General features: G+C 36.3%; 4 protein-coding genes across 5 annotated transcripts in view; 3 read left to right on the top strand and 1 right to left on the bottom strand.

Moving 5' to 3' along the window:
* The window catches only part of LOC136256039 (uncharacterized), a 21,871-nt gene extending 15,807 nt beyond the window's left edge, over window positions 1-6,064 (top strand). For both annotated transcript variants that reach the window (XM_066048958.1, XM_066048957.1), the window contains 4 exons: window positions 32-93; window positions 2,841-4,518; window positions 5,137-5,430; window positions 5,880-6,064. In XM_066048958.1, the coding sequence (XP_065905030.1) occupies window positions 32-93; window positions 2,841-4,518; window positions 5,137-5,430; window positions 5,880-5,887 (2,042 nt within the window). In that variant the 3' untranslated portion in view covers window positions 5,888-6,064. The remainder of the gene's footprint in view (window positions 1-31; window positions 94-2,840; window positions 4,519-5,136; window positions 5,431-5,879) is intronic.
* A 7,095-nt stretch (window positions 6,065-13,159) lies between these two features.
* LOC136256526 (uncharacterized) lies at window positions 13,160-17,272 on the bottom strand. Its single transcript, XM_066049503.1, has 3 exons — window positions 17,119-17,272; window positions 14,033-14,353; window positions 13,160-13,397 (listed from the first exon to the last, which is right to left on the bottom strand). Exons 2-3 carry the CDS (start codon window positions 14,337-14,339, stop codon window positions 13,384-13,386), a joined length of 321 nt encoding a protein of 106 aa, XP_065905575.1. The 5' UTR covers window positions 14,340-14,353; window positions 17,119-17,272; the 3' UTR covers window positions 13,160-13,383.
* Window positions 17,273-20,069: 2,797 nt separating this feature from the next.
* On the top strand, window positions 20,070-28,885 carry LOC136255784 (uncharacterized). Its single transcript, XM_066048676.1, has 7 exons — window positions 20,070-20,198; window positions 22,339-22,699; window positions 24,102-24,395; window positions 24,968-25,029; window positions 25,824-27,519; window positions 27,978-28,271; window positions 28,743-28,885. The coding sequence occupies exons 1-7, from the start codon at window positions 20,160-20,162 to the stop codon at window positions 28,748-28,750; spliced, it is 2,754 nt and encodes a 917-aa protein (XP_065904748.1). The 5' UTR covers window positions 20,070-20,159; the 3' UTR covers window positions 28,751-28,885.
* Window positions 28,886-33,996: 5,111 nt separating this feature from the next.
* On the top strand, window positions 33,997-46,531 carry LOC136255783 (uncharacterized). The gene is made up of 8 exons (XM_066048675.1): window positions 33,997-34,105; window positions 39,651-40,020; window positions 41,425-41,454; window positions 41,769-42,062; window positions 42,618-42,679; window positions 43,482-45,177; window positions 45,648-45,941; window positions 46,409-46,531. The coding sequence occupies exons 2-8, from the start codon at window positions 39,666-39,668 to the stop codon at window positions 46,414-46,416; spliced, it is 2,739 nt and encodes a 912-aa protein (XP_065904747.1). The 5' UTR covers window positions 33,997-34,105; window positions 39,651-39,665; the 3' UTR covers window positions 46,417-46,531.
* Window positions 46,532-56,066: the final 9,535 nt, after the last annotated feature.

Below are 56,066 nucleotides of genomic sequence, written 5' to 3'. Positions count from 1 at the left end.
GTGTGTTTATACTGTTATGTGTTCTTAACAGAAATTCCACAATCAGAACATTCTGCCGATATGCATCCAACACCTTCTCCTCAATTTCCTCTGGTGAGTTTACTACATGTATCTACAGTGTGGAAACAGCTGAGTTGAAGTGTAGTGTACTTATTCTGCTAGCTAGAAATCTTCTTTTTTATTATTTCTGCCTGGCAATTAGGCCTGCATCAAACATACCAGCATAATAAAAAGCACAATAGGCTGGAGTGCTATGTCAGGATATTTCAAACTATGGAGCTTAATTTCATAATAATAGAGCACTCAACAGGGGTGGAGGAAGTAGTTGATATGAGGGGGGGCTGACCAGGAGTGGATCCAGACTTATGGTAAAAAAATGAACTAAGCACTACATTGTCTCTGGTTTCATAAGGTGAGACCAAAAAAAAAAAAGGTCACAACCAGCTGACAATAGCTGCCCACCTCACCAGCTACGAATTTATACTGATAAACTACATAAAAATTACTACATAGCTCACTACACACTACTCTACTACTGTGATTGCTTTATTAGAGTAACTGCTCTATTAGAGTATCTCAATCTTGATCACGGTTTTCAGCCCCACTCCAAGAAGGATAATTTCACGTGATATCATTCTGAGGGGGGGGCTTCAGCCCCCTAGCTCCCCCCCCTTTCCACCGCCTATGGCATCAATGAATTGTACATAGCTTCTTAGATTGATACTCTCTAATACAACAGTCACTTTTTAGTGAAATACTCTGATTGCTTCAATTTGCTTGATTGGTTTGTTAAATTCCAAGTACTTGGCCGAGGCTGTTCTTCTGTACTGGGGTGTACACAGAACATTACAACATCTAAACAGTTACTACAGCATACAAAACTAAGCATTAATTAAAATGGTTCAAGATAATTGTAAGAAATATTGCTAACATAATGGGAACACTGAAGAGTATAATAGGTGAAAATTTTGGGAAATTCCTGAAAGAATTTTGGGCAACATTTTGAGCATATTTGACTCAGGCCTACTGGCAATGTTGATTCTTAGTGTGATGCAGTTGGTATAACAATGCAACACATACTGTTTACTGTAAAAGTACTATAGTCCTAGTACACTAAATTTGTGGACTTCCAAATAGGTCTGGACTTTGTGACATTTGTGTGTATCATTTGTGTGGTCTGTAATCCAGTATACTGTATAGAGGGAAACTTTGGAGGGGAAACTGAAGAATTAGGTGATCTGCTATATTATCATACAGTACAATAGTAACTGTATAGTAAGGACCACAAAGGAGTAGGCGTGGCCCGCAAAATAACATCACCCAAAAACCAGCCTCAATTTTCCCTAACGATGATGAGGCAGTATTGGTGAGGTAAAACTAAACCCAAACAAGCTTTCAGATCAACCCGGAACACTTTCAACAAGTTGCTATGGAATTTAAAAAAAATTATTCGATGGAACTTTCTACTGACTAACTGAGTAAGTAAGTAAGTAAGTAAGTAAGTACAGTGGAACCTCGATTATCCGAACTAATTGGGGGGAAAGGGTGTTCAGATAATCGAAAGTTCGTAAGATCGAACATCCATACATTTATATACTGAGCTTTGCTCAACTACTCTAATAAAGCATACACTTTTTGACAAAATACCCTAATTGAGCTGTCGATTTGGTGTTCGGATAATTGAGAGTTCGGTTAATTGGTGTTCAGATAATCGAGGTTCCACTGTAACTGACTGATGCCTTCAGACAAGCGTAACTTGATAACGGCTAAGGCTATGAGCTTGATTATTTCACTGTTCGACGTTGCCTCAACCCGACAGGTGCCTTTTGGCATACTGCGGTACGTACAATGCATTCTTCATGGGCTTACCAGTGTCCTCCTTTGTGTCCCATTCATCTTTGCTGACAGGGAAAGGTGTCGATTTGGTGCGAGCACGTGATGGCTTCCCTTCGAAATGGAAATCGTCCGTATTTTTCATAGTGGCTATTTTGATTGAAGAGGTGTCTTTCAACCAGTTCTTGATTAATGTTGCTGTGTAACGGGTTGAACATAGCCGGAAGCGAAGCATAATAGGTACTTCACTTTTCAAATGATAATTAATAAAATTGGGGCGCGGCACTATTTCCTTTGGTATGCATAGATTGTAGAGGTGCTTCCGGAAAAGTTCTTCATTCGAAATGCTGTGTAATAGGTTGAACATAGCTGACAACGAAGCGTAATGGATACTTCACTTTTCAGACGATAATTGATAAAGCTGGAGCACGCGGCACCATTTCAGATGCGGTATGCATGAGTTCACCAGTTATAAAAATTATTTACAAAAAAGTTAACAAACAAGTACACAAAAATAATTGGAATTTTCGACTAGAGTAGGGACCATAGTACATCAATAAAAAGTACTGAAACAAGTTGGAGTAATCCATGATATTAAATCACAGTAAAACAATAAGAAGTGTTATATCCCTACTGTGCATTTCCGTTATGGTATCTTGAGCACAGTAGGGATATAACACTTCTTATTGTTTTACTGTAATTTAATATCATGGACTACTCCAGCTTGTTTCAGTACTTTTTATCAATGTGCTATGGTCCCTACTCTAGTTGAAAATTCCAAAATTTTTTGTGTACTTGTATACTAATATGCCATAGTTTAACCTGCAAATTATTTTTAGCACTTCAGATTAGCATCTTTATAAAGATTGTGCTTGAATTCACCAAAGTTTATTTGCCAAATGCAATTAGCTTGCTATTCACCAAAAGTTTACCCCCTACAAAGTTTCCCTCTATATGGTATGTATGTATTGCATGCTAAACATTTTATCTTAATTATATTCATGTAGCTAACAGAAAAGGTTACCATGAAAATAGAGGAGTCTTCATGTGTTCAAGCTTTTATCTCATCAGACGACACAGTCAAATTAATTGAAGAGGAAAACCTTTTAGTGACATGTACCAACTCGACTTATGCTATCCAAGGAAGCTGGTCAAGTGTAGAAAAATTCCGTAAACACTTAAAAGGAAAGATGAAGTCTCAACATAGGACTCTTTCCAATCCTCTCGATAAGCAACAGTGCCATAGTAGTGGTGAGTTATCCACCAGACATGCTCAGTCAATAGAAGGTGTGCCTGAAGATTCCAGTGGTGGTATTGTGGTTCAGGCATCAAATCTTAATAAGGAGAATGAGAATATCAAGAACAAATGTTTAACCACCAACACTGAGTTAGAGAAACATGCAATATCAGTTGGTAATGTACATCAGGCCTACACAGCAGTTGATGAGTACAAAAATACCTTCAATGGCACACAGATCATGGATGATTCTAATGAACAACCAGCCCAAACCATCAGACCTTCAACTAATAGCTCCATATCAACAGCATTGGCATTTATAGACTTGCCAAAGATCTCCAGGAGAGTCACCATAAAGCTTGGTAATATAGTTGATGAGGATGTTGATGCCATAGTTAATCCTGCAAATGCTCAGCTAATACATGGAGCAGGTGTGGCTGCTGATATTGATAGAGCTAGTAATGGTGAAGTACAAAAAGCATCCACAAAATTGATCAGTCAACATGGAATGCTGACAGCCGGCAATGCAGTTGTAACTGGTGCAGGAGGAATGTTGAAGTGTAATATGATCATCCATGCAGTTGGTCCTACAGAATACCAGCACAAAGAGAAGTGTGCTCCCCTACTACAGATTGCCTATAACAATGCAATGATCATGGCAGAACGATTTGGTCACAAATCTGTTTCATTCTCGCCAATTACTTCTGGGATATATGGTGAATTAACAGCAAATGTGATGTTGTCAACACTTTGTAGTTACCAGTGTCACAATCCTACATTGCTAACAGATGTGCGTATCATCATTACTGATGATCCTACCTATGGAGTATTCCTTGATGTACTTCAAAGAGAGAGGCAACATTTGGAGTCCTTGCTTGATCATCCACCAGTCCCTAGTGTCATTACTACCTCCTCAACAACTAGTTATCACAGTCAACCTTATTATTATCCAGGTGCTTTTGCTCATTTCCCTCCACCAGGTAATGCTCAACGATGGGTTGATGGCGCACAATTTATAACACCAGTTAATCATCACGTTGTGACACAACAACCAACAATGTCAATGGGAAGTAACCATCTGTCATCTGCTATTCCTGCTTATCCAAATACAAATTTAGTGGGACCATTGCCAGTTACTAGCACATTTTCCCATACTCCTTTGTTACACACTCCACAAAGTTACAGTTGTGCTGCAGTACAAGAGCCATCAATGTTGACAACAGTACAAAATGCAATGAGTACCAGCTCAGCTACTCCTGTTGCTAATTCCATGTCAGCTACATTCAATAATAATCCCTTTGGCAGGCCTAATGGTCCTTCAAATGTTTGCAGAGAGAATGGAAGAGATGCCACTGGATGTCAACAGCAAATGAGGTCCCCCACAACAACTGTTTTGCCGAACAATAGTGTGCCACCTTCTGTAAATGACAAGAAATTCAAAGGAAACAGTGAGTTACTCATGTTCTTGTGCCAACACATGTCTATTGCACTGTTATTATTATTATTGTTCTTTACTAACACCATATATATACTTTAAAGCATACATACAGGAGATTTAAACCAATGTATGTTTTATTAGTATTATTATTAACACTTTACAGTGACCAGCACTGTCTATTACACTGTTGCATGTGATCTGTTATAATCATGTCATTGAAGCTTAATATTTGACTTAACACATAATGCTAAGAACTACAATTACAGTATACTTAGAAATGTGATCAGTGACTTCCCAATAGCATTCGTATGTTAGGCTGTCAAGAACAGTTATTTTCAATTATCTTAGCTATGAGAGCCTAACTTGTGTACACTTGCTAAACTTTGAAATTTGTGATGTTTGTGATGTTCACAGTTTGCTGGTTGAGCTTACTTCAAGTATCACTTGTACTCTCCATGAAAAGCTTATAGAGATTACAATACACCACCACAAAATGTATACCCTTAGCTTGTAGCCAAATAAACATTACACAACCATTATGTTTGAATACAATTCAGCAAGTATATGTTTATGAACTAAAAGTATAGAGACAAATTTAACAGCAATGTATGCCATATGTTTTGTACAGGCTCTAAAGTTGCAATGCAGAAATTAAGAAGGCATTGTGATGCACTTACAAAACTCTCCATCACTTCTATTTTGGGATCACTGTTTGCTGAGGGAGTGATCACACGTTATGATAAAATGTTGATAGAGACAAAATCACTGGAGAGTGATAGGGTAACATATCTCCTTGATGATGTGTTATACCGCAGTCTCTTGGTGGGTGTGATGGACAAGTACACAGGATTTGTTAAAGTTTTGGAGCAGAAGGGTGAAGAAGAATATGACATGGTGATGGAAAAACTAGCAAACAGTCTTGGTATGTTCCATTACATTAGGTGAAAAGTATACAAATTTTTACATTTTATGAAACCTCTTCATAATAGACATTAAGTTTTTGCTGCAACACAGAGGTTTCCAAATAATACGTATATAATAGGAGTCATATGTACTAGGGCCAAAATTAATATATAACACAGACCACATAAACTTCATAATCCTCCGTACTGCAAGAAAAATGTTTGTACTAGTGTTGGCTGAATGCATCCGTTTCACATGCAGTTTTGCAGTCCAGTAGCTACAGGATTAGAATTTTGTCAGGTCAGCTTTAAATTTGGACGCACATAGCTAGCTTGTAAAAAGTCCACCTGCCCACATTGCTACTCCATGGGATGAAAAGCTACAGTACATATGATAATAAAGTTTAAGTAGCCTTATACAGTATGTACACTTGTACAGAATTGTTGTAATCACCTGTTATCTTTGCAGCTTTGTGAAAGAGAAGTACTCAGGATAACTCCTTCATTATTAACATAAACTGTAGATATAATGCTGTACATTTTAAACTGTTAACTATTTTCTGTTGTGTATTCTTAATTGATGTTTGTGTACATAGTAACTTCTAAAATTAACTACTAGCTAGTCACTGTGGGAGTACTGAAACTGTAAATCCTTAATCCATCAGTTTGGAGGAATGTATACGTAGCGACAATAGAGTGGGGCTAAATAGTCGCGATGGTATAAATTGGAGATGATGGAGGGATGAATCTTATATATCATCATCTCTTCTCAGCCATCTTGTCCTGGGTTTTGGCACCAATGTGAACTTCGCAGCACACAACAACAACTCTTAATGATAATTATAGAGACAACACGAGGTCACACTCTTCTACATCGCATGACTTGGTGAGCATAAAATAATGACATGTAAGTAATGCTGTTATACATTTTTTTTTAAATTGGCTACTGACAATGAATTGCTGGGCTTAATGAGTTTTCTTCTACCACAAAAACTCAAAAGTAGCTATTATATGTATAACTAGATATGAAAAATCTAAAAACCATACTGAGTGAAATTAATATACAATCGTGGGATAATTGTGGTGGTTGTCATGGCAACCTATGTACAAATAAGTACAGATACATGAGCATAACCATGTACAAAAAAGATATATGTATAGGTTGCCAAAAGATATATCTCGAGATATCATCTCGAGTTATAAAGAAATTTGAATTTTTGGAGGTAAATGCCTTGTTGCACTGTATTACCATAAAACTTCAAATATTCATAACTTGTTTTCCCTATTATTTAAACTCACAGTAGTCGGCAAAGCCACTCTTCCATGCTGAAGTATACGTAACATTACAAACATATACACAGCAACACTAAACAAAGCTATACACACAACACATGTATAAAAACGTATACAACCATAACAGTTCAGGATAGGTCATGTAGCTATGTACTTAAGCAGACCATTATGAAAATTAGTACTATCATCAAATAAACTATATTTATGGCCAATCAAAATTATCACCATTCTTTTCCATTTGGGGAAGCCATAAAATGTGTCCATTATGTATATAATTATGTGGCCCTTTCCTGACTTGTAATGAACATGTCTGTTGTTGACACCTTCACTGTCACCACTAATAATCTGGTTGGCTGAAGTGTTGATTTGCTTGAGAAAAATCCACCTTTATTCTTTACCAGACTTGTGTATATACAGTACTAAGTGTTCACTATTGTGCTGGCCAGTATTATTCAACTCGAAGTCTATATATCAATGAGTTATATCATTAAATCATCAGCTACATCTTCATGTTTTAGTTGCGCATTTCTGACTCCCTATATTCACAAGCTTTAGGCCTTCTCACAGGTCCCTAGTGGGATAGCCTTCACAGAATGAAGAATACATGCAACCAGCACTGCCTTTATATGACTTCATGCTGCATGCTAATAGTCTTATACAGCAGTTAGAATGCTGATACAAAACTGTCTGTACTTGCCCATAATCTGATTTTTAATCTGATTGTCAGTTTCATACACTTTTGTAACATATCTCCTGTATATGTGTTGTGCATATAATAAATAAATAACAACTCTAAACAGGCTGTAGGACCAGATGTCCTTCAGACGTTCAGTACTTGTGCTATAAAGCCTTAATAAATTTACTAATGTCAATTTGGTTCCACACAGGGTACTTTGAGATAATAAGTCACTCTCTAGAGTTCCTATGGATACATATATCTAATCAAAAACAGCCAAGCTGTAAAAAAGGTGTGGCCCCTAAAAAGGCCAAGGTGAAAAAAAATGTGAAATCCAAGGTGGCGGCCAAGAAATGGCTGTGATGGTAGGTTAATGGTAAAAATTTTAATAACAACAATTCAGGTGAATTTTGTGCCAAGACCAAGCGGCACCAAATTCACCTGAATTGTTGTTATTAAATTTTTTACCGTTAACCTACCATCACAGCCATTTCTTGGCTGCCACCTTGGATTTCACATCTTTTTTCACCTTGGCCTATTTAGGGGCCGCACCTTTTTTTACAGCTTGGCTGTTTTTGATTAGATATCACTTCTTTTTGTATTTGTATACCCCAAAGCTGGCCATAGGCTGTTTTAGGGGCTTTTTAACCTATCGTATTTCTTTACCACAGGAAGAATAAAAAGACAGAGCAGATTTTTAATACTTCAACTGTTTTTGATTTTATCAGTAATTATATAAATATATTTATTACATGTCTATTATTCCCTACTGGATAACTTGTTCGCAGCTGATCTTTCTACTAAGGGACTTGAAATGTAACTAAACTCTCTACAGGTTGATTTGTTTGTAGCTGCACTCTCTAAGGGTGATTTGTTTGCATCTGAACTCTCTACAGGGCGATTGGTTTGTAGAAGAACTCTCTACAGAATAGTTTCTTTGTCACTGAACTCTCTACAAGGTGACTTGTTTCTAGCTGACTCTCTACAAGATGACTTCCTCTAGCTGATTTCTCTACAAGGTGACTTGTATCTAGCTGAACTATCTACAGGATGATCTGTTTGTAACTGAAATCTCTACAGAGTGACTTGTTTCTAGCTGATCTCTCTATAGGTTAACTTATTTCTAGTTGAACTCTCTACAGAGTGGGTTCTTCGTAGCTGAACTCTCTACAAGATCACTTCTTCTAGTTGATCTCTCTATAGGGTGACCTGATCTCTCTGTAGGGTGACTTTTGTCTAGCTGAACACTCTACAGGGTGATTTGTTTGTAGCTGAACTCTCTACAGGGTAATTTATTTGCAGCTGAACTCTATAGGATGATTTGTTTGTAGCTGAACTCTCTACAGGATGGTTTCTTTGTAGCTGAACTCTCTACAAGGTGACTTGCTTCTAGCTGATCTCTCTACAGGGTGACTTGTATAGCTGAACTCTCTACAGGGTGATCTGTTCATAGCTGAACTCTCTGGGTGATTTGTTTGTAGCTGAACTCTCTACAGGATGGTTTCTTTGTAGCTGGTCTCTACAAGGTGACTTGTTTCTAGCTGATCTCTCTACAAGGTGACTTCTCCTACTACAGGGTGACTTGTATCTATAGCTGAACTATCTACAGGATGATGATCTGTTTGTAGCTGAAATATCTACAGGGTGATTTGTTTGTAGCTGAATTCTCTACAGGATGACTTGTTTCTACATATAGCTGATCTCTGTATAGGGTAACTAGTTTCTAGTTGAACTCTCTACAGAGTGGGTTCTTTGTTGCTGAACTCTCTACAAGGTGACTTCTTCTAGCTGACCTCTCTATAGGGTAACCTGATGTCTCTGCAGGGTGACTGTTATCTTGCTGAACACTCTACAGGGTGATTTTTTTGCATCAAAACTATCTATAGGGTGATTTTTTATACCTGAACTTTCTACAGGGTGATTTGTTTGTAGCTGAACTCTCTACAGGGTGATCTGATCTCTCTACAGGGGGTGATTTGTTTGTAACTGATATCTCTACGGGTAGATTTGTTTGTAAGTGAACTCTCTACAAGGTAATTTTTTTGTAGCTGATTTCTCTACGGGTAATTTGTTTGTAGCTTAACTCTCTACAAGGTGATTTGTTTGTAGCTGAACTCTCTACAGGGTGATGTGTTTCTAGCTGATCTCTCTACAGGGTGATTTTTGTTTTGTAGCTGAACTCTCTACAGGGTGATTTGTTTGTAGCTGATCTCTCTACAGGGTGATTGTTTGTAGCTGATCTCTCTACAGGATGATTTGGTTGTAGCTGATCTTTCTACAGTGGGTGATTTGTTTGTAGCTGAAATCTCTACAGGTTGATTTGTTTGTAGCTGAAGTCTCTACACAGTGTTTTGTTTGTAGCTGATCTCTCTACAGGGTAATTTGTTTGTAGCTGAACTCACTGCAAGGTGATTTGTTTGTAGCTGATCTCTCTACAGGGTGATGTGTTTGTAGCTTAACTCTCTACAAGGTGATTTGTTTGTAGCTGATCTCTCTACAGGGTGATTTGGTTGTAGCTGATCTCTCTACAGGGGCGTACGCAGGAATTTTGAAAAGGGGTTACCACTACAGCTAAGTGACTGTTATATTAGAGTAGTTTATATTGCCTGAATGCTCTATTACAGTATCTCAATCTTTTCACTAAAATCACAATTCAGAACAATGCTATAAGTGTTGCTATCATGTTAGAAACTATTATTTAACTAAGATAAAAGTTTAAAGTGTGTCCTCTGCCATGACAGATTCCAGATTCTGGAAACCTGAAGTATCAATTTCTTAATGTTTCAAGTACTATGTAAAATCCAAAGGGGTTTCCTGAAACCCCTGGAAACCCTCCTCCGTATGCCCCTGCTCTACAGGGTGATTTGGTTGTAGCTGATCTCTCTACAGTGGGTGATTTGTTTGTAACTGAAATCTCTACAGGTTGATTTGTTTATAGCTGAAATCTCTACACAGTGTTTTGTTTGTAGCTGATCTCTCTACAGGGTAATTTGTTTGTAGCTGAACTCACTGCAAGGTGATTTGTTTGTAGCTGATCTCTTTACAGGGTGATTTGCTTGTAACCAAATTCCCTATATTGTGTCTAGTTTATTATGCATACAGTCATGCACAACATACAGGAGATAGTTACACATTGTTGTATATTATACTGCATCAGCTTCTTGTTTAGCTATTATACAGACTCACAGTATAGTAGATAAGTCCAGTGGAAAATAATTCCAGCAGCTAGCAAGCCAGATGAAGGATGAAGATGTGTAATACAACTACCACCAGTACAAGTATTACATTACTCATTACCTTGTTGTTCCAGCTGGTTGTTTATGAGCGCATCAGCTGGTATCCCAACTTGTCATCAGCTGGTTGTTCACTGCATGACGCCTGGAGCGCATATCCTGCACACAAAATACACAGTTACAAACATTTAATTCGTATTATTCTTAGTACTTGGTTGTATAATTATTTGATTTTCACACAGTGTACAACTGGAATAAAAGTCCTATACAAATCCAAGCACCAGCGGCGGAGCAAGTAGTTGATATGAGGGGGGGGGCTGGGCTGACCCAGACTTATTTCTATAGTTTGGTAAGGTGAGACCAAAAAAAAAAAAAAAGGTCACAACCAACTGACAAGAGCTTTCCACCTCATCAGCTACCATTTTTAGCTGATAAACTACATAAAAATCCTTACATAGCTCGCTACACACTGACTACTTTATTAGAGTGACTGCTCTATTAGAGTATCTCGATCTTTATCACGGTTTTCAGCCCCACTCCAAGAAAGATAATCATTCTGAGGGGGGGCTGAGCCCCCCCTCAGCAGACCGAGGGGGGACTTCAGCCCCCTAGCCCCCCCCTTTCCGCCGCCTATGCCAAGCACAGTGACTATAAAGTTACATTTAAATAACGATCATTAGGCCACTACAATGAGATTACTTGTTTCTCATCAGCTTCTCATAGAATCACACATGCGGGCGGGAGGGTTATCTCATTATTTTTTAAGTCATATAAACTGCAGAAGTTTAATGTAGCTACTACTATAGCTACACTAGAGAATCTATGACAAAACCAATAATAATGGTCTACCCTTTTATTTTAGAATTTTAGGTGTTTGGCGTGCAGTTCAGAATTCAAATATACTTCAGCTTCTTCACCACAGTAATAACAAGGCTTTCTAAATCAGAGAGTCCTTTAAGAGAACTCCACAGTAGTTAGTACCTTCACCATGTAGTCTTGGGGTGGCATATCTTCAGCAGCAGCAGCAAGCAGAAGCTGCCGATGCCGTGTTAGTTAGCATCTGCAGGCTGATTAGTCTATTAGGGGAGGGGCTGCCGCAGGCTTGTAACAAAAGAAACGCTAGAGCTACTATGACTCTTAGAGATGATAACCCATTCGTAGACAGAGGGTATAGGTCACGGTACTAATGCTAATATTCTCATATAGCACTCACTGATGGTGCCTCAGTGGTTGTTGATGCTCTAGAAAGCATTGGAACCAGCACAGTAGTGAAAAAACTCACGAGTAATGTCTGAATCTGCAATAATGAGTTCACATGTACACAAGAAAATTTGATGCGGGAGGTTGATGAGAAACAAGTTATCTCATTGTAGTAGCCTTATTATTATTAGCTATATTATTTTAGAGCTTTACAGTGGCCTGCACTGAAGCATGGGTTACCAGTCATATGCTTCAGTAGTAAACCAACAAGTTGCTACAAGGAATGTTAAGTTAAGGTAGGGATCATATAGACATAAAAAGGACAGAAACAAGGGAGGCTGCCAATATACACCTGCAGAGGACATTTAATTCCTGCTTCTCTATTCGTGCCGCTATGGACTTAAATGATTAAATGTCCACTAGCATTTCTGCATGTGTTTGTGACCTCCCTTGTTTCACTACTTTATATTTTTATATGCCTTGATGAAAAAAAATCCTAGTTTTCCATACACTTACTTGTATATGCATGTGATAATAAACTTGAGTTAACTATGATTTTAACAGTGAAATAACCACACCAATTTACTACTGAGATTTTCATCCTCAGTTGTAGTAGCTACGTTAATGTTGAATTGATTCACTAAAAATACTAAATAATTGATGGATGGAATTGCACAAGATTTTGAAATTTGGCTCATTTGCCAGTCAATGTCAACATAACACTGTGACTACTAGCTCCTCTGCTTCATTTGCATGACACTATTTTCATCAACCCTATTACCAGTAATCTCTCATTTTGTCCTTCCATCTAGGTTACAAGTTATCAACCAAGGATGGTATCAGGGTTCAAACAGAGTAGGTGATAAATCTTTATGACTTTAAAGCATATCCCATGGTTGCTTTCAGATAAACTGCTGGAACCAACCTGACTGGAGCTTGATCTATCTCCTACGTATGTATATAGTCCTACGTATAGTAGCTATCTCCTATATATTATATTATAGTGCTAAACATTACTGCTGATAATCCGAACATGGATGGACACATGCACCACACATATGCAAACACATGCGCACACACACAAATATTATAAATCCAAAAATAAAGGCACAATATTATAGAGAATTGTTCTGATGGCCTATTAATGCATTAGCGTGCAATATGCTAGGTGTTGTGCTACAATTCTATGTTGTCCTACTACATCTCTGCATGTATACATAGTACAAATTCCTAAACTATACAAACCAACTCATACACACTTTAAAAATTCAAAGTGCTATTAATTAAAACACCAGATGTAGTACTACCCATCTATATTAGCTAACTATATTGACACTACTTCTTCAACAATTTTACAATGTATGTGATTCTTCTTGATAACAACAGTAACATAATAATTATATTATTTTGTAAGCACAAGAATACATGGATACCATTATTATGTAACTATGTAACAACATGTATACAAGCTGATTATGAAATAATTGTATAGCTGTAGTACAATGTAGCTAATATTAAAACAGTACTAGCTACACTAAGCAGCTGCAACTGTATAGTGTTTGTAAACTCTTCTAGCTTGATGGACCTATATGAAGGACAGTAACCACATAATAACGAACACCATGAATACATGCTCAGTTATGTACAACATTATTATGTTTGGCACGGTATATGCGTAGTGGTTGGGATAACAATAGTATGCATGCAGATTTGTAAAAGACACACAATTCTGACAACTTTACGGTGCACAATACAGCCTGTAGGATGTACGAAGAGAAGTTGCAGAATATAGTAATCCACACATTCTTAAGCTTGTCACAACATAATAATAATATTTATACAGAGTGCTAGTCATGGTTCCCACATGTACAACTATACATATCTTCTATACTATACTGTATATCTACTACGCTATATCTTCTTCTTTATTCACAGAGTGGATTAGATGATAAACCTGAGTAATTGTGTGCATGTAAATTAGCTGTTGAGAAATGTACTGAAATGTACAAACTGCTAAGCCATTGTATACCTACATGTTTGGCTTTTGACACTCCAAAATGTTTTCCATCACTATTATATGTACAATATTAGGGCCTGAGTTGCTGTATGACTGGATGGTTAGTTAATCAGTATTGTATTCTCTGTATCAGAATTGCTGACCTATGGACTCTTCTCCAGAGGGTCAACTTATGTTAACCCACAACCATGTACTACTCTCACCTTCTAGTTGTTGTCTGATGTTACTGGAAAGTTGCTTCAATGGTTGAGTGTTGAACTCCTCCATCACTGCTAACAGCTTCTCAAATACCTCAGTGTATACAAAGCTGCCACTCAAACTTCGTTCAATCACATTGTCTATAAAATATGCAGCTGCGTCTGCTGGTGTTGGCTTGCTTTGAACTGTAGCACTCATGTTACCAAAAAATAGACCTTTCTTGTCCAACATTTCAATGAAGATGTCATTCTTCATTGGTAAAGAAGTCACCAGGTCTGGGTAAAACTCATGTAGCACATCCAAAGCAGTCATCTTGCACTAGTGACCTGTAATCACAAACAACAATGATAGTAGTGATACGGTACATTAGGGATGTGGGAATTATGCTAAGAAATAAAAAGAATGTGATTGGAATTAGGAATTTTGTCAACATTTTGAGCAATTTATAAAGCCTTGGAAACACTTTTGTATATTGACAGTGACATTCTCATAGCAAACAGTTGGTAGCTTGCATGCAAGCAAAAAGAATTAGTTAGTCACAGGCTAATTCTTTAAAACTTTTATGGTCAGTGGGAATTCTAGACCTGACCTACAGGGGGGCCAAGTAGGGAACAGCATGACTATTGTTGTATGGCTGTAATATAAAGTAGAATTTCAGGGGGGACTGGGGGTGTGACCCCCAGAAGCTGCAGGATTTGTGCAATTTGAAGGTATGAAAACAGCCTAAAATTTATACTACAACATGAAAAATGCTAAAAATAACAATGCCAATCTATACTTCAACTTTTCCACAAGATTTTTAAAAAGTTATTTTTCAACAGGGGGGGGGGGGGGGGGGGGGGGGGTAGCATGGCTTTCTTTAGAATTGCCTATGGTTATGATACCATTGAAACAGTTACTAATTATTATAACATATATAGCATAATTATTTATTTATTTTATTAAGGCTTTACAGCACAAATGCTGAATTAATTAAGATTATGATAAGACTATATATGGTCTTTATAAATACAATATTTATGGTGCATGCTTTTAGTGCGAGGCGTCAGAAATTGCCAAAACACGAACCCCCACAAACAATTTAGAATAACTCCAGCTGTGATTAATAAAAATCCACCAAATTTTCACCAACCATACTACTTGTAAACATAGTGAAGATCAACAACTTTTCAAATCAAAATTCTAACCCCCTAAATTTGGGGGAGCGTGATGTATGCTTTATTAGAGTATTATGTTTTGTAACTTTTTAGAAATTTGGTTTTACCTACTGGCTCTTACTTTGCAGTGAAGGTTCCTTTTGTTAAGACCAACATGTTTGTAAGACAGATTTTTAGTTATAGAGAAAAATGCAAAAATACTGAGTGCACTTTTCTCAGTAACCATGCAGAATAATGCCTCATATTTTGGTGCAGAAACATGTCACAAGATTTGGTAAGGCAGATTTCTTAAAGTCACATCTAAAGAGCATTTATGATGACATTCATATTTTAGCTACCTCCCACGCAATACTAAATTAATTATATCCCTTAGTATGTCCATATATGGAACCACCCTCACTGAGTTTATGTATGTGCTAATAGGTTATGTTGAGGTCACACCATTACAATGCAGAAATTTTAACACAAATTGTCGATTTTTTTTCATTTTTGGTCATTTCTAACGTCTTGCACAATAGCTAGCTACTCCCATTGACTGCTGTATAGACGCCATATGGCTACCAACGCTCCTATACTAGTGTTAACATTTAGGCACTCTGAGGTTTTCATTGTGCCTTCTACCAGTTAATGCGCTTATTCTAAGGTGGTCACACCCATCCCTCGCGGACTATAATGAGCGTAATGAATGGATTTGTGGTCGTGTGTAATAGCCGCTCTGGTGGACACTTTGAAGTGCTTCTGGTTTTAGAAGTGAAAGGAAATGGTAAGGAGATAGATTAGACACGTTTTAACACTCTACTGAGTGGTTTTTGTTTCACGGATTAATGGACTCGTGGGTTTATGCGCATGCGTAGTTGCTCAAACGTCTGAAAACCAGACTTACAGTGAATCGCTTCAGATATACATGGACTGTCGATCTTCATTGTACTGTTATAAACACTGTAAGACTGTAATATGTTAATTTGCTGGCTAAGGATTGTTAGCCGATATTTTACTTTGTGGTTAGCTATATAACTGGGCCGAGGGGGTTACCGTTAAGTAAACCATAATACCACAGTGGGATTCGCTGTTTAATGATGATTAATATTATATATAGTTTTATGGGATTATGTTATATGGTTTGTGAGATATAGTCTCGTAAACATCAGATTGGAATCTCCCAGAAATGCAGCCGGCGGTGTATGAAGGGGCATGAAGGGGTTAAAACATTTGTAGCCAAGCAGAAAGTTAGGTCACATGTGCAGTACTGTAACAGAAATTTCCAAATTCCCACATGGTTTGTTTTTCATTCATTTATGTATTGAGGGCTCATAAGAAAGACAGGCAATTAAAATAATAAGTAACATAAATTATGTACGTATAGCAGTTGTCCTCTGTTTCTATAAGGCCACTCCAAATAAATTCTCTGTTTCCTGTCCTGGACTCAAGCATATTTGTATGCGGGCGGGCAGTCCATTTCCATTATAAGATTGGCAGCTTTTCAAGCCATTATTTGCCTGGCACAACCATAAAAAGCTGCATAAAAGCATGCTTAAGCTTGTTCCTTCCTTTTTAAACAAAAATAACACAAACGTGAAGTTTGTGCTGACTTGATAGCACTGCTGACACATGCATGAGCTTTACTGAGCCTGTCAGTATGCAAGAATAACCAGGAAATAGTAGAAGAATACAGACGGAATAATGGAATATTTAGAGCTGACAGTAACCAGATGCGGGTGGTGGACAGAAAACAGAGGATTTGTTTGGAGTGGCCTAAAGCTATACTGTACATCATCAGCATTTGTGCTGAAAAGCCTTAATAAAAACTAAGTATATTATACCATAAGCTGTAGGAACAGCAACATAGCATATTATTATATATTAGCTAGCTAGATGTACATTTATGCACTTTTAAAACTACAATACCATTTATCTATATACATATAGTTACTCACCTTCTATATTGCTCTGTCTAACAGTATATACAAGTGTAAGCCTTCAGATGACAGATTCAAAACTATAAATCTTTCTGAGTGTCTGTATACAATATGATTTATATAGTATTCAGTTATTACATCACACAGGAAATGACAACATGGTTTCCTTTTCAACCACACTGATCACATTAGGAGGAAATTAGTTCACTAGTTACAATATATCATCAGCTTCACCCATCAAGAATCCCAAAGAATCTTCATTAAACCTATAATGTTGAATGTTGTTACCTGACCAGTACTGCACCTATAAATAATTGTAGCTGCACAAATTTCACCAGACACAACATTTAAGTCAGGAACCATACAACCATATCCTGGAACTGACTCAGCAGCTCTATAGTGCAGACTATTTGAATGTAAGTAATCAAAACTTTCTACCCATACCATCTATAGAATGTGATAGAGATTCTGGAGCTAGCCCTAACACCAGTGTTTCCCCAGGTCACCATTTAAATTTACAGCTGAGCAGGGGTATTTCTCATTGATTTCAATACACACACATTACATATACACAGTAGTGAATTTAACAAAACAAGGCTTTTGTACACCTCAATTTCTTTGCCTTAAACCAACTGTAACCTGATCTCTCAGTGAACTATACAATAATCGACCAAGAGTTTTGCACATACAATCATTGAAATGACAGCTCAAATTTGAAACTGGTATACTCTTTTGATGTTCATACTCACATAACTGGATTGTGTGAAAACCAGGTTTTGTCAAACTCTTTCACATATATTGTGATTAAAATGATCCCTACATATTTCTAGTGTAAATGTTGGTCAATCATCAAACACACATCTCTGATGCTTTCCCTTGTGTGTGTGTGTGTGTGTGTGTGTGTGTGTGTGTGTGTGTGTGTGTGTGGGTGTGCGCGTGCATGCATGCATGCATAGGTATATATACAGCAGTGTATGCTTGCCAATGTGGAGTATTTCCAGAGTGATGAGGCTGTACATAACAAGGATACAATTAATGAACAGCGGTGATATCCAGCTTATTTATTCCTTGTTATTACTGCATGTGTCAACTTCACAAGCACACTTTACACAGGGGAAGGGGAAAAAATCAGTGCAATTTTGAATATTAGTCAAGTTGGTTCTTAAAAAGGAGGTAATTTCTTTGATTTGATGTGGTAGTGTTACAGGCATTTGATCCAAAAGAGTACTGCGTGATTTGCAAATGGAACTGGTAAATTGGTTACATGGGATCTTGTCATGATGGTGGATACTGTTGCTGTGGCATTGGATGATGTTATACCACTAAGTCATCGTTGAAACCGGGTCACTACTGCTGACCCGGATGACCCACTGACCCGGATTGACCCTGATTAATTAAAGCCGAGACGTGTTTCGGCTAGTCTCGAGCGAGCGAACGAGTCTACATTTTGAGCGTTCGATTCGTGTTAAGTAAATATTGCAACTTCAGCCTAGCTGTAGGTTGAAGACCAAAAAAAAAAAAAAAAAAGGTTTTCACCTAGATACCCTCAGTTTCGTGCTACATACTACACTTACTAACAAATGGGCGTGGCTGAGCGTATGTTGGTGATGCGATAAGTGGGCGTGGCTCACGAAAGAGCTACGCGATAACGTTTATAAGTTTCCATGTCGTCAAACGAACAATTTCGCTTCTCACGTGATCCAATCCGGGTCAGACCCGGATAAATTGTAAACTGGGTCAGACCCGGATGACCCGACCCGGTTTCAACGCTGCACTAAGTGCATGAGACACATGTCAAGTTATGAATAATCTTAAAGTGGAAACATAAACCAGAGTTACATCTGTGGATTTCTAGTTCTTGCCACCTAAGTTGATGGATCATATTTGATATACTGCTGGTAGATTCCCAAGAGCTCAGTTGCATGGGATCAGTCACTTTTTTCTTGCTAACCCTTTCTTTCATTGCTGACCATATTAATGGTGCACTCCAGAGTTATTTAGGCAGCATGCAATTACCATATTATTTCCTATCAGTTATCAGTATATAACTAACTCCATAGAAATACTATACTGAATGATTCTTAAATGATTGAACATGTACAGGCGTAGTATAATTTTGCATGCTTGCATGTATAGCTAGCTATCACTAATTGTTTCTTTTAATACAACCTTAATTTAGCAAACGTAAGTTTCAGGAAACATAGGCACACTAGCTATAGCTGATCAAAAGTTTGTCTGTAAATTTTTTTGACTGCTTTATAGAATATTTTAGTTGCAGAGTGAGTGACTGCTCTATTAGAGTGTTTCGATCTTTTAGCCGACGCGGATACAAGCAATTAATAGATGACCTTTGTCCGAGCTTTCATAAGTCGGTCGTTTCCGTTCCCTATAGAATTCGTACTTGCCCAGTAAAGAGTATATGAAAGTTTTGAGAAACTTTCGAGAAATTTTCGGGGAAAGTTTTGGGAAATTTTCGAGAAACTTTTGGGAAGTGATTTATAAATCGAGAAAGTTTTGAGAAGTTCCGTCAGAAAGTTTTGAGAAACTTTCGAGAAATCCCACAACTTTTGAGAAAGTTTTGGGAAATTCTCGAGAAAGTTTTGAGAAAGTTTCGAGAAACGGGAGACTTTTGGGAAATTTTCGAGAATATCCCAGAACCGGCCACCGTAAGGCCACATCCGGTTGATTTGATGTTTTCGTGACGTTTCACGTCATCCGGGTCAATAGGTCACATCGGGTTCAAAGAGTCCATCACAGAAATAGTGACCCGGTTTCAACGTTGATCTCACCTCCAGATTTCCTGACGTAATTGTGCGTCTGGTGAAATGTATGCAGCTACAATAGTTGCAGTACTGGTCAGGTAACAGCTTTGTATGGTTTCCTGACTACTTTAAGTTAAACAGCAGTGAACTAATCAGTGTGGGTGAAAAAGAAACCAAATTGGTGATGGCATTTCCTGTATGATGTAATTACTAACTATAGTCTACCATACCTAAATGCTATATAGGCACCACATAAACAGACACTCAAAAGATTTATAGCTGTGAATATGTCATCTCATGAAGGCTTATACACTCGTATATACTGTTAGACAGAAGGTGAGTAACTACGTATATAGATAAATGCATAGATCGTATATTCTTCAGATACGAAGAATATGCGATCTATGATAAATGGTATTGTAGTTATAGCTACTGCATCTGATAGTGATAAGTACTTGTTTAAACAATAGCTTTGTTGTAAGGTAGCTATACTCATAGATAATATATACCTTATAAGGTATATATTATCTATGCTAGTTACAGTAGCTTTGTAGAAGCAGAGGACACTGAATTGACACATTAATTATTTGTGTGCTATATATAATATGTAATTGTTTTCCTTTCATATGAGCCCTCAGCATACAACTATACATGAATGAGTAAAAAAAAACTATGTGGGAGTTCCTGTATAGCTACTGCATGTGACCTAAGTTTCTGCTTGGCTGCCATATTTATATGAGCACTTAGTCTACATGCCTGGCTATTAACTGACTATTCTCTGCGATATTGTGGTTGAATAGGAAAATTGTATCTTCACCAATTGTTAGGTTTTTTGTCTCACTATACTTAGCTAATGTTATAGAGTTATTTTAATACATAAGTTATTAGTGAAAAGGGGGTTTTCTCCACACATCCAATTCCATGAACTTGGAATATGTACCATGGTCTTCCAAGTTCATGGAATTGGATGTGTACAGAAGATCCCTTTTCACAAATAACTTATGGTAAATTGGATGTGTGTGGAAGATGTACCCCTTTTTGCAAATCTGGTCAAATCCTTCACTGTTTGTAATAAATACTCTTTTGTATGCCAAAGATGTGATAATCAAACGGTTACTGCATTGTATGGTAGCTATTGCCCAGGAGGTTCCAAACTGGATCATATATATCATATGAAATCCCTTTAAAGTCTTTGAAGCGTGGGATGTAAAGGTAGTGTTAAGTTATGCAATTTGACTGGATTTGCGAAAAGGGGTACATCTTCCACACACATCCAATTTACCAACTTTGACAACTCATAACTTCAGCTTTGAACTGGTTAATTTGGTCAGTATTGAGCACCAACGTAGCTTAGTGGATGTAGAAAGTTTCAGGTAATATGTTATGTGAATACTGAGTTATGGTCTTCTGAGTTCATAGAATTCGATGTGTGTGGAAGACCCCTTTTTGCAAATCCAGTCACAAATGTGTAAAATGCATAGGTAGCCAGTGTCAACAATTTTGTGTTTGGTATTGAACCTTATGAAGCAGCACATATACAGTAACTACTATATGCATCAAAGTACTTGCAAAATAGAAGCCAACTATATCACAGCAATCTTAGTTATTGACACTCATCTCCTTGGCTTTGATTCTATTCAAGCTTTTACTCTGTAAAGTAAGCCCACTACTGTAAGGTTCTCAACTGAGAAGTAAGGTTCTCAATACAAGTAAGGTTCTCAATACAAGAATCCTAAATACAAGTTATAGTCATCAAGTCTGCTAAATTTAAGCAGTTAACTGTCTCACTATTACACACCTGTAGCTGAGCAATGTTGCAAGTCTGGCACAATTACACCTTTCTTTTGTGTGTGTGTGTGTGTGTGTGTGTGGGTTTCTTTATGTGTGAGGGAGTGGTCTAACTACATGAGACTAGCAGCCAGTTGCCCAAATATTTGGTTTAAAAAAGATTAAATACCTGAGTCCAGTAGTCCAGCCCACTGCTCCAGTCCACTAGTCCAGTCCAATGATTGTACACAACCTTCACAATTCTAGCACAGTGAATGTATGAAATAACTAGTGACGCTCTCATGTTCCCTGATAGCTGACTTGAGATACTCTAATACAGCAGTCACCCTAAATAGAACAGTTACACATGTGCTGTATGCTATAACAGAAAAACCAAACTAACTAGTATATTAACAATATTAATTTTAAAATGAAGTGAGGATCCAATAGTGAAACAAGAGATGGATGATAATAACTCGCGCTCTGTGGGAAAATCCTTACTTTAAATTGGCATTCAACAAAATGATTGTTACTGTATAACATGCCAATATATATACGGATTCTCCACCAAACTCTACTTCATTATTATACTAGTATAATATGATATACATGCATACAGGTAGCTGTGTAAAAAGATTTAAGTAAAAGATTGAAATTTATTTACAATTAAATGCAGTAAATTATTGTACATGTTTGTGCTTATCACTAGAACAATACGATGACTATGGATGTGTTTACTGACTTTTACGAGCAGTTGGTAGCATCTTTACCAATGAAGGATGCTATTTTTCGTGCAAAATTGACCCAGAAAGGTCTAATGCACAGTGAATTAAAAGCCACAGTGAATTCCATGCCAACAGAAATACAAGGAGCTCAGTTGTTCTTAAACAGCATAGTGAAAGCTTTGTCCATTGGTTATACTGAATCATTTGAGAAGCTCCTATTAGTTATGGAGGAATTTAGATGTGCAAGCTTGCAGAAACTGGCCAGAGGAATCAGGAAAAGGCTAATGGAAGGAGATAGAGGTAGTGATGGGAGTGGAGAAAGATTATATGGAGGAGTGTCAACAGGTCAGTATAGTCCCTATCTGTATAAAAAATAACAAGCAGATATAGACAATAAGTTTAATCTATACTTTTCACTTTGAAGATACAATTCTAAGACTACCGGTAAAAGTTCATGCCTATTGTATTATCATCCATGCTACATTACATTCCAAAATGGAAGAAGTAGCTTATATAACACATGTTTATGCGGTATAATTATAGCAGAATTATAAAGTTGGTGGCACTTCTCAACAATTTCACACATTTATAAAAACCCTGAGCTTAGCGGAAGCATCTCATTTCTTGTCATTATATAGTATTCATTTGGTCAGTCTTCTCTACCATCAATCTCATCTTCACTCCTTCAATTAGCACATAATAATACATGTACTATAATAGCTTTACTGACTGTGACTATTGTCTATGCCACTAACACTAATGTGGGATTTAAGTAGTGATGCACAGTCTAAGCAAATGTCAAATTCAAGTACATAGCCACAAAATAGAGATCACATGAACAAGAAAGTGGCATACATGTGCCTTTGTGCCTCTGAAGTTGCATACTACAATTTTGAGCACTGCACCAGTTTTTCGCATGCTCCGTTGTGTCCGATACACCTTAATTATGCACTTAAGAGAACTGATCTTGACTCTTTAATATTAATATTTCTAAGTATGTATATATATGGCTGTTCTTTAGTAACCATGGTGACTGAGCTATTAGAACACTATGTTTTGATCTTAAGTTGTGTTTCCTCTACAGTAGCAAAATTAACTTTACAGTATCACTACATGACTGCTCTGTTAGATTATTTTGAGCTTTGATTCTATTTGGTACCAAGTAATTCATCAACAAAACTTCACCTATTATGCTTTTACCAATCTATTATTTATACTAACATGGATGTGATTAAAGTAGCTACATAACCATGCTATCCACACCCTTTGAATTTGTGTGCACATTTGTTACACCTTGTTGTACATGTGATGGAGTTCAAGGTGAAGTTCAAGGTGATAACATTAGTTATGCATGATACTAACATGCATAAGTCACATGACTAGCATTATAAACCCCAAGTTCACATGTTTCTGGTAAAGTTTAGAGGTATGGAAAATGCCATCAACCAAAAATGATGCTTAGTTTATTTTAAGTTTGGCTGTGTGTCTTTAGCAAAGAGACTCAATGAACTATTGTTGTCAGACCATTTACACCTCACACTATCATCACCTATAGCTTGTAGTATATGCCTATACCACCATATCTCAAAATTTAAACTAACCAAATACACATGCTACATTTAATGGCTATACTCTTGGAATATCACTTAATGATACTTACATTATACTTCCACGTCTTTGAAACTAATAACTGTTAGATGTATGTATAACCTTACAATATTGTTAAGTTTATTGTGTGTCTTTTTAGATCATTCTGACTGTGCTGTTGCAAAAAAGATTCTCATAAACCAACGAAGCAGTCTTGTTACCCTCCATATATTGCCACTAGTACCATCACTGCTTGCCAATAATGTCATCAATATGGATGAAAAGAGGAAGATTGAGATGAAGGAGAAAAATGAACTAGAAGGGATGAGCTATTTTCTTAATCAAGTCATATTACCCAGTTTACACGAGAATAAAATGGATAAGTACAAAGGCTTTCTTGCAACAATGGCCAAACATGATGATTCCTTGTATCAAGAAATAGCAAAGAGGCTTGGTAAGTTGCTATGCAGTAGTGGTAGACAGTATCATATGTTTGTTTGTCGGGTTCACCCCTTGCTAATTTGTATTGTCCAAATTTACTAGACTTGTGATAGCAATTTCTGAATAGCACCATATGTAAAGAAATTTTGATGACGTAATAACAATTAGATAAATTCACACTTCTTCAGATTTGATAAATTTAGTATTTTAAATTTTTTTAGATAAAACATGTACTTTTAAAGGAGCTCATGGGCACCTGATGAATTTATATTAATTTTGATGAATAAACCAATTGGTCAAATGTCTTGCATACGGTACATGCAGTAAGGTCATACATGTTTGCATAAATAACGCTCTTTGAAGACATGCACCCCTCAATTAAAGGGTATATGTATATATATATATACACTTAACCTATACGAATGATTTCTGAGGTCCTTACAAGTCTCTACTGAAACAACGTTACCTTGCAACTATATAATATATATTATATATATATATATATATAGTGAAGTTGTGAATAACTCTGGGAAGTGTTTGGATTGCATGGCAACGTGTATTTATAATGTTATGTGTTTTTAACAGAAATGCCGCAATCAGAACATTCTGCCGATATGCATCCAGCACCTTCTCCTCAATCTCCTCTGGTGAGTTTACTACATGTATCTACGGTGTAGAAACAGCTGGGTTGAAGTGTAGTGTACTTAGTCTGCTTGCTAGAAATCTTTTCTGCCTGGCAATTGTGCCTGCATCAAATATACCAGCATAATAAAAAGCATAATAGGCTGGTGTGCTATGTCAGCATAATACTAGCATAAATTAGGTGGATATTTCAAACTGTGGAGCTTAATTTCATAATAATAGAGCACTCAATGAATTGTACATAGCTCCTTAGATCAATACTCTCTAATACAACAGTCACTTTGTAGTGAAATACTCTGATTAGTTGATTGATTTATTTAAGTTCCAAGGCCATTCTTCTGTATTGGGGTGTACGCAGAACATTACAGCATCTGAACAGTAACTACAGCATACAAAGCTAAGCATTCATGGTTCAAGATAATTGTAAGAAATGCTACTAACCTAGGAGCATAATGCAAGTATAATGGGAACACTGAAGAGTATAATCTTGTGACATTTGCATGTATCATTTGTGTGGTCCATAATCCAGTATACTGTATAGTGGGAAACTTTGAAGTGGGAAAATAGCGAATTTGGCAATTTGCTATATTATTATTCTGTAAATTTGCCAAAGTTTAACCCGCCAATTACTTGTAGCACTTCAGATTAGCATCTTTATAGTTAAAAATTGAGTCTGATTTTGCCAAAGATTTTTTGCCAAACATGCTATTTGCCAAAAGTTTGCCCCCTACAAAGTTTCCCTCTATACGGTATGTATGTATTGCATGCTCAACATTTTATCTTAATTGTATTCATGTAGCTAACAGAAAAGGTTACCATGAAAATAGAGGAGTCTTCATGTGTTCAAGCTTTTATCTCATCAGAAGACACGGTAAAATTAATTGAAGAGCAAAACCTTTTAGTGACATGTACCAACTCGACTTATGCTATCCAAGGAAGCTGGTCAAGTGTTGAAAAATTCCATCAACACTTAAAAGAAAAGATGAAGTCTCAGCATTCAATGGACAGGACTCTTTCCAATCCTCTCAGTAGTAGCAATAAGCAACAGTGTCATAGTGGTGGCGAGTTACATGCTCAGTCAATGGAAGGTGTACATGAAGATTCCAGTGGTGGTATTGTGGTTCAGGAATCAAATCTTAATACAGAGAATGAGAATATCAAGAACAAACATTCAACCACCAACAGTGAGCTAGAGAAACATGCAATATCAGTTGGTAATGTACACCAGGCTTACACAGCAGTTGATGAGCACAAGAAGACCTTCAATGACACACAGTTTATGGATGATTCTAATGAACAACCAGCCAAAAGCCTCAGATCTAGCTCCATATCAACAAAGTTGGTGTTTATTGACTTGCCAAAGATCTCCAGGAGAGTCACCATAAAGCTTGGTAATATAGTTGATGAGAATGTTGATGCCATAGTTAATCCTGCAAATGCTCAGCTAATACATGGAGCAGGTGTGGCTGCTGATATTGATAGAGCTAGTAATGGTGAAGTACAAAAAGCATCCACAAAATTGATCAGTCAACATGGAATGCTGACAGCCGGCAATGCAGTTGTAACTGGTGCAGGAGGAATGTTGAAATGCAATATGATCATCCATGCAGTTGGTCCTACAGAATATCAGCACAAAGAGAAGTGTGGTCCCCTGCTACAGGTCGCTTGTAACAATGCAATGATCATGGCAGAACGATTTGGTCACAAATCTGTTTCGTTCTCGCCAATTACTTTTGGGATATATGGTGAATTAACGGCAAATGTGATGTTGTCAACACTTTGTAGTTACCGGTGTCACAGTCCTGCATTACTAACAGATGTGTGTATCGTCATTACTGATGATCCTACCTATCGAGTATTCCTTGATGTACTTCAAAGAGAGAGGCAACATTTGGAGTCCTTAAGCTTACTTAATCATCCACCAGTTCCTAGTGTCATCACTACCTCCTCAGCAACCATAAAATCTAGTTATCACAGTCAACCTTATTATTATCCAGGTACTTTTGCTCATTTCCCTCCACCAGGCAATGCTCAACGATGGGTTGATGGTGCACAATTTAGAACACCAGTTAATCATCACGTTGTGACCCAACAACCAACAATGTCAATGGGAATTAGCCATTTTTCATCACCTGCAATTCCTGCTTATCCAAATGTAAATTTGGTGGGACCATTGCCAGTTACTAGCACATTTTCACATACTCCTTTGTTACACACTCCACAAAGTTACAGTTGTGCTGCAGTACAAGAGCCATCAATGTTGACAACAGTACAACATGCAATGAGTACCAGCTCAGCTACTCCTGTTGCTAATTCCATGTCAGCTACATTCAATAATAATACCTTTGGCAGGCCTAATGGTCCTTCAAATGTTTGCAGAGAGAATGGAAGAAATGCCAATGGATGTCAACAGCAAATGAGGTCCCCCACAACAACTGTTTTGTCAAACAGTGGTGTGCCATTTTCTGCAAATGACAAGAAATTCAAAGGAAACAGTGAGTTACTCATTTTCTTGTGTCTATTACACTGTTACATGTGATATGTTATAACCATGTCAGTGGGGCTTAATTTTCAACTTAACACATAATGCTAAGAACTAAAATTACAAGAGCTGTGATGAGTAACTTCCCAATAGCCTTCATATATTAGGTTGTCATGTATTTTCAATTATCTTAGCTACGAGAGCCAACTTGTGTGCACTTGCTAAACTATTTGTATTTTTAAGGTTTGTGATGTTCACAGTTTGCTGGTTGAGCTTACTTCAAATATCACTTGTGCTCTCCATGAAAAACTTATAGAGATAATACGTCACCACAAAATGTATACCCTTAGCTTGTAGCCAATTAAACATTGCACCACCTTTATGTTTGAATACAATTCAGCAAGTATATGTTTATGAACTAAAAGTATAGAGACAAATTTAACAGCAATCTATGCCATATGTTTTGTACAGGCTGTAAAGTTGCAAAACAGAAATTAAGAGAACATTGTGATGCACTTACAAAACTCTCCATCACTTCCATTTTGGAATCACTGTTTGCTGAGGGAGTGATCACACGTTATGATAAAATGTTGATAGAGACAAAACCACTGGAGAGTGATAGGGTAACATATCTCCTTGATGATGTGTTATACCGCAGTCTCTTGGTGGGTGTGATGGACAAGTACACAGGATTTGTTAAAGTTTTGGAGCAGAAGGGTGAAGAAGAATATGACATGGTGATGGAAAAACTAGCAAACAGTCTTGGTACGTTCAATTACATTAGGTGAAAAAGTATGCAAATTTTACATTTTATGAAACCTCTTCATAATATACACTATAGGATTGAATAATTTTTGCTGCAGCACAGAGGCTTTCAAATAATACGTATATAATAGGAGTCATATGTACTAGGGCCAAAATTAATATATAACACAGGCCACATAAACTTCATAATCTTCCGTACTGTAAGAAAAATGTTTGTACTAGTGTTGGCTGAATGCATCCACTTCACATGCGGTTTTGCAGTCCAGTAGTTACAGGGTTAGAAATTTGTCATGTCAACTTTAAATTTGGACACATACATGTAGCTAGCTTGTAAAAAGTCCACCTGCCCACATTACTACTCCAGTATTGGTGGATGGGATGAAAAACTACAGTATGATAATAAAGTTTATGTAGCCTTATACAGTATGTACACTTGTACAGAATTGTTGTAATCATCTGTTATCTTTGCAGCTTTGTGAAAGAGAAGTACTCAGGATAACTCCTTCATTATTACCATAAACTGTAGATAGAATGCTGTACATTTTAAACTGTCAACTATTTTCTGTTGTGTATTCTTAATTGATGTTTGTGTACATAATAAGTTCTAAAATTAACTACTAGCTAGTCACTGTGCGAGTGCTGAAACTGTAAATCCTCAATCCATCAGTTTGGAGGGATGTATACGTACTTACGTAGCAACAGTAGTGTGGGGCTAAATAGTCACGATGGTATAAATTGGAGATGATGGAGGGATGAATCTTACATATCATCATCTCATCTTATATATTATCATCATCATCTCTCAACCATCTTGTCCCGGGTTTCGACACCAATGTGAACTTCGTATATAGCACACAACAACAACTCTTAATGACAATTATAGAGACAACATGAGCTCACACTCTTTTACATCGTATGACTTGTAGAGCAATTATTAGAATAAAATAATGACATGTGTAAGTAATGCTATTACATATTTTTTAATTATTCTTATAAATGGGCTACTGACAATGAATTATTGGGCTTAATGAGTTTTCTTCTACAAAAACTCAAAAGTAGCTATTATATGTATAACTAGATATGAAAAATCTAAAAACCATAAATTAATATACAAATCATGTGATAATTGTGGTTGTTGTCATGGCAATTTATGTACAAATAAGTGCAGATACATGAGCATAACCACGTACAAAAAAAATTAAGATATGTTGTGTGCATCTGGAGTTATAATCAGAAACATGAAATTTGAATTTTTGGAGGTAAATTCCTTGTTGCACTTTATTACCATAAAACTTCAAACGTTCATAACTTGTTTTCCCTATTATTTAAATTCACAGTAGTCGGCAAAGCCACTCTTCCACACTGGAGTACACATAACATTACAAACATATACACAGCAACACTAAACAAAGCTATACACACAACACGTGTATAAAAACTTATACAACCATAACAGTTCAGGATAAATCATCTACATGCTTAAGCAGATCATTATGAAAATTATAGTAGTATCATCAAATAAACTATATTAATGGCCAATCAAAATTATCACCATACTTTTCCACTGGGGGAAACCATAAATGTGTCCATTATGTATATGTCCTTTCCTGACTTGTAATGCACAATGAGATCCGCAATGACGTTTTATGACGTGCTGATTACAAAATTTGATGTCATAATTGACAAAATGGCCGTGTTAGTGTGGGAGCTTTAGAGACTTTGGCACACAGTTTTCGAAATGAATGTTGTCTGTGGTTTTTTACACAAGGAACCACGAGATAATTAAGGTAGTACACACACCGTGACAGTAAAAAACGTGCTCCAACTAGGAAAGCAGACCGAAAATTTTAAATTCGCACACAGATAGGCTTATTTGTATTGTATTATATACTATAAGCGTCACATTTGCCCTTATTGGAATTAATAAACGCTATCACAGGGAAACGCCATCTCACAAATACCTCCATGTACAAAGTCCCCACACTACGGCGGCCATTTTGTTTTGTGACATCACCGATAATTCAGTCATGTAACGTCAAGAAACATCATTGCGGATAGCACTCATTCTGTTGTTGACGCCTTTACTGTCACCACTAATAATCTGGTTGGCTGAAGTGTTGATTTGCTTGAGAAAAAATCCACCTTTATTCTTTACCAGACTTGTGTATATACAGTACTAAGTGTTCACTATTGTGCTGGCCAATATTATTGAGCTTGATCATGAAGTTTATATATCAATGAGTTATATCATTACACCGTCAGTTACATCTTCATGTTTTTGTTGCACGTTTCTGACGCCTTCTCACAGGTCCCTAGTGGGATAGCCTTCACAGAATGAAGAATACATGTACATGCAACCAGCACTGCCTTTATATGACTCCACGCTGCATGCTAATATTCACTTACTCTTATACAGCAGTCAGAATGCTGATATCAAGACACAGTAGTGTGTCGTGCGGCCAAGAAAGCCGGCGACCACACCGTGAGTATAGTGACAGGGAAAAAGAAAACAGCTTTTTCATGCGTGCATAGCTCCATGGCCCCTTCTCAAAGCACACTATTTTTGCATTATAGCTGTCCCCCAGATAGGGTACACCACACAGCAAATTTGATTTAATTCGCAGCAACCACTTGCGAGATATGGGCGTTCAAAGTTTCGTTTTAATTTCTTCATCTTTTTCTTCTTATGCAGTACGGGGGCTACGGGGACTTCGATTTTTTTTCGCACACAATGCAAAAATTGCTATAAAATGCACATGTGTAACTCGATTACTTCGATCTTTGGTACAAATGAAGAATGTGTAACGATGAATTCACGTACCAAGTTTGTTGTGAATCTGAGGAATATTCAAGGAGTTATGAGCACTTATTCATGTAAAAAAAGATCAAACTTTTGTCACTGCTACATGCACGGTAAACCAAGCATAGAAATAACTTGGTGTGTAGATAGGTTGATCATCGTAGCAGTACCTTTTGATAGTTTGAATAGCAATAGAGTTACAGCGACAAAGTTATAAAGAGCCCATGAAGCATGAGGCTCGTATGATTGAGCATTGAGTATACTATTGAACAGTACCCAACAAATATCTAACATGTTTATAATGATTTTATAATAATGTCAGTTGATATATACGTACTGTCAGTTTGACCATTTACATTGATTTTCAGCCTTAAAAAGTCCACTCTTGTTTTGGCTGGTTGCTATTATTGTTTCTTTTCAAACAATTCTACCTGACTGCTTAACGCACTTCTGGACATTTTCTCCTTGAAAATCCACTGAAAAAAATGTTAAAGCTGTGAAAAGTAGTGTTCATCGGGTGGTCCCAATGAAATTTTATTTTCATAGCATTTTAATTCAGCAAATTAATGAAAAACCAATCAAAAACTGATCCAATGAAATTTAAAGTGCATGAAAAGCATTTCACAGAGTTTTCAGTGTAATTTTTCATTAGGTGTTCATTGGTTTTTCATTAATTTGCCCAATTAAAATGCTATGAAAATAAAATTTCATTGGAGCCACTCAATGAAAACTTTACTTTTCACAGGTTGTGACATTTTTTTCATTGGATTACATGGGCAATATGTCCAGTAGTGACAGTGTAGCCGTAACCATGACTGTTCTACTAGAATTTCAATAGCTCAATTATCATTATATTAATCAAATGCATAGAACAAGTTTTAATACTTCCAAAGCTTTATAATAAATATAGTTTTAATACCTGATTCCTACACATCTCTATATTATTTCAAAGTTCACTAGTACTGGTATGATTGTCACTTCAACAATGTACAATACCACATAGCTGCTAGTTGTATGCGTTCATGATTACAGGAATACAATATGACTGCACTGGATGTTTTGCATGAGTTTTACCCAGAACTGGTGCCTTCTTTACCAATGAAAAACGATGTGTTCATTGAAATGTTGAATAAGAAAGGTCTGTTTTTTGGTAACATGAGTGCTGTGGTTCAAAGCAAGCCAACATCAGCAGATGCAGCTGCATATTTATAGACAATGTGATTAAACGAAGTTATCATGTCTACACTGTATATCATGTCTACACTGTATATCATGTCTACATTGTCTACCATGTCTACAATTTCTACTCTGTCTACCATTACTAAATTTGTAGGCAAACCATCGGTGTTTCTCTGTCGGCTACATGTAAATTGGCCTCTGATAATACTGATGAAACAACAAATTTTGACATATCTACAATGTATTGATGGGAGCTCTGGACGTCTTCTTTGGAGCACACGGAATAAAGATCAATCACGTGAGATATTAAAATGCGCGTGTTGCTTCAACAAGGGAACTCAGTTCCAAACCAAGGGTAGTATTAGCGATGGGGCACTAAGTGTAACATACTACGATAGTTAGGGATTTGTTTCTTTCTTGCAACTTCATTTTTCACGTTGCGGACCCGCCGCTCGATACATGCACTAAAAACGATATTTCTGTGAAGACAACAATCGTACCTCCGGTTTCATGGTCACGGTGGATATCTAGCAACGGAATGCTACAATGAATATTCCACAATGGTAGGGGGATCGATTTGTAAAAGTTAGTTTTTCGGATTGCGGACCCTATCGATATTAGTTTATACTTAATGTACTATCCAGGTAGCTCAGTATTTAGGCCCCTATTTGGTGATTATTAGTTTCTCATCCACCGCCCGCATCCTTCTTAAGTTACCGCATGATATTTACTCTGCATGCTCAGAAGAACACGTGATACCAAACTGTTATAATTTTTTGTTGATGAATGCTACGATGCGCTATATATCACCAGGAGAACTGTTGTTTCCTTAGCAAATTGCTGCAGTTCCAGTTGCAATCGTGCTCTATCGACTTCATCAAAGCAGGCTTTCAGTTGACTGTCGAAAAACAGTTGGCGATCACGAAAAGTAGAATCAGCTGGTGAAGGAGATGTTTGTAGTAAGAAAGAAAGACAATTTGGACAAGGTTTGTACATCAGTGTGTTAATATTATAAAATAATGGCATAATGGTAATACCCTCCCGCCCGCATCATAAGGCCAATGAAATTTGATTAGCAGTTTCTCGTCATCGCCCGCATGCCTTTGATACACCCGCATGGAATTTCATTATTGGTATTTCAGATTGAAATACTCTAATAGAGCAATCACTTTTACTCTAATAGAGCAGTCAGCTATACTCTAATGGAAAAATCACTTGTTATAGATTAGTAACATACTTTAGCTATTTAATGCAAGAGTAATCAATGTAGATCTCACTGTTTTTTGGCAGAAATCTTCATGTTTGGGATGTGTGTTGTGCACTTGTGCTTTTGGAAAATAATGAATAATGAATAATAACCGCCCGCCCGTATCAAATTTTCAAAAATCTGAGTGAGAAACTGGTAATCAAGTTTCATTGGCCTAATAATTAGAAAGGCTGGATGAGAAACTAATAATCACCGAATAGGGGCCTTATAAATACGTTATTTTAGGCTTAAATTTCTTGTTGAGCGTTTCAAAAAGCTGACTGGTTTCTGGAAACCAGTGAACCCGCGCCTGAATTAGAGCTCAGCCTGGATGGTCAGTGGGTCATCCAGTGACCTGAACGCTGATCTCAGCTCCAGGTTTCTTGCCCTTAGCATGAACTAATCTCATCAGGTGGGTGAAAAGGAAACCAAGTTGGTGATGTAGCTATGTTGGCATTTCCTTTGTGATGTACTAACTTGTCTACCTGTGTACTATATAGGCACCACAAATCATATCATGAACAGACACTTAGAAGATTTATAGTTGTGAATCTGTCATCTTATGAAGGCTTATACACTCGTATATACTGTTAGATAGAGCAATAGAAGGTAAGTAACTATATAGATAAATAGTATTGTAGTTAGCTACTGCATCTGATAGTGATAAGTACTTGTTTAAACAATAGCTTTGTTGTAAGGTAGCTATACTGTTACAGTAACTTGTAGAAGCAGAGGATAATTGACACATTAAGTTATGTGTTATATATTATCAGTATTGGGATAGTTACTTTTTAAAAGTATATAACTAGTTACATATTACTTGCTACAGAACTAGTTAATTACAGTTATATATTACCCATAAAATAAAGTAGAGTAAAGTATCAATTATCGGACAATACGATGTTCAGACAGCTGCCACTCACTTCCTGGAAATCCTGCAGCTTAGGTTATTGTACCAAAAAGTAGGCTACAATAAGCAATAATTATCCTCCAACAATCAGCTTTGTATGATTAAAAGCTTAAGAGTTACAGCCAATAGTATGCTTAGTCCGATAAAATCTATGTTCGGACAAAACTATTAGTTGTCGGACTTTGATTTTTACTACCAGTAAACAATGTCCAACGTATCTCAAATTTTTATGCAATGTACCTGTACTCATTAGCTATTAGTGGCCAAAAAATGGTTTCATTACCTTTAGCATAGAGGGAGTATGAGCCTCCCAATTTTTAGCAGTATTGTCGGACGCCCTCCGCTTTAATTTAGCCATGCCCGCCAACAGAGTTTATATGCTTTTGCAATAAATGCACCAGTGCTAAACCACAGAAGAAGGTATCTCAAGATTAGAGGTGTGCTTTAAAGTTGATATTCAGGATATTTCCATTGGAACGCAGTATTTGTGGCTCCTAAATGAAGGAGATGTATGCAAGGTGGAAAAATGAAGTTATGCAAAACCACCTCCTGACTACCTACATATGCTAGTCTTGGTGTCCTATCACAAATGCTGTCACGGAAATTGAAAGGCTTTTCTTTCTCTACTTTATATGGGTGAAACAAAAAAGACGAAAATGCTGCTTTGTGTATCCATAGAAGGTAGAAAATGGAGTGGTATTTGCGATTGAAGCACCAAGACTAACAAATGTGGTTGGTCAGAAAGTTGTTTCTCGTAATTTCATTTTTCCACCTTGCATGCATTTCCTTCATTTAGGAGCCAAAAATACTGCGTTCCAATAGAAATATCCTGAATATCAACTTCAAAGCACACCTCTACTCTTGAAAGATATCTACTTACCTTCTTCTGTGGTTTAGCACTGGTGCATTTGTTGTAAAAAGCATGAACTCTGTTGGTGGGCATGGCTAAATTAAAGTGGAGGGCATCCGACAATACCACTAAAAATTGTGAGGCTAGTACTCCCTCTATGCTAAAGATAACGAAACTATTTTTTGGCCAATAATAGCTAATGAATACAGGTATATTGCATACAAATTTGAAATAAATTGGACATTGTTTACTGGTAGTAAAAATCAAAGTCCAACAACTGATAGTTTTGTCCGAACATAGATTTTATCGGACTAAGCATACTATTGGCTGTAACTCTTAAGCTTTTAATCACGCAAAGCTGATTATTGGAGGATAATTATTGCTTGGTGTAGCCTGCCTTTTGGTACAATAACCTAAGCTGCAGGATTTCCAGGAAGTGAGTGGCAGCTGTCCAAACATCGTATTGTCCGATAATTGATACTTTACTCTAACTATAATAATATTACATATTATATTACTTTGTGTCCACAGCCTTAAGCTGTCATGTTTGAAACTACCACCTTATCACGTGACATGATTTCGTTGTTGGACAATGTGCAAATCTTGGTTATAAGTAAGAAGCTGGTGAATAAGCTTCATTCAGTAGGCTTCATTACTTTGTTGTGGCTAGGCATTACTCAGTGAATTACTAACAAGATTAGTAACTTCCGTTACTTGTAGTAATAATATTACATAATATTAGATTCGTTACAGTAACTATATTACTTAGGTAAGGGGTTACATTTAAGTAACTTGAGTTATATTACCTGTTTTTATAGCGTATTTCATTATATTACTTAGTTACCACAAAAGTAATAATATTATGTAACACGTTACTCCCAACACTGTATATTATGTAATTGCTTGCCTTTCATATGAGCCCTCAGCAATACAACTATACATAAATGAGTGAAAAACAAACTATGTGGGAATTTTGGCAATTCCTGTATACTACATGTGACCTAACTTTCTGCTTGGCTATCATATTTATATACACATTAATGTATAGAGGAACTGTATAAAGTAGCTCAGTAAAAAATTATCAGTTTTGATTTGGAAATGCTCACATTTTGACTAAGGCTCAAACGGATAGCCGATTATTCGTATTAATATTCGTTGGCATAGTATTCGAATAATAAAATTAACCCCCGAATATTCGCACGTGATCGTTATACAATGGCACATGATTAGCTGTAAGCAATTAAGGAAGCGGAGATGATGCTATTGAATGGAAAGAATGGTGGTGAAGAAGCGAACAGTAGAAATAAGCATTAGGCAGCCACTAATTGGTGAAGATGTACTAATGCTGTGGCAGATCGCCGTAAGCACAAGACTTCATATGGATTCATGGTTTACTCCAGATACTTCTACTTTGTTATAAACACTTTCCATCACAATATCGCTGCGGTAATCCTTTCAGAAAGGGCACTATGCTACCCTTTTCTTCTCAGTAAGTTATTCATACGAAGCCACTAACTTGTTTGTGGTTCTTTATAGGTTTCTTGGTAGTGGCCACCTTAATTACTGGATTGCATTCATAGCAATGAAACCTTACACCGAATATTCGAGTATTCGGACAATAGTTGAGTAAATATTCGAATACAGAAAACTACTATTCGTTTGAGCCTTAATTTTGACCCTCTTTCCAAAAGTATATATCTTGTAAAATAGTAGCTTTGTAATTGTTACCTTGTTTGTCAGGACATAGGATAATAGCTAGGCAGGGACAAGTATCTACAGAGGACAGACCCAGATTTTGGAAAGTGATAGTTACAATAACTTGTCTAGTAAGAATAGCTACACAGTTTCCAATGTATTTCAACAATTAAGACAATAATAACTAATTCAGAAATGACATATACATGATTACAGTACATATTATGTGAAACTGTTGCAACTATACTATACCATAGATACAAATACAACAACACATTACTACAATGATGTTGAAAATAACAAGCTAGAAGAACACATTACTACAATGATGTTGAAAATAACAAGCTAGAACAACACATTACTACAATGATGTTGAAAATAACAAGCTACACTTTAATGTCAATCAAAACAACAGCACAATTTACATAGTACGTTATTGTCTGCACAAGAGATTTTCATTGCAGCACTACATGTCTGGCCAATAACTGACTACTCTCTGCAATGTCATATCTTCACCAATTGTTAGGTTGTTTTTTTTTGTCTCAATACTTAGCTAATGTTGTATAGCTGTTTTAATGTATAAGTTATTTGTGAAAGGGGGTCTTCCTCACACATCCAATTCCATGAACTTGGAAGACCATAACTTAATTCCATGAGACATAGCATAAAGGGACTGCTACATAACTATAGCAACTACAACATAATTATGTACTACATAATTATGTTGTAGTTGTTATAGTTATGTAGCATAATTCAGGGTTTACAAAGCATACCTATATAGATACACTACCTTTACATCCCATGCTCCAAAAACTTTAAAGGGAATTATATGTTATATATGGTCCAATATGGAACCTTGTGGGCAATAGCTACCATACAATGCAGTAACCATTTGATTATCACATCTTTGACTTACAAAAGAGTGTTTATTACAAACAATAAAGGATGTGTTTATTACAAACAGTAAAGGATGTGTTTATTACAAACAGTAAAGGATGTGCTTATTACAAACAGTAAAGGATTTGACCTTGACCGGATTTGCAAAAAAGGGGTACATCTTCCACACATCCAATTTACCAACTTTGACAACTCATAACTTTAGCTTTGAACTGGCTAATTTGAACACCAACATAGCTTAGTGGATGGAGAAACTTTCAGGTAAATATGTTATGTGAATACTGAGTTATGGTCTTCTAAGTTCATAGAATTCGATGTGTGTGGAAGACCCCTTTTTGCAAATCCAGTCACAAATATGTAAAATGCATAGGTAACCAGTGTCAACAATTTTGTGTTTGATATTGAACCTTATGAAGCAGCACATATACAGTAACTACTATATGCATCAAAGTACTTGCAACGTAGAAGCCAGCTATATCACAGCAATTTTGGTTATTGATACTCATCTCCTTGGTTTTGATTCTACTCAAGCTTTTTTACTCTGTAAAGTAAGCCCAGTGCTGTATGGTTCTCAATTGAGTAACCCGCGTCCTAAATACAAATTTTAGTCATCAAGTCAGCTAAATTTAAGCAGTTAACTGTATTGCTATTCCATAGCTGATACACACCTGCAGCTGGGCAATGTTGACAAGTCTGGCATGATTACATCTTTCTTTTATGTGTGTGTGTGGTTTTTTATGTGCAAGGAAGTGGTCTAACTACATGAGACTAGCATACTGGTTGTATTTGGTAAAAAAAGAAAAAAATACCTGAGTCCAGTAGTCCAGGCCACCGGTCCAGTGATTGTATACAACCTTCACAATTCTAGCACAGTGAATATGAAATAGCTAGTGACCAGTGTTGGGAATAACGCATTACATAATATTATTACTTTTGTGGTAACAAAGTAATATAACGAAATACGCTATAAAAACAGGTAATATAATGCAAGTTACTTAACTTACAAATGTAACGCGTTACATAAGTAATATAGTTACTGTAACGAGTCTAATATTACGTAATATTATTACTATATACAAGTAACGAAGTTACTAGTCTCGTTAGTAACGCCTAGCCACAACGAAGTAACAAGGCCTACTGAATGAAGCTTATTCACCAGCTTCTTACTTATAACCAAGATTTGCATATTATCCAACAACGCAATCATGTCGCATGATAAGGTGGTAGTTTCATACGTGACAGCTTAAGGCTGTGGACACAAAAAGTAATAATATAATATGTAATATTATTACAGTTACTTTATTTTATGGGTAATATGTAACTGTAACTAAATAGTTCAGTTGCAAGTAATATGTAATATGCAACTAGCTACTTTTACAAAGTAACTTGCCCAACACTGCTAGTGACACTGTCAAGCTCCCTGTAGGTGAAAGGCTGACTCAAGATACTCTAACACAGCAGTCACCCTAAATAGAACAGCCATACATGTGCTGTATGTTATAACAGAAAAACCAAACTAACAAGTATATTTAAAAATGAAGTGAAGATCCAAGCTGATTAAAAGTAGTGAAGCAAGAGATGGATAATGATAGCTCATCTCTGTGGGAAAACCCTTACTTTGACGTTATTGTTACTGTATAACATGCCAATATAGAGACTTTCCACCAAACTCTACTTCATTATATGCTAGTATATATAATATACATATTATAGATAGCTGTGTAAAAAGATTTAAGTGAAAAATTTGAAATTTATTTACAATTAAACACAGTAAATTATAGTACTTGTTTGTGCTTACACAGTATCACTAGAACAAGATGATGACTATGGATGTGTTTACTGACTTTTACGAGCAGTTGGTAGCATCTTTACCAATGAAGGATGCTATTTTTCGTGCAAAATTGACCCAGAAAGGCCTAATGCACAGTGAATTGAAAGCCACAGTGAATTCCATGCCAACAGAAATACAAGGAGCTCAGTTGTTCTTAAACAGCATAGTGAAAGCTTTGTCCATTGGTTATACCAAATCATTTGAGAAGCTCCTATTAGTTATGGAGGAATTTAGATGTGCAAGATTGCAGAAACTGGCCAGTAGAATCAGGCAAAGGCTAATGGAAGGAAATGGAGGTAGTGATGGAAGTGGAGAAAGATCATATGGAGGAGGGTCCACAGGTCAGTATAGTCTCTAATTGTATAAAATAGCAAGCAGATATAGACAGTAAGTTTAATCTATACATTTCACTTTGAAGTTATAATTCTAAGACTACTGGTAAAAGTCCATTCCTACCATATTATCATCCATGCTACATTACCTTCCAAAATGGAAGAAATATGAAGTATTTTGTAGCTAGCTATAACACATGTTTATGTGGTATATAATTATATATTTCCAGTTGGTGGTAGTTCTCAACAATTTCACACATTTATAAAAGCCCCAAGCTTAGCGGAAGCAATTTTCACACTTATCTAGTCAGTCTTCTCTACCATCAATCTCACCTTCACTCCTTCAATTAGCACATATAATGCATGTACTACTGTAATTCGTTTTATTTTTGTACAAAACATTTTCGTGTAAAAATATTTTCGTACAATTTATGTGATTGACTGCTCTATTAGAGTAGTTCGATCTTATATAAAAATTTCCGTGTGAGAAATTTTCGTACAACTTTTGCATATGAAAATTATTTTACAATGATAAACAAATGAATTACGTATATAATAGCTTTACTGACTATGACTACTGTCTATGCCACTAAGACCAATGTGGGTTTATATAGTGATGTACAGTCTAAGCAAATATCAAACTTTTTTTTTTTTTTTATTAAAGCTAAGGTCTGTAGGACACCTGGTCCTACAGCCTGCTCAAAGACATTAGACACTAAGACATTAGCTACGTAAGGTGTGTTTGAAAAGTTGCAGAAAGGAGAAAAAATCCATGACTGGACCTAGGTAGCCTCGAACCTGCAGCCATCCGATTTACGCTCAAACGCTTACAGGAGTCTACCAGGCGGTCAGGATGTTTTCTCCTTGTTATTTTCATGTATTTATATACTTAAAGCTTATATAGCCACAAAATAGAGATCACATAAGTAAGAGAGTAGTGTACATTATAGACATGCGCCTTTGTGCCTCTGAAATTGCAAACTACAATTTTGAGCACTGCACTAGTTTTTTGCATACTCCATTACCTTATAATTATGCACTTAAGAGAACTGATCTTGACTCTTTAATAGTAATATTTTTAAGTATGTATGGCTGTTCTTTAGCAACCATGGTGACTGTGCTATTAGACCAGTGTATTTCAATCTTAAGTTGTGTTTCCTCTACAGTAGCAAAAGCTAATTTTGCAGCATCATTACATGACTGCTCTATTAGATTATTTTGTGCTTTGATTCTATTTGTTACCAAGTTATACTTTTGAATTCATCAACAAAATTTCACCTATTATACTTTTACCAATCTCCTATTTTATGCTAGCATGTGTGTGATTAAAGCAGCTACCATACAACATGTTATCCACACTCTTAGAATTTGTGTGCACATTTGTTGGAATTTATAATTACCTTGTACATGTAGATGCTGTTGATGGAGAGGATGAAGTTCAAGGTGATAATATTAGTTCTGCATGATACTAGCATGCATAAGTCACATGACTAGCATTATAAACCATAAGTTCTTGAGCAAAGAAACTGATAAATGAACTATTGTTGGCAAAGCATTTACACCTCACACTATCATCACCTATAGCTTGTATTTATATGCCAATACCATATCTCAAATTTTAAACTAACCAAACACACAGTCATGCTACATTTAATGGCTATACTCTTGGAATATCACTTAATGATACTTACATTATACTTCCACGTCTTTGAAACTAATAACTGTTAGATGTACAAGTTTATTGTGTGTCTTTTTAGATCATTCTGACTGTGCTGTTGCAAAAACAATTCTCATAAACCAACGAAGCAATCTGGTTACCCTTCATATCCTGCCACTGGTACCATCACTGTTTGCCAATAATGTTATCAATATGGATGAAAAGAGGAAGATTGAGATAAAGGAGAAAAATGAACTAGAAGGGATGAGCTATTTTCTTAATCAAGTCATATTACCCAGTTTACAGGAGAATAAAATGGATAAGTACAAAGGCTTTCTTGTAACTATGGCCAAACATGATGATTCCCTGTATCAAGAAATAGCAAAGAGGCTTGGTAAGCTGCTATGCAGTAGTGGTAGACAGTATCATATGTTTGTTTGTATAGGGTTCACCCCTTGCTAATTTGTAGTGTCCAAATTTGCCAGAGTTGTGATAGCAATTTCTGAATAGCACCATATGCAAGGAAATTTTGATGACGTAATAACAATTAGATAAATTCACACTTCTTCAGATTTGACAAATTTAGTATTTTAAAAAAATTGTAGATAAAACATGTACTTTTAAAGGCGCTCATGGGCACCTGATGAATTTTAATTTGATGAATAAACCAATTGGTCAAATTTTTTGCATGCGGTACAAGTACAGTAAGGTCATACATGTTTGTATAAACAAAACTCTTTGAAGGCATGCACCCCTAAAAGTGGTTATATATACACTTAACCATACGAACGATTTCTGAGGTCCTTACAGATGTCTGCCAAACAAATTTACCATATATGTAAACAAAACTGAGCTATATATATATATATTTGATGAGGTTGTGAACAACTCTGGGAAGTGTTTGGATTGCGTGGCAATGTGTGCTTATAATATTATGTGTTCTTAACAGAAATGCCGCAGTCAGAGCATTCTGCCAATATGCATCCAGCACCTTCTCCTCAATCTCCTCTGGTGAGTTTACTACATGTATCTACAGTGTAGAAACAGCTGGGTTGAAGTGTAGTGTACTTAGTCTGCTTGCTAGAAATCTTTTCTGCCTGGCAATTGTGCCTGCATCAAATATACCAGCATAATAAAAAGCATAATAGGCTGGTGTGCTATGTCAGGATAATACTAGCATATATTAGGTGGATATTTCAAACTGTGGAGCTTAATTTCATGATAATAGAGTACTCAATGAATTGTACATAGCTCCTTAGATCAATACTCTCTAATACAACAGTCACTTTGTAGTGGAATGCTCTGATTAGTTGATTGATTTATTTAAATTCCAAGGCCATTCTTCTGTATTGGGGTGTACACAGAACATTACAACATCTAAACAGTAACTACAGCATACAAAGCTAAGCATTCATGGTTCAAGATAATTGTAAGAAATGTTACTAACCTAGGAGCATAATGCAAGCATAATGGGAACACTGAAGAGTATAATCTTGTGACATTTGCATGTATCATTTGTGTGGTCCATAATCCAGTATACTGTATAGTGGGAAACTTTGAAGGGGGAAAATAGCGAATTTGGCCATCTGCCATATTATTATTCTGTAAATTTGCCAAAGTTTAACCCGCCAATTACTTGTAGCACTTCAGATTAGCATCTTTATAGTTGAAAATTGAGCCTGATTTTGCCAAAGATTTTTTGCCAAATGCAATTAGCTTGCTATTTGCCAAAAGTTTACCCCCTACAAAGTTTCCCTCTATACGGTATGTATGTATTGCATGCTCAACATTTATCTTCATTGTATTCATGTAGCTAACAGAAAAGGTTACCATGAAAATAGAGGAGTCTTCACGTGTTCAAGCTTTTATCTCATCAGAAGACACGGTCAAATTAATTGAAGAGCAAAACCTTTTAGTGACATGTACCAACTCGACTTATGCTATCCAAGGAAGCTGGTCAAGTGTTGAAAAACTCCGTCAACGCTTAAAAGAAAAGATGAAGTCTCAACATTCAATGGACAGGACTCTTTCCAATCCTCTCAGTAGTAGCAATGAGCAACAGTGCCATAGTGGTGGCGAGTTACATGCTCAGTCAATGGAAGGTGTACGTGAAGATTCCAATGGTGGTATTGTGGTTCAGGAATCAAATCTTAATACAGAGAATGAGAATATCAAGAACAAATGTTTAACCACCAACAGTGAGCTAGAGAAGCATGCAATATCAGTTGGTAATGTACATCAGGCTTACACAGCAGTTGATGAGCACAAAAAGACCTTCAATGACACACAGTTTATGGATGATTCTAATGAACAACCAGCCAAAAGCCTCAGATCTAGCTCCATATCAACAAAGTTGGTGTTTATTGACTTGCCAAAGATCTCCAGGAGAGTCACCATAAAGCTTGGTAATGTAATTGATGAGGATGTTGATGCCATAGTTAATCCTGCAAATGCTCAGCTAATACATGGAGCAGGTGTGGCTGCTGATATTGATAGAGCTAGTAATGGTGAAGTACAAAAAGCTTCCACAAAATTGATCAGTCAACATGGAATGCTGACAGCCGGCAATGCAGTTGTAACTGGCGCAGGAGGGATGTTGAAATGCAATATGATCATCCACGCAGTTGGTCCTACAGAATATCAGCACAAAGAGAAGTGTGGTCCCCTGCTACAGGTTGCTTGTAACAATGCAATGATCATGGCAGAACGATTTGGTCACAAGTCTGTTTCGTTCTCCCCAATTACTTTTGGGATATATGGTGAATTAACGGCAAATGTGATGTTGTCAACACTTTGTAGTTACCGGTGTCACAGTCTCGCATTACTAACAGATGTGCGTATCGTCATTACTAATGATCCTACCTATCGAGTATTCCTTGATGTACTTCAAAGAGAGAGGCAACATTTGGAGTCCTTAAGCTTACTTAATCATCCACCAGATGCTAGTGTCATTACTACCTCCTCAGCAACCATAAAATCTAGTTATCACAGTCAACCTTATTATTATCCAGGTACTTTTGCTCCTTTCCTTCCACCAGGCAATGCTCAACGATGGGTTGATGGTGCACAATTTATAACACCAGTTAATCATCACGTTGTGACACAACAACCAACAATGTCAATGGGAATTAGCCATTTTTCATTACCTGCAATTCCTGCTTATCCAAATGTAAATTTTGCAGGACCATTGCAAGCTAGTAGCACATTTTCACGTACTCCTTTGTTACACACTCCACAAAGTTACAGTTGTGCTGCAGTACAAGAGCCATCAATGTTGACAACAGTACAACATGCAATGAGCACCAGCTCAGCTACTCCTATTGCCAATTCAATGTCAGCTACATTCAATAATAATACCTTTGGCAGGCCTAATGGTCCTTCAAATGTTTGTAGAAAGAATGGATTAAATGCCACTGGATGTCAACAGCAAATGAGGTCCCCCACAACAACTGTTTTTCCGAACGACAGTGTGCCACCTTCTACAAATGAAAATAAATTCAAAGGAAACAGTGAGTTACTCATTTTCTTGTGTCAACACATGTCTATTACACTGTTGCATGTGATCTGTTATAACCATGTCAGTGGAGCTTAATTTTTTACTTACACATAATGCTAAGAACTAAAATTACAAGAACTGTGATGAGTAACTTCCCAATAGCCTTCAAATTTTAGGCTGTCAATTATTTTCAATTATCTTAGCTATGAGAGCCAACTTGTGTGCACTTGCTAAACGTTTTGAATTTTTAAGGTTTGTGATGTTCACAGTTTGCTGGTTGAGCTTACTTCAAATATCACTTGTGCTCTCCATGAAAATTTTATAGAGATTACAATATGTCACCACAAAATGTATACCCTTAGCTTGTAGCCAAATAAACATTGCACCACCTTTATGTTTGAATACAATTCAGCAAGTATATGTATAAGAACTAAAGGTATAGAGACAAATTTAACAGCAATGTATACCATATGTTTTGTACAGGCTGTAAAGTTGCAATGCAGAAATTAAGAGAACATTGTGATGCACTTACAAAACTCTCCATCACTTCCATTTTGGAATCACTGTTTGCTGAGGGAGTAATCACACGTTATGATAAAATGTTGATAGAGACAAAACCACTGGAGAGTGATAGGGTAACATATCTCCTTGATGATGTGTTATACCGCAGTCTCTTGGTGGGTGTGATGGACAAGTACACAGGATTTGTTAAAGTTTTGGAGCAGAAGGGTGAAGAAGAATATGACATGGTGATGGAAAAACTAGCAAACAGTCTTGGTATGTTCAATTACATTAGGTGAAAAAGTATGCAAATTTTACATTTTATGAAACCTCTTCGTAATAGACACTATAGGGTTGAATAATCTTTTGCTGCAACACAGAGGCTTTTCAAATAATACGTATATAATAGGAGTAGGGCCAAAATTAATATATAACACAGGCCACATAAACTTCATAATCTTCCATACTACAAGAAAAATGTTTGTACTATATAATGTTGACTGAATGCATCCATTTCACATGTAGCTTTGCAGTCTAGTAGTTACAGGGTTAGAAATTTGTCATGTCAGCTTTAAATTTGGACACATACGTGTAGCTAGCTTGTAAAAAGTCCACCTGCCCACATAGCTACTCCAGTATTGGTGGATGGGATGAAAAGCTACAGTATGATAGTAAAGTTTGTGTAGCCTTATACAGTATGTACACTTATACAGAATTGTTGTAATCATCTGTTATCTTTGCAGCTTTGTGAAAGAGAAGTACTCAGGATAACTCCTTCATTATTAACATAAACTGTAGATATAATGCTGTACATTTTAAACTGTCAACTATATTCTGTTGTGTATCTGTATTCTTAATTGATGTTTGTGTACATAGTAAGTTCTAAAATTTACTAGCTAGTCACTGTGTATGGGAGTGCTGAAACTATAAATCTTCAATCTATCAGTTTGAAGGAATGTATATGTAGCAACAATATAGTGTGGGGCTAAATAGTCATGATGGTATAAATTTGAGATAATGGAGGGATGAATCTTATATATATATATCTTTATCTCATCTTATCTATCATTATCATCTGTCAGCCATCTTGTCCCGGGTTTCAGCACCAATGTAAACTTTGCAGCACACAACAATTCTTAATGACAATTATATAGAGACAATATGAGGTCACATTCTTTTACATCACATGACTGGGAGAGAAATTATTAGAATACAATAATGACATGTATATGTAATGCTACTACATATTCTTTAATTATATTTTAAATGGGTTACTGACAATGAATTGTTGGGCTTAATGAATTTTCTTCTACTACAAAAACTCAAAAGTAGCTATTATACATAAAACTAGATATGAAAAATCTAAAAACCATAAATTAATATACAAATCATGAGATAATTGTGGTTGTTGTCATGGCAACCTATGTACAAATAAGTGCAGACACATGAGCATAACCATGTACAAAATAAATTAAGATATGTGGTGTGCATCTCGAATTGTATTCAGAAACATATGAAATCTGAATTTTTGGAGGTGAATGCCTTGTTGCACTGTATCACCATAAAACTTCAAATATCCATAACTTGGTTTCCCGATTATTTAAACTCACAGTAGTCAGCAAAACCACTCTTCCACACTGGAGTATATACACGTAACATTACAAACATATATACACAACAATACTATACATAGCTATACACACAACACGTGTATAAAATACAACCATAACAGTTCAGGATAAGTCATCTACGTATTTAAGCAGATCATTATGAAACTTCGTATTATCATCAAATAAACTGCGTATATTTATGGCCAATGAAAATTATCACCATTATTTTTCATTGGGGGAAGCCATAAATGTGTCCATTATGTATATACGGCCCTTTCATGACTTGTAATGCACATGTCTGTTGTTGACACCTTTTCTGTCACCACTAATAATCTGGTTGGCTGAAGTGTTGATTCGCTTAAGAAAAATCCACTTTTCTTTTATACCAGACTTGTGTATATACAGTACTAAGTATTTCACTATTGTGCCGGCCAGTAATATTGAGCTTGAAGTTTATATATCAATAAGTTATATCATTAAATCATCAGCTACATCTTCATGTTTTAGTTCCACATTTCTGATTCCCTTTACAGGCTTTAAGCCTCCTCACGGGTCCCTAGTGGGATAGCCTTCACAGAAAGAAGAATACATGTAACCAGCACTGTCTTGTGACTATCACGCTGCATGCTAATATAGAGCAGTCACTTACTCTTATACAGCAGTCAGAATGCTGATATACTTTAATAAAACTGTCTATACTTGCCCATAATCTGATTTTAAAAATATGATTTTTAAACATAGTTCAAAAGCATAATTGGGTCAAGTTGTGCATTTCTTCTCAACAAGAATGGTTTACAAGCAGACATAGTTAAACCCTTATCATCTAATCTACCTGAACTCCATGACAGTGGGAAGGATGTGATTGTATACCATGAGTCAATGAATAGCTTCACTAATACAGCTCTAGCTTGTTGGCACACAAACCATATTATACTGTTACTGTATCTAGGATAACATGCTTGTCCATGGATCCCGCAATTTCTATTATATATTACATTTCATTTCAATTGCATATAACTTCATCTATTAAGTTTTATAGTGTAGACTCGTATAGTATGTACTACTAAATTATTGTGCATTTTTAATAATGTGTTTGATTTTTTGTCAACCTGTGATAATGCTGTATCTGCCATTGTATTTCATGGTGTCCATGCATTATAACATCAGTGGTTACTGTCTTCCACAGGTCCATCAAGCTAGAAGACTTCATGAACACTGCAGTTATAACTGTTTCATGTAGCCGCACTATTTCTATATAATTCTTTTCATAATGAGTTTTGTTTAGCACAACAAACTGACATTGTGTGTGCATGCACAACAATCTAGACTGTGTGCTGTTGGACAATCAAATCATTTCAGAGAGTTTTAGTGTCAAGATTTGACAGCTTGCATTTAGACAAAGCATAGAGCTTTCTCATGAGGTCGAATACTGTATATGTACCTACCTACTGCATACAAATAAGTCACTATCATCCATTGGGTATATTATAATGTATAAACAAAAGTCTCGCCTAATGGAATGTGTATAAGTCTATTGAAGGGGTCAGTGTGTGGAAATAGATGGAAACCCACATTTGAAAAAATGAACTGGGTGTATAATTAAGAAATGGGGAAGATAATAGCTCAACAACAACAACAGCAATAAAATAGAAACTGAAAGTTTTACAATTAATTGTTGGCAACAATAAAGTAGTTCAAAAGCTATTTGCCACTACAATAATATTGAATGTTGTAAATTGAATGAGCTGTGTGTCAACGTAAGCCAAAATAAGTTTGTTTCAGTGCATTGTTAGTGCAAAAGATCTCCCTACCAACTAACCATTCTGTCTGATGCTGTGACTGTATTAGCACATAATGTAGTTAACCATTTATATATTTGAACTTTGGTATGTTTATCTCAATGTTTTACTACAACTTGTACATAGGCGGATCTAGGAGACACTGCTGGGGGGGGGGGCTGAAGGGGGGCAAGAAGTTATAGGATAAAACAGTGTTTATTCTACTAAGAGGAAAATGGAGTTCTAGTACACAAGTTATATTCATTTGTATAACTTTGTTTGGCATAGCTGGCTGGATGAATGAAGGGTGTACACTTTTAAGACTCTAGTTAGATTTCTGAGAAATTTTTTAAAATTAGACCTCCTAGGTTTGAATTTGGGAGCATTTCGGATAGCCATTAGCTAACAAAATGCATGCTTTGCAAAGCTTATCAGTTAGATAAAACCTGTTTGATGGTAAATTGTACTGCAAAATATTAAGGTAGCATTGTTGTAATTTACATAAATTGTCAGTTAATTGCGACTGTCCTATTAGAGTAGTGACTGCTCTATTAGAATGTCTCGATCTTTAACACAAAAATTCAAGCTTATTTGTCTCATTTTATTGACAATGTACAGTTTATAACTGTAAAATGCATTTATAATTGTTGTCTTCTATTTGCCTGTTGGCTTTCTGTACTTTTCTGAACATGCAATGTGAATGCATGATTCCTGTTTCTGGTGCCAATATAGACTAGTCCTGTAAGTTCATGGGGGGTAAGAGAAAGGCCAGGGCCCCCTTGGCCCCCCTCAGATCCGCCTATGAACCTGTATATGTAGCTATGATATCACTCTGTCAGTTTCATACTTTTGTAACATGTCTCCTGTATACGTATGTGTTGTGCATATAATAATTATATAACAACTTTAAACAGGCTGTATAGGACCAGGTGTCCTAAAGATGTTCAGTACTTGTGTTGTAAAGCCTTGATAAATAAATAAACTAATGCCCATTTGGTTCCACACGGAGTACTTTGAGATAATAAGTCACTCTCTAGAGCTCCTATGGATACATATACATGAAAATAACAAGGAGAAAGCATCCTGACCACCTGGCAACTCATGTAAAGTGTTAGAGCATTAATCAGATGGCTGCAGGTTCGAGGCCGCCCATAGATTTTTCTCCTTTCTAGACCTTTTCAAACACACTTTATGTAACAATTTTAAACAAGCTGTAGGACCAGGTGTCCTACAGACCTTCAGCACTTGTGCTGTAAAGTCTTAACAAAATAAATGTGCTCCAAGAAAACCTTTAAGATTACATAAATCACCTTCAATATCATATAAGTACAGTGCCTCACTAACTTCAGCTGATAATATGACATACAATTGTTTGTCAAAATGTATGAGCTCAGCAAATATCTGTGGCATTTAAAAGAAAAGAAAAGATGAAGTCTCAGCATAGGGTTATGGGTGAGTTATCCACCAGACTTGCTCAGTCAAAAAAAGGTGTGCCTGAAGATTCCAGTGGTGGTATTGTGGTTCAAGCATCAAATGAATCTTAATACAGAGAATGAGAATATCAAGAACAAATGTTTAACCACCAGCAGTCAGCTAGAGAAATATGCAATATCAGTTGGTAATGTACACCAGGCCTACACAGCAGTTGATGAGTACAAAAAGACCTTCAATGGCTCATGGTTCATGGATGATCCTAATGAACAACCAGCCAAAAGCCTCAGATCTAGCTCCATATCAACAAAGTTGGTGTTTATAGACTTGCCAAAGATCTCCAGGAGAGTCACCATAAAGCTTGGTAATATAGTTGATGAGGATGTTGATGCCATAGTTAATCTTACAAATGCTCAGCTAATACATGGAGCAGGTGTGGCTGCTGATATTGATAGAGCTAGTAATGGTGAAGTACAAAAAGCATCCACAAAATTGATCAGTCAACATGGAATGCTGACAGCCGGCAATGCAGTTGTAACTGGTGCAGGAGGGATGTTGAAATGCAATATGATCATCCACGCAGTTGGTCCTACAGAATACCAGCACAAAGAGAAGTGCGGTCCCCCGCCACAGGTTGCTTGTAACAATGTAATGATCATGGCAGAACGATTTGGTCACAAGTCTGTTTCGTTCTCACCAATTATTTTTGGGATATATGGTGCAATTAATGGCAAATGTGATGTTGTCAACACTTTGTAGTTACCAGTGTCACAGTCTCGCATTGCTAACAGATGTGCATATCATCATTACTGATGACCCTACCTATCGAGTATTCCTTGATGTACTTCAAAGAGAGAGGCAACATTTGGAGTCCTTGCTTGATCATCCACCAGTCTCTAGTGTCACTACTACCTCCTCAGCAACTAGTTATCACAGTAAACCTTATTATTATCCAGGTGCTTTTGCTCATTTCCCTCCACCAGGCAATGCTCAACAATGGGTCAATAGTGCACAATTTAGAACACCAGTTAATCACCATGTTGTGACACTACAACCAACAATATCAATGAGAAATAACCATCTGTCATCACCTGCTATTCTTGCTTATCCAAACGCAAATTTGGTGGGATCATTGCCAGTTACTAACACATTTTCCCATACTCCTTTGTTACAAGCTCAACAAAGTTATAATTGTGCTATAACACAAGTGCCATCAATGTTGACAACAGTACAACATGCAATGAGCACCTGCTCAGCTGTTCCTGTTGCTAGTTCATTGTCAGTTACAATCAATAATAATCTCTTTGGCCAGCCAAATGGTCCTTCAAATGTTTACAGAGAGAATAGAAGAGATACCACTGGATGTTAAAAGCAAATGAGGTGCCCACAACAACTGTTTTGCATAACAATAGTGTGCCATTTTCTGCAAATGACAAGAAATTCAAAGGAAACATGTAGTGAGTTACTCATGTTCTAGATCTTGTGTCAACACATGTCTATTACACTGTTGCATGTGATCTGTTATAACCATGTCAGTAGGGCTTAATTTTTGACTGAACACATAATGCTAAGATTTAAAATTACAACATTATACTCAGACGTGTGATCAGTAATTTTCCTGTTATTGTAGCCAATAGCCTACATATCAGATATTAGGCTGACAAGAACAGTTATTTTCAGTGATCCTAGCTATGAGAGCCTTACCGTGTACACTTGATTCTTTTCCTATATTTGTGACTGGGCCTGCAAAAATAGGGCATGCAGGCACATGATCTTTTGCATACTTTTTCAAGCTTTCATCACTCAGAACTTTTTTCTAGTATTATGCTAAAGCAATGCAATTTTCAACTCTTAGTAAGCATATAGTTTGCTTTATGCAAGTTACAGAATACAAATGTTTTGTTTCAGTACTGAGATATGATCTGTAGCATGACAGGATGTAGTTGAGGCCCGGTCATATTTTTTTTGTTTATTTTGAAATTTGTGATGTTCACAATTTAAGAGCTTACTTCAAATGTCACTTGTGGTCTTCATGAAAATTATATATATATAGGCATTACAATCACTGCCACCACAAAATATATACCCTTGTAGCCAAATACGGTAACACAACCAATGCGTATGTATACAGTTCAACAAATACATGTATAAGAACTAAAGGTATAGTGGCAATTTTAACAACTATAAATTCGTGTTGTATACCAAATGTTTTGTACAGGCTGTAAAGTTGCAATGCACAAATTAAGAGAACATTGTGATGCACTTACAAAACTCTCCATCACTTCCATTTTGGGATCACTGTTTGCTGAGGGAGTAATCACACGTTATGATAAAATGTTGATAGAAACAAAATCATTGGAGAGTGATAGGGTAACATATCTCCTTGATGATGTGTTGCACCGCAGTCTCTTGGTGGGTGTGATGGACAAGTACACAGGATTTGTTAAAGTTTTGGAGCAGAAGGGTGAAGAAGAATATGACATGGTGATGGAAAAACTAGCAAACAATCTTGGTACGTTCAATTACATTAGGTGAAAAAGTGCACAAAGTTTACATTTTATGAACTTCTTCATAATGGACACTAGGATTGAACAATTTTTTTTTGCTGAGATGCAGAGGATTTCCAAATAGCATTTATATAATGGAGTCATATGTACTAGGGAAAAACTAACTAACATACAGTATAACACAGACCACATAAATTTCATAATTGTCCTTTAAAAATTTTTCTACAAGGTTAGAAATTTGTCATGTCAGCTTTAAATTTGGACACATAGCTAGCTTGTAAAAAGTCCACCTGCCCACATAGCTACTCCAGTATTGGTGGATGGGATGAAAAACTACAGTATGATAATAAAGTTTATGTAGCCTTATACAGTATGTACACTTGTAGAGAATTGTTGTAATCATCTGTTATCTTTGCAGCTTTGTGAAAGAGACGTACTCAGGATAACTCCTTCATTATTACCATACTCTGTAGATATAATGCTGTACATTTTAAACTGTTAACTATTTTCTGTTGTATATGTGTATTTAATGTACGTATGTGTACATGAATCAAAAATTAACTACTAGCTAGTCACTGTGGGAGTGCTGTCACTGTGGGAGTGCTGAAATTGTAAATCCTCAATGCATCAGTTTGAAGAAATGCATACGTAGCAATAATGTAAGGCTAAATAGTTGCGATGGAATAAATTGGAGATGATGGAGTATTGTATGCATCTTATATCGTCTTATTGGTAATAGCACTTTGATACCAAACAAGTGATCTGTAGTGATGGTCTCTCATGTTTGTTGTGTTAAAAAGTTTGAGCATTTATCTGTCCTATAAATTCAGTCATAATTATGCCAACCCATGTATACTTTTTGATTATCTATTGATCCCAAGATAATCGAGAGAGCACTGTGTTACCTGTGTATAATATTATTATGTTGAATTTTTATTGCGGGTTATCATCATGATTAGATGCATAATATTATTGTATATGAATCTTTTCTTCTTGTCACTCATACAAGGAAGAGTGGCACACATTAGTTACTGTAATTGCAGGAAGTCGAATCAGATGATTTACCATGTCAGGTCATGAGCTACAATAAGGCATTTAGAATAACTGGCACTTGCCTATGCAACAGTACTAATAAAGTGTGTAATTAGCACCACCAACACAGTAAAATGATCTACTGAACATCACTAGAAACAGTTAGTGAGCACTTGCCACAATGGTCATTAGAAAACAGCTGCTCAAATTAGTGACATCACTAACTTATGCTATAGGGAAGGTTGCTGGATTTATATTGCTTCATTATACTTACCACACTAGTCAGTGCTTTTTGGGTAGCAATTTGTTTTGTAGTAAAAGTCACTGCCAAAATGTTATTTTGAATTTTAAACATTGTACAATCATGTGTACATATAATTCAAGTGTTAATCGGATGGCTGCGGGTTCGAGGCTGCCCAGGTCCAGTCATGGATTTTTTCTTCTTTCTCCTACTTTTCAAACATACTTAGTGCAGTTAATATAAACATCTTAGGCCTTCTGGTGGAACAGGCTCTGCCTTTACCAGGTACTTTAATCATAACAATCATAATAATATTAGGTCACAGTTATATATTGCTGTGCTATATGTTAACACGTTTGCATATTCAAAGACAGTGATAATTTTTGGCTTGCAAGCATCTAACTGTTATTTTTTTAAGTGAAGCTTGTGGCTGCTTTGTAAAGTATCTGATCAATCCACTCTAACAAAACAGTAACTGTTTGACTGAGTTACTGTTCTATTAAAGTATGTTAACCTTACACTGAATGGAAAGTACTTCATCCAAATTACATACAGGTGTACTGTACAATTTTTTATTGGATCAGTAACTTCTTAGCACAAATGTCAAGTTGTAATTTAAATATATATATAATTTCCATAATTTTTATTTGGACCTTGTTTCTGCAAACCAACAATACATGCACTATATTTATATTCCCATTAATTTTTTTTTGACAAGACAATGAATAATCTTACACAAAATCATCATAAAGTATCCTTTACTCTTCCATTTTTCTACTCGTAGTGACTGTCTAGCGAAACTCCTAAGGTAGTTAAATCTGTCATTGTTCATAGTATAAATTAATAGCGTCCCTTTCAAACCTTTTACAATGATTGCTTAATGTATATATGTAGAAGACATAACCCAGTAATTATTCTGCCAGTATGCAACTAACTACATATCCACAATACAACAAGATAAGCTTAACTATTGAAAACCTACTGATGCATGTACAGTGGTGGATCTAGGATTGTTTAAGAGGGGTTTCTGAAAGTTGGTATAGCTGAATAAGGCATCTGATGACATTTCTCTGGAAAATTTTGAGATTTTAGAAGCTCTGAGATCAGATTTTAGTTTTTAGCTAGCAATTACAGTAAATCCAATCCTATAAACAGTAAATACTATAGCTAAATAAAGGCACATATGCATGGTGAGTATAAGCTGTAGCTTTGATTGCTCTATTAAAGTAGTTACTTGACTGCTATATTAGAGTATCTCAATCGTTTTTAATCAGTTATTATTATTTATTGCAAGTAAATTTGTAAGGTTAAACAGCCTGTTACACCTGATCAACAGGTAAAAAAGTACAAGTAGACTAATTACATACACATATGCATAGTGTTAGATGTCAATACTGGTGAATCGATTTCTTAAAATCATCAACTGATGCTGCACAGACTACTTTTTGGGGTAAGTTATTCCATGGTTCAACAATTCTTCTTGTATAAAAATATTTCCTAGCATCTATTCTTGAAAAAGATTTAAATAGCTTAAATATGTGACCTCTGGTATGGGTAATGGGTGAAAAAGTTAAAAAGTCAGAATAGCCTATATCATACTTATCATGTAGTATATTGTAGACAGCAATCATGTCACCTCTATAACATCTATAATGCAAATGATGGCAAGTTAAGTACTTTCAATAGTTCCTCGTAGTCAAGATTTCTTATAGATTTGATCAGCATTCCGCTGGATTTTTTTCTACTTTTTTGGATGTCAGTTTTATAGTAAGGTCCCAAAAGCAAGTTACCATATTCTAAAA

The sequence above is a fragment of the Dysidea avara genome, chromosome 5, assembly GCF_963678975.1.
Source record: "Dysidea avara chromosome 5, odDysAvar1.4, whole genome shotgun sequence".
NCBI lineage: Eukaryota > Metazoa > Porifera > Demospongiae > Dictyoceratida > Dysideidae > Dysidea > Dysidea avara.
The sequence above is the reverse complement of the archived record's forward strand: the minus strand, read 5'-3'. Positions and strand labels throughout refer to the sequence as shown.

Excerpts from the sequence above, each read along its gene's own strand:
- LOC136256526 (XM_066049503.1), bottom strand. The coding sequence starts at position 14,339 with ATGACTGCTTTGGATGTGCTACATGAGTTTTACCCAGACCTGGTGACT.
- LOC136255784 (XM_066048676.1), top strand. The coding sequence starts at position 20,160 with ATGAAGGCTTATACACTCGTATATACTGTTAGACAGAAG. Across the intron at positions 24,396-24,967 it reads AGAAATAGCAAAGAGGCTTG|AAATGCCGCAATCAGAACAT; the intron begins GTAAGTTGCTAT and ends TGTTTTTAACAG. Across the intron at positions 25,030-25,823 it reads CTTCTCCTCAATCTCCTCTG|CTAACAGAAAAGGTTACCAT; the intron begins GTGAGTTTACTA and ends GTATTCATGTAG.
- LOC136255783 (XM_066048675.1), top strand. The coding sequence starts at position 39,666 with ATGATGACTATGGATGTGTTTACTGACTTTTACGAGCAGTTGGTAGCA. Across the intron at positions 40,021-41,424 it reads ATATGGAGGAGGGTCCACAG|ATGCTGTTGATGGAGAGGAT; the intron begins GTCAGTATAGTC and ends TTGTACATGTAG. Across the intron at positions 42,063-42,617 it reads AGAAATAGCAAAGAGGCTTG|AAATGCCGCAGTCAGAGCAT; the intron begins GTAAGCTGCTAT and ends TGTTCTTAACAG.